At 39.2% G+C, this 72,089-nt stretch overlaps 2 protein-coding genes across 2 annotated transcripts in view; one reads left to right on the top strand and one right to left on the bottom strand.

The window, feature by feature from the left end:
* The window catches only part of Vsnl1 (visinin like 1), a 111,266-nt gene extending 102,440 nt beyond the window's left edge, over positions 1-8,826 (top strand). The window contains exons 3-4 of the mRNA XM_032907481.1: positions 2,758-2,973; positions 7,565-8,826. Coding sequence (XP_032763372.1) covers positions 2,758-2,973; positions 7,565-7,762 — 414 coding nt within the window. The 3' untranslated portion in view covers positions 7,763-8,826. The remainder of the gene's footprint in view (positions 1-2,757; positions 2,974-7,564) is intronic.
* Positions 8,827-15,756: 6,930 nt separating this feature from the next.
* On the bottom strand, positions 15,757-68,676 carry Smc6 (structural maintenance of chromosomes 6). The gene is made up of 27 exons (XM_032907479.1): positions 68,504-68,676; positions 62,729-62,871; positions 60,489-60,606; positions 58,065-58,170; positions 56,140-56,276; positions 55,458-55,519; positions 53,311-53,391; positions 52,384-52,485; positions 50,263-50,382; positions 50,072-50,170; positions 46,492-46,638; positions 46,001-46,089; positions 45,666-45,830; positions 45,033-45,211; positions 44,219-44,423; positions 41,588-41,702; positions 41,105-41,265; positions 38,874-39,009; positions 37,737-37,817; positions 36,668-36,838; positions 34,757-34,894; positions 31,791-31,936; positions 29,834-29,959; positions 25,296-25,401; positions 19,225-19,377; positions 17,270-17,367; positions 15,757-16,197 (listed from the first exon to the last, which is right to left on the bottom strand). The coding sequence occupies exons 2-27, from the start codon at positions 62,864-62,866 to the stop codon at positions 16,083-16,085; spliced, it is 3,294 nt and encodes a 1,097-aa protein (XP_032763370.1). The 5' UTR covers positions 62,867-62,871; positions 68,504-68,676; the 3' UTR covers positions 15,757-16,082.
* Positions 68,677-72,089: the final 3,413 nt, after the last annotated feature.

The following is a 72,089-nucleotide window of genomic DNA, read 5'->3' as shown; positions in this document are numbered from 1 at the left end:
GTTTGCTCTGCTCCGTTCTAGGGCCAGCTCTCAAACACCAAACCTCCCTACAAGCAGAGCACATCAATAATACTTGCCTATAAAGGGACAACCTCCCCTGGTGCCCATCACCCACAAAAGCAAGCATGCACCTTAGAATGTGTCCGGTATACATTTCCTCCTTCCCACAGGCAGAACCTGGCATCCAGACCTCATGTTCAAGTCCCTCAGTAGCTAGAGGAGAGACGGGTAAGAATCCTACTGAGCAGGTCACAAGGAAGTAAGCACTCTCCTGCAGAACCCCTTCCTAAGGTCCCCCGATCTCTGTTCAGCCCATGTGTTACCTCTCAACAGTTCACAGAGTCCATGGCATACTCCAGATGATTTGTACAGCGACTGCGAAGTCAAGGCACACATGGACTTCAAGCTGTTGGTCTCTGCATCCCCAATGTCTAGGATGCCCAACGTCCAGGCTGGTACTCAAAAATGAAGCCTTGGAATTTTGATTCAGTACTGATAAGTTAGGAGAAACGGGATATGGTTGGGGAGCAAGGAAACGAAGGCCAATGCTGGCCCTCAGGACCACATAAAGTTAAGTTTGATAACCGGGTGTAGTGGCACAGGTCTGTAAACCCGATTCTTACAAAGCAGAAGCCGATGGGTTCATGGCTAGCCTGGTGAGTGAGTACCAGGTCAGCAGGGTTGCAAAGTGAGACCCTGTCTCAAGAGAAATTGAGGGAAGGGGAAGAATATGAAAGCAATAAGTGGTTTTGAAGTTTGTATCTTCTGTGGTAATGAAAAACAAAAACAATTGCCCTTCTTTTAAGACACTAAATGTTGGAGTGATTTTTGTTACACAATGACAGAAATAGGAACAGAATAGAGAAATGACAGCTACCAGGTGATCCTCAACCTTCCTAAAGCCATGACCCTTTAACTTTTTTTTCATGTGCATTGGTGTTTGCCTGCATGTATGTCAGTGTGAGGATGTCAGTCTCTGGAACTGGAGTTACATACAGTTGTGAGCTGCTCTGTGGGTGCTGGGAATTGAACCCTCATCCTCTGGAAGAGCAGCCAGTGCTCTTAACCGCTGAGCCATCTCTCTAGCCCCCAGGTGTTACCCTTTAATATAGTTCCTCATGTTATAGTGATCCCAACCATAAAACTGTTTTTGTTGCTACTCTATAACTATAATTTTGCTACTATTATGAATCATAACATAAATGTCTGTTTCCCTTTGGTTTTAGGCAACCCCTGTGGAAAGGTCATTCCACAACCCCCAACAAAAAAGTCCTGACCCACAAGTTGAGAATCAATATACTAGAACCAGTCTGCAGTGGCCTCTCCTGCCCCTATAATGCTGTGTAGGCCATACACATAGAGTCCTGATATGAAAAGGCCTGTTTTATTTCTATGGTGAATTTTATTTTTCCAATTACAAATTATTTTATTATTAATCTATGCATGCCTGTGCATGATATACGATGTGTATATGAGTGTGGGCACACAGGTGGCATAGCATGTAGGTGAAGGTCAAGAGGACAACTTTTGGGAATCAGTTCTCTCTCTCCTCTTGAGCTCCTGGGATCAAATTTGTGTCGTACGGCAAGCACCTTTACCCACTAAGCCATCTTGATAGACCTGGAGGAAGTTCATCTATGTCTCAGTGGGCTTCTGGGTATGGGAAGAAGAGGGTGGATAGGGCATAGGAGAACCTAGCAGATAAGGACAAGTTGTATATCCATAGCCCTAGAGTCAATGAGGCCAAGGGGACAGATAGGCTAATGAGAGCACACTGGTGGCCATCAGAGTAGTGGCTGCTCACATGGTTCTCCCACTCAAGCAAAACCTAGGGCAGGAACAGCAGAGACCAACCCTGTGCTCTGCCGATGACTCGTACTTATGATATAGTCACCCAGAATGCAAGCAGACCTTCTGTGCAAGCTTTGGACAGTGCAGTTTGCTTTTGGTTTGGTTTGAGGTCTTGAGATACATGTATGTGGCGGTCAGTGCTCAGAACTGCCTGCTGTTCGTGGCACACCGGGGATCCTGTCTTAGGGGCACCAGGACCACTGTGAACTGGCTCTCAAGGTCTCAGCCATACCTCTCCTCTGCTCCTTGTGTCCATTCTGTCACCCACACAGCCTGTTGCCTGCTGGCTCTGTGAAGAAAGCTCTTTATGTCTCTCTCACACAAGTGAAGCCTAGTCATGTTCTATTTTTAATGGCTCTTTAAATGTCTGCTCTGCAAAAGAAAAGTCCCTGTTTCAAAAACAAAACAAAACAACTGGAATCTCACCCAGGGAGGTGACACATTGTGTCATGGCATCAGAGACAGATGCAGAAAACTAGTCCCTGCATCCTGTGGTGTGATGACCCTAAAGGAACCTAGAAATTTATGTTGCATCGCCCCATGTGGCCTGCTACCTGCCTCTGTCCTGCCCCGGTGGTGACTAGAACTACAAAAAGTGAGGTGTTGAATGACTGGACCTCATCCAACCGGAAGCCACTTGTCCCCACAGGAAATGGTCTATGCTCATGCTCAAGGAAAGCGGAGAGAAGGCCTCCCCTTCTGCCTCCCTTCCGGTGTTCATTATCAGCCCAGTGCATTCCGCTGACAGATTAAGCCCACACAGTCTCCAACCGCGCTCCGTAGCTAGGCTGCACTGTAATGAGCATTGTATGAGCCTCTGCCCATTCTCGATGCAAACTCTACCCTGCGCCTCTCTGCACCTTACTTCCTCCCGCTCCTGACGTGTGACTTGTGTCTTCTTTGCAGTTCTTCCCCTATGGAGATGCCTCCAAGTTCGCTCAGCACGCCTTCCGCACCTTCGACAAGAATGGTGATGGCACCATCGACTTCCGAGAGTTCATCTGTGCCCTGTCCATCACCTCCAGAGGCAGCTTTGAGCAGAAACTGAACTGGGCTTTCAACATGTATGATCTGGATGGTGACGGCAAGATCACCAGGGTGGAGATGCTGGAGATCATCGAGGTGGGTCTTCTAGAGGGGACACAAGGTAGTGGGCAGGGAAGATCCCACAGAAGCCATCCTAGACACGCATTCCTCTCAGTCTCTGGGAGCTCTGCTAGTTGTGCACCAAGCTTTGGTTTTTCCCACCGTGTCCCCATTGTAGTGCAGGGCAGGGCAGTTGCAGAGCCAAAAGTGGGGCATTCCTGTAACTAAAACTAGTGTTTTAGCCATTCACTTAGTACAAGGCCTTGAACAAAACGTGGGCTTTCTGGGAGCAAAGGGTATTTATTATCTAGTCAGCCTCTAGTTCCTATTCTTGTTGGACCCTGCTGAACATGACAATCCCTTCCTTATAGCATTTTGAACTGGGTCAGAGCCCAGTATAGCCAGCAGCTGTGGGGGTCCCCTCACCTCACCCCACTCCACTCCCATAAGATTCAATGGAATTCAGAGATCTTTTTGGTAAGAACCCATGATTCCTCTGCCTACTGCTCTGGTTAGATCATCAATCGACATTTCTTCTTGTGCTGCCTCCTGGGATATGCCAGCCCCCTTAGCGTTCTCATAGTGCTTCGTCTCTCTTGAGTTTCTCCTCTTTGAGCCCAGGATGCACCTTCTACTCTACTCACATCTTACTTCCCACCAAGCCTTCCTTCCAGTAACCCTTCCCAAATGCACGCATATTATCCCAACACAGTCTAACCTGACCAAGAAGGGGCCTTTTTTAGCATTTAACACTGCCGCAGGTCACCCTTTGTATATACTGTATAACAGAACATAGGTCCTATATTACCCAGACCCTGAATCAGTGTCTCGAACCTAACAGGCACTTAGAACCGATGGATGTATTGATGTCTTTAAATTGGATGGTCTTAGTGTGCAGGCCCATCACTGTAGTAGCCACTAAAGCCCAGGGAGAGAAATAAGCTTATCATGGGCAAGATGGAGCTGGAATAAAGGTAGAAGACAGCAGCCCAAGGAACTCCCCACATTATACCACTCGACTTCCTAGGCAGCCAGTAGTCCTTCACCTAACCCACCCCTCTACCCTACTCTGCCCGCTTCTGAAGTTGGATGCTTTGATTACACACCCTCTTTCTTGGTATGTGCAGTCACTTATCCTCCTCTGGCTTTTCCTGCTGTGTCTTCAGTGCCTACAAGAGCTCTCCAAGGGGCCTACCAAATAGTACCTTAGTTCTCTAATCGGGTGCTTATTTATGAGGCTAGCTACAGTCGAAAGATTCTGAGGGCGGGCCTTGTTTTCTCATCTCCCTCCAGTTCAACCCTATTTTCCTTTTCACATGCAGCTTGGCTCTCTGCAACCTCACACTGAGCTTCCTTCCCAGTGGCTTTTTCCAGGTTTCTTCTTTTTCAACCTCTTGCCACATTTCCTCCCCTAATGACCAATCCCATTATTCCCTAAACTTTTTCTCAAATTGTCGTTAATGTCCTTCAGCCAAAGATCAACAAAAACATACCTGCTGTTGCACAAGTCACACTACTTATTAATCAAGGCAAAAAGAGGTATACTGGCTACTAGTTAGGGTTACCATTGCTGTGATGAAACACCATGACTAAAGGAACTTGTGGAGAGAAGGGTTATTTTGACTTACACTTTCACATCTGTAGACCATCGTCAAAGGAAGTCAGGGCAGGAAATCAAACAGGGCTGGAATCTGGTAGCAGGAGCTGATATAGAGGCCATGGAGGGATGCTGCTTACTGGCTTGCTCCTCATGGCTTGCTTAGTCGCATTTCTTATAGAAACCAAACCACACGGGCTGGGCCTTGCTCATCAATCACTAATTAAGAAAAGTCTTATAGCTGAATTGTCCAGAGGAACTTGAGGTCCTCCTTTCAGATTCCTCCAGCGTTTGTGAAGGTGACATAACTAGCCAGGAAAGCTATGTTTCTCACTGTTGTGACTATACACCTGCCAAAAGCATATTAAAGGAAGAGAGGTTTGGGCTGGAGAGATGGCTCAGAGGTTGAGAGCAATGATTGCTCTTGCAGAGGTCCTGAGTTCAATTCCCAGCAACCACATGGTGCCTCACAGCCATCTATAGTAAGATCTGGTGCCCTGTCAGGCAGCTATATATGCAGAACACTGTGTATGTAATAAATAAATAGATCTTTTTAAAAAAAAAAAAAAAAAAAAAAGGAAGAGAGGTTTACTCTGGTTCAGAGTTTGTTACAATCCTTCAAGGAATGGAAGGCAGGAGGCAAGGGCTTAAAGCAGCCGGTCCCATTGCAGCCAGTTCTGAAGCACGGGGCTAAGTACGGACACTCTGCTTGCTTTCTCTTTAGATTTCGTACAGAGCCCTATCCTAGAGAAAGGTGCTGCCCACAGCTAAAGTGGATCTTTGCACCTCAAATTAACGTGTTAGAAAATTCCCTCATGGATGCACAGAGACTTGTCTCCTACGTGATTCTCATCCGTCCAGATTGGCAGTGAATGCTAACCATCACCTAGGTTTTCAGTATTCATAGGGTGGCAGATTTGGTAGGGTGATTCAGAAAGGGTGCAAGGAAGGATCGGTCACTCTGGACTGGGTGCTGTCACACAATGGAGAAGGGAGAGGAGAAACCTCTTTGATTCAGTATCTTGACAAATCCCACCTTTGAAAAAGATCAGCAGTACTGAGGATAAAGCTGTGAATACTTAAAAAAAAAAAGTGGCAATAATTCATCTTAGGGCAATGATTCTCAACCTTTCTAACGCCATGACCCTTTAATACAGTTCCTCATGTGGGGATAACCTCAACCATGAAATTATTGGGATATCTGCTATGGAACCCTCAAAGGGTTCCTCGACTTAACCACCCTCAACTCACAGGTTGAGAACTTCTGTCTTAGAGGGGGTTGGGGATCCATCACTTCCTGTGGCTTGGACGACGTGCTGTCTTGTTGAGACATGATTTACAGACTGTCTTTACATGATCTGCCCTGGCCACAGGTTTTCTATGAAACCGTGTTTGACTAGAGAGAAGCAGGTCTGGCGAGGAGGTTCAGATGAGCCCCAGGAGCACTAAGGTCCCCTGGGGTCACACCAGGCCTACCTAGACAATGGCAGTCACTTCTCTTTCTCAGCCACGGGGTTCTCCTCTTTCTTCTCTTTTCTAGCTCATTCTTTCTCCCTTAAACCCTGGGCATTCCCTTATCCTTTTGGTTGTGAGCCTAGCCCTTAATGGCGGAGTCGACTCTCTAGCCCAACCCTGTGCATTCTTCACACAGGTTTTGTGGCTGGACTTCTCATCTGGTTGGGGCAGAGCACCTCTTTTTTGCATGTTTAATCGTTTTTACTGGCTTCTGGACCTAGTGAATGTGGCATGGTAATATTTGTATGGTACCTGATGTCTTTCCACTCTGGGTGGATAGACCCTTCCCTGTGTAAGACAGGACTTAACCCACGAATTTAAATGAACAAAGGCATAGAATCAATGTGAGTACAAGTCGAAAGGGGCATTTTTCAGAAGACTGAGCCCTAAGGCATGGAAATGTTTAGAAAAAACCATGGCGATGAGTCAGTAAAGCATATTGGGAGTGATTGGCAGGGCTGAAAGCTTACCTTACAAGCATGGGGATCCAAGTTCCATCCCTAGCACCCATGTATAAATGCTAAACTCAGTGGCACACACTAAAACCTTTCCAGAAAAGGTGTCCTGGGCCTCTAGGCACAGATGTGTAGATCTTTTCTGAGGATCCCACCGCGATCTGGCTATCTACATCCCCGGCTTCAGCCTATGTAACCATCCCTACCTCCTCACATTCAATGGGCTGGAATAGTCCCACTAAAGGATCGCAACTCAGAAGAAGCCACCACAGATAAAATTTCAGGACCAGCCAATATGAAACACTCCATCTCCATCAACCTATCCAATTAAATGGAATTGTTTCTTTTAGCTAATATTTGTTGAAGCTTTATTATTCGATAAGCATAGCAGTGCTAAGTCCTGAAGAAGTGAGAAAAACACAGGATTTCTATCTAGTCCCTAGTACACTCTGGTGAGGAAGACAATGCAATTGCAGTAACTGTCTTCGTTAGGGTTTCCATTACTGTGATAAAACACCATGACCAATTAGCAAGTTGGGGAGAAATGGTTTACTTCATCTTACCCATCCTGGTAATGGTCTACTGTTAAGGGAAGTCAAGGCAGAAACTCAAGGAGAGCAGAAACCTAGAGGTCTCAACTGACTGGGAGCTACTGAGGAATGCTGCTTACTGGCTTGCTCCTCATGGCTTACTCAGCTTGCTATCTTATACCATCACCTGCCCCCTGTGTGCTAGACACATCCTATCGATATTAATAATAACAAAAATCATACAAGTAATCTAATGGAGGTATTTTCTCAACTGATGTTCCTCTTTTCAAATAACTCAGGCTTATGACAAGTTGACAGAAACTAGCTAGCACAATAATAAAGTGTGTGTTATATTCCACCAAGGAAAGGTACTTGTTGCCATGGGAACTTAGAACATGAAAAGTGAACCTCTTAGGGGAAAGGGAAACTAAGTTTGGGAGGATAAACAGGATCTAATTAGGTGAAGGGAGACAGGAAGAGCAAACTCCTGGGTTTCTTGTAATGCCGCCTACCACGTTCTTTTTCCCAAGGCTATCTACAAGATGGTGGGCACTGTGATCATGATGAAAATGAATGAGGATGGCCTCACGCCTGAACAGCGAGTGGACAAGATTTTCAGCAAGATGGATAAGAACAAAGATGACCAGATTACATTGGATGAATTCAAAGAAGCTGCAAAAAGCGACCCTTCCATTGTATTACTCCTGCAGTGCGACATTCAGAAATGAGCTGATGTCAATGCTATGGACTGCACAGAAGTCTTGATGTTCCATTCAGTCTGCAGCTATACACACACACACACACACACACACACACACACACACACACACACACACACAATTGCTTGGACTACCTATAAATGGACTTGCTTCTTGTGTTTGAAACACTTGTGTGCATGAGAATGTCATTTGCTAATGAATTTTAAAAGCATATATTATAAAAACCCAACAACCGGCCACAATGTGATATGTGTAATATCATTTCATCAAATTACATCTTCCTCCAAAGCCTGGGCAGAAGCGTGCTGCAAAGAATTCTATGATTTCTTGTACATGTTTTGCTAATGCTTGTGTCTCCTTGATTATATAATATTAGTAGCACTGAGACCCCCCCACGGTAATGTAACTTATTATGGGCTGCGTCACCATTCTCCTGTAAAATAGTACTGGACAGACACAGGAGGGGCCCTTGGCTTCCTGTCTGGCCCACATACAATACACAGCTTGTATTATCAGTGAATATAAATGTACTACATTTGCATGCCTTTGGGTTTGCCTTAATTCTTACCTCATTTGTAACCTCTCGATCTGGAAAGAGCTGTTTTGGATGAATGCAGTATACAACTTAAAAATCCTGCTAAACTATTCATTAAGTATAACTATCTATATATCTATAGACACAAAGGTATTATATATTGAACGTAAAAACATAATAATGGGAATGTATTGATTTGTTTGACGTTTCAGAGGCTTCCAGAAAGGTGGCAATAGATGTCCCAAATAAATTTCTAATATTTGATTTAGTCCCCTAATTATTAATTTACCATTTTCAGCTCAATGTTCATAGGGGTCAGCTAGTGATGACTTACTAAATCTACCCTTACACACATCTTTGGAATTTGCAGAATGACTGAAGGGGGGGGGGAAAGGAAAGTCACTTTCCAACTTGTCATCCAGCCCCTCCCCCAAAGAGGGCTAATTAATATGGCATGTAACATTTAAAGAAAACAGGAGACTTGTTCATTCTGGAAAACAATGCTCATTATGTGACAATAAACTTTATCTCAGTGTGACTTTGGTGCCAACAATGCCTTATGATCCACACAACTCTGAGGAGGGGCATTTGGTGGGTGGGTAGGATCGTCCAAAATAAGTTAAAAGTAAAAAGTGTACTACTTCTTTTTCTTTTTCTTTTTAAGATTTATTTATCTATTTTATGTATGAGTACACTGTCGCTGTCTTCAGAGACATCAGAAAAGGGCATCAGATCCCATTACAGATGGTTGTGAGCCACCATGTGGTTGCTGGGATTTGAACTCAGGACCTCTGGAAGAGCAGTCAGTGCTCTTAACCGCTGAGCCATCTCTCCAGCCCTACTTTTTATTTTTCATGATGGAACAAAACTGACCCTTCTGACCTTGGGGAGTGGGGGGAGAGATGTCACCCAGAACTCTAAATCGGGCTGGCATTTTCAGACCATGCCTGGGGATATTCAGCGTCTTCACGCAGTGCAGTCTACTTGCGTTTCCTCTGATGGATTGCTCAAGATTTGAACTGCACACTAGCTATTAAGCCTTTCAGGGGCAGCTGCTGTGACCACAGAACAAAAACAAACAAACCAAAAACCAACCACCTACATGAGAAATCTCTTTCAATTAAAATAACTTGTGTGGAGTCCATGCTTACTTTTATCAAACACTGCAGCATTCTTTCCTTGATCCAAAGCCCTCTTAACAGAGTACATTTTTTCCCCGTAACCATTTTTCGTTTTCTTAGAACTACCAAATGACTAGTCAGAAAATAATGATTCCATCCACCCAATTCATTCCACAAGTAATTGTGACTAAGCGAAGCTAGTAGGACAGCAAGGTACCTAGACTCTGCCCTGAGAGCACATCTCCATGAGTGAACAGAAGCCCTTGCACCTTGAGCCCCTGTACATGTGAAGAAGTATGGCCGAGAATGTCTGAGATTCTGTACCTTTCAGTACTGTTTTCTCTCAGCAAGGGCAGCATGGGTAAACCAGGAGAGCCACCTTGTTACACAAGGCTCTGGCAAGCCATTCATAACAAATCTTTGCTGACTACCTATTATGCACCCAACACTAGTGTGTTTGTGTGTGTGTGTGTGTGTGTGTGTGTGTGTGTGTGTGTGTGTACAGACTATACATGCGCATGAATGTCAAACTCCGAGACACAGCAAGATAAGAGCAAGGAATAGGGATGGGATATGGTGGTGGCTTTTTCCAGTAGCGGGGTGGCATTTGGAGTAAGACCACTGAGAAGGATCAGAGTGAAAGAAACTGAGAGAAAGCTATCAGAAACTTAGGAAATTAAAGCTTTCGCAGGCCCACTAGTTCTTTTTATAAGCAAAATGTAGATGCTGTGTGAATAAAAATTTGATTTGTTTTTTAGTCCTCCTTTATGATTAATGTAGACTGACTGGCCCGGTTGACACTGAAGAAAAGCCATGTGTGTCTTCTGGGTTAGCATTTCTATTCCTGGTTGTATTATCCATCACGGCCCCACCCCAAAGAGAGCCAAAGCAAAACAACAACAAAACACTCACAGAAAGGACCTATGAGGACCTGTCCCAGGACATCTGTGACGGCTGATTGTGTTGGTGGTGGAGTTGACCTACTAGCTTACCATTACAGGTTTAGGTGAGTAAAGTACGCCGGAGAGACTGGGTACGTACAACATGGACAAACGTCATAAAGGCTGAGTAGGAGACCAACACTAAAACCTACTGCGCAGTATAGTATATGAACAACTGGAAGGCAGCCCACAAAAGGACTCGAGTCACATTAGGTGAAGGACGAGTGGTAGTGGAGGTTTTTATTACTACTACTCCGTAATAGACCAACCCCCAAGCACACTAACATGAAACAAGCATCTCACCCCCCTCACGTCTTAAATGTCCAGCTGATGCTAGTTTGGAATCTATGCAGCCACTTGCACTTAATGGCAGGGGTAGAAACGGGCCCCAGGGCACTCTGGGCTGCCTGGGATTCTCAAGACTTCTCTTCACAGGCTGGCTTGTGCTTCTTTATAACACAGAACCCTGGCCGTAGCTAACACTACAGAGATCTTGGCTTCTACACAACTGTCCTGTTAGGCAGGAAATTTGGCCACATTTTCTGTGTCACTTCCACTGGAGTTACTAGTTACAAAAAAGCCACATCCTGGCTTCTGTTACATACAGTGTAGTTTTGTTTTGTTTTAAGATTTCTTTATTTTATTTACATGAGTACACTGCAGCTGTCTTCAGAGACACCAGAAGAGGGCATCAGATCCCATTACAGATGGTTGTGAGCCACCATGTGGTTGCTGGGAATTGAACTCAGGACCTCTGGAAGAGCAGTCAGTGCTCTTAGCCAGTGAGCCATCTCTCCAGCCGTTTTTAAACACAGAAATAATATGGGTATATGTTTTCACTTTAATCCCAGGCGTGGGGACATGAGGCTGCTTTGTGCAGCAGCTGACTATGACTTGCCTAGTGCTCTGGTAAGGGTGTGGTTTTGCCAGCTACAGATGGTTTCTCTCTCTCTCTCCCTCTCCCTCCCCCACCTCGTGTGTGTGTGTGTGTGTGTGTGTGTGTGTGTGTGTGTGTGTGTGTGTGTGTGTGTGTAACATTTGGAATTCTGGGGACTTTTCAGAGGATATGTAAATTCTAGAGCCCTGGAGGTGGGGTTGTTAGTGGGTTATATGGTTGTTTGTCAGTTTGTTAAGTAGTCCTGTGGTGTCAAGCAGCCATCCATGAAACAAAAAGACAAGATTAGATATCCTGATGGCAGCCCAAGGAATTTGACGCCCCTAATCAGCAGGAAGTAGTCTAATGATATTGTTGCTCCATTTCCCACCTCTAACTTTATTCACAGATTTCTTTTTCTCTTTCCTCTATCCTTTCTCTCCTACATTGTATGAGGGGGCCATACAAGGGAAGAAGAGGGCTGGAGAAAGGTGAAAGAAAAAAAGGAACCCTCAATGTAGCAAATGCCAGTTACAATCATCACCTTCAAAATACAACATGCCAGTCTAGCCCAGATCCCATGTGAAATGGTCTCCCAAGAATCTGTAAGAGCTTCATGCCAGAATACCTTTGGGAGCAAGCTTGAGGTCAGCATCCTAGGACTCTGGGTGCAGCACACTGAGTACCACTCTTGACCCCCAAGCCCCCTGTACCAATTATCTCCCTCACACACAGTGTGAAATGGTGATCTAGGCTTAGAACCACTGTACTAAACACATCAGCTGGGAAAGGGAAAGCACACAGTTTCTCTAATCAATGCCAACTCTAAGGAGATAGGATACCCCAGCCTACTGTAGTAGCAAGGCTTTAAGTTGATAAAATTGTCAACACGTTTTTACATTTTGTATGTTTTTCCTGTTTGATGTGTATGTGCACTCTGCATACCTGGTACACACAGAGGCCAGGTACTGAGTCCCCTGGAGTTAAGGCAACCGCTGTTATGAGGGTACCAGGAGCTGAACTCGGGTCCACTTAAGTGCAGAGTTACTTCTGCCCCAGTGTGTTTAAGAACTTTAACTCCACTGTCCTCTTCTACCATGGAAGAGGTTCGCTGTGAAACTAGTATGGAATGAAACTCTTAATAGTATTAACAGTCTTACTGTTTAAGGGTAAAGACCCAAATCACCCTTAGAGAAAGCAGTTTGTCTACAAAGGTCTTAAACACCAACCTTATATCTTCCTGATGCCCTAACAAGACTAATGCACTGTCTCACCCTTGGTTTTCCTTTTCCAAGTTGAATCCAAGGTGTCATTTTACTAATAGCTTACAGTCCAGGCTTAGGCCTCTGGGGACCCTGAGTCTGATTCTGTTCCTTTCAAGAGTAGGCCTGACAATGTGGGATTGGGTTTTGGACTGAAGACTTTTTCTAAATTTGAAAAGCAGTCAACATCTAGCATACAGGAATGAGACACAAGCTTGGTCCCCCGAATATTGCTCTCACATCCTACTGCAGGCATCAGGCATGGCCAGAAGGTATTTTTCATACAGTATAGGCATTCTATTTATTGTGTCATTTCCTGTTATCAGGTTATCATGAATTGTGTTACGTCACTCCCCACTATGTAAGAGGCTAATCTTGGCACCTCCAATTTGATGTTCCTCACTAGATGTCCCGAAAGACTAGGTGGGTGTGAGAATAGCTTTCCCAAGGCCATTTAGATTTGTGACATCTCCCATTCAATACTGTAAGGATCCCACTAAGTTTTATTTCCTAACATTTACTTTCAAGTGCCAAAATATATTCTTTTGGCTATAAACATACCACTCCAATTAAAGTCTTCCTATTATCTCCTGTTCCTTAATTTCACAACTCGTTTGGGTTATTCTGGCTTGCCATCTCTCCTACTGTTACAACACAGAGGCTTTGAACAGCTGCAGGGTGGAGGGCACAATACATTTCCAGCAGTATTAAGGCTTCCCCACATGGGCAATTCCAGTTCAGTCCTGTTCAGCCAAGGGGATCCATGGAAAAGCACTTGAGTACTCAGAGACAAAGACAGGAGTTGCCCTTTTCATTGCCTACTCAGATCTGGCCTGGGAAACTGCATAATTCTACCAGGTGCCATTAGTCACTCTACCTAGAGCAAGGAGTGTGTCCACAAAGCAAGGTCCTGGAACAAGGTCCTGTGGTGGCCATCTGTGGAAGGTATTTTCTGCTAGAGGGAAACAGTTATGCCGAAAGCAAGCCCATGAACTGAAATGTGGATTTAACTGAATCCTCTGAACTGTTCCACTAAAGCAGTCATACTTCAGGAACCAGGATTCTGCCTTCTTTGACATCCCAGGGGTTATGTCAGAAAGGACCAAGATGGGAGCTTCAAGGATATAACCCCATTCATGAACACCTAACTTCCTTCAAGTAGGCTCAACCTCCTGCGGCTCCACTGCTACCCTATAACAGCAGACTGGGAACCAAAAATATTTAACACAGGGTGCCCTGGGGGAACACTCACAATAACTTTGTAGATATACTAACTATTTTCAAGTTACTGGGATGACTGGAATACTGCCTCGGGATTTTATAAACACTTACTACTTATTCTTACATCTAGTTTGTATTCAGAAAAACACAGGAGGGAAACAGGGTCTTGCTATGTAGCTACCCTTGGAACTCATGATGCTTCATAACGGCATTCTGGGTCAGTTTTCATTACAACACTTCTGGGGCAGTGCATGAGCCAGTGCCCAGTCTTACAGACTTTCAAGCATTTGTCTCCACATACGAATACTCCGCACATCACTGAGTCAGCACTCCCCGACACAAAGGGGAGTAGGAGAAATAAAAACTTGGTCGTTCTGTAAACGATTACACTGGGTCAATTTTAAAATCCTGTCTGGGGACGTCTAGAGACGAGGGCTACATGAATGACATGTATAAATACATCACTGTTGACGAAGAGCTCCAGGTTACTCTCTTATTCCTAGCCCAGTTCACAAAAGCATGACCTTAATACATGTACAGTTTAAGTTTTATTTTTGGAAGTTACACATACTTTAAAAGAACAATAGTTTTTTCTTGTTTTCCAATGGATGTTATTACTCCTTAGAACATTAGATGAAGACTTCACTTATGATTGAAACCAAAGCTTTCTGAGGCCAAATCAATGTAGTGTCTTCAGCAGGAGACGCTCAGGATCTGAGGGCTGCGTTTCTCATTCTGTAGAAGCACATTTAAAACTACCACAAAACCTCAAAACATCGAAACTCCTGAGCTAATTAAAATTAATGCCCTGGTCTCACTTCATTTTTATTTATTTGAAAAAAAATGTATGTATGTTAAAATAGTTCTGATACAAATGAGTTATACTGCTTATTGTTGGTGGGGAAAGTTTAAAACATTAGTTTTCTTCTTTCTATGTTCTTAGACTAGAATGCTTTTGGATTTTTGGCAACTATTGTATTCTAAGAATACATTCTCTTCCCCCACCAAAACAAAAAGTTTTAATTAATAATTATAGAATTATACTTGCTTTGAAAAATAGTACTTTTCTTAAAATACTTTCTTTTCAAGTTCATAAATATGTATTCTAATTTATTGCTGATAATAAAGGGATGCTTCTTGCTGCTAGTCAAAGTTTAAAGGTTAGCCCTAAACCTAGTAGGAAACAACACAGGCACAAATACACTGTTTTCTTTAAAAAAAAAAAAAAAATCACAAATACCAAATTTTACTGTAAACTGATCATTACAGAAACATTTTAATATCTCTAAATTCAGGGTGTGTCTTATACCATCTCCCATGAGGTCATGAGGTGTAGATTTTGCCTCACGAAGCTACTGGCTCTGACCGCAGGCACTTATCCCCTGGCTTTTTCAGCCCTGCTCTACCACTAGGCTGTATTTTCAGGCCTTGATTTCTCTTTCATTTTGAGACAGGGTCTAAGCTGTCCAGGCTGGCCTTGAATTCACTCTATAGCCCAGGCAGGTCTAGAACTTGAAATCTTGCATCTAAAACCCTAGTGGTACACCACCAAAAACTGAGGGCTTTTACAACTTGGTCACTGCTACAGGTCAAAGTGGAAAGTGTGTCACAGCCATGGCCCGTTCTTTCTTGAATGGAGAATAGTTAAAGGACAAAGGAGAAAGAAAGTACTTGTCACAACTGGCAGTGCTTCAGGGCTGCATAAAAGTGTCTAGTGAAGACCATCTTATAACTGATTAAGTATAGTGATTAAAAACTGTATCCAAATCTACGGTTGTACCCCAGGGTTAAAAACAATGGCAAGTAGAGATTCTGCAGTACCAGCAGCCTTATGCAGACCTCTACATGTAAACATCAGTGCGTCCTAACCAGTTCTCCTTCACTGCATCCCCCTGTCCCATACTGAGACTGCTCTTTCCACAGACATTTGCTAAGTTTTAAAACTAGACTGTAACAACCTGGAAACGCAAAACTAAACATCAGGTGCTCAGACTTTTATTTAAATTCTTACAAAATACTATAGAAATGAACCCAAACTGAACAGATATGTACATGTGCATTATGTACAAAATTTTACTCCTGAAAAAATTTATAAAAGTAGATGGTAAAAACAACAAACGAAATACAGAAACTCCAAAGCAAACAAACAGAAAAAGATTTAAAACCAGTATTATGAAATTGATTTTCACAAGGAAAAGCAATCATAATTTTAAACTCTTGGCAGCAGCTGGTTTTCTAGGCTTATTTACACTTTTGATAGGTCATATTAAAGGAGCTTCTTTATTTCAGAGTACCTCTCATCCCACTTTACTTCATCCACCAGTCCAGATTATTCCCCTCACAATCTTTCAGTACGAGGGCAAGGCACTAAGCTGTCAGCTTGCACTGTCATCTTCTTCTTGAGTCACAGGTCGGAAGGGCAAGGTGGTTTGCCCTCTTTCAGGGTCAGACATTCGAAGAATTCGAATCAGTTTACTTGAAGGAAGTGAGCTAGAAGAAGCAAAAGTAATCACTCAGTTTTCCAACAAGTGTTTACCCATTTAACACTCAACTGGTTCAGTTCTGTAGTTCACTCACCCTAGGTTCAATTCCCAACAATATGAGCAATTAAAAATTAAAACAAAAACACCACCCACCAAAACAAACAAACTAACTTCTCTCTACATCCTATCTGTTTTCAATCTGGATGAAAAGGAAACATGGTTTTATATGTCAGCTAAGTAGAACAGCCCTTGATCTTGTCTGGAGTTGCCTACATATCCAAATCAAACAGGCAGCGATCCTGGGCTCCTTCAGAACAGAGGATGAAGCTGCAACGGTAAAGGACGGAGAGTAGGGCAGAGCAGAGTCTGAGGCCAGTTAGTGTTAAGTAGCCAAGGACAAAGAGTAAGGGATCCCAAATTGTTTCTTTGTCTCACACAGAATTTACTAAAACCACTTCATATTAGTTGGTCAAGAAAACTACAGAGGAGCAAATTCAAAATACGAGCAAGTGGAAATTACATTGTAGACCACATGTGTCTTAGAGAAGGGCCAATGACTTGACCCAAAGTCTAAGCATCTGGGACGTAGAAGACATTAACCATGCTGAGCAAGAAGACGGAGGGACCACTGCCCACCACCGCCTGGTCACTGCTGCATGTAAAAATGAAAACCACACGGGTCCCAAGCCACTTCCACTCAGAACTGTTTTGACTATCTGAGATTCTTGTGTGTGTGTGTGTGTGGTACGTGTATAGGTCCTATATAGATTTCTTTCCCTTTGTTCCATATACAATCAGAAAAAGGCAAATGCTTTGAAGGAAGACCCACTGAGTATCAGACACTCTGAACGCAGCATACTGGCTGTTGGCAGGATGGCATACTGGGTGGCAGGGCTCACAGATCTACCTGTAGAATGAGACACCTCCATCTGGGAGGTGTGGCTTTGGGGCTGTGTATGTGTCCCGAGGGTTAAGTTATGTAGGTCACTTCTACACATGATCACAATAAATACACAATAAATTTGTGTGGGTGGGTGGGTGCGCGTGTTGTGTGTTCACAGAAAGTTTTAAGAAGTTACCTCATGCTTTGAGGGGTAAGCAAGATAAATTGTCTAAAGCGTTGGGAATCTGCCATCTTAAGGATCATGTCCATCGCAATTCTCCTATTAACCATATCCTGAAGAACAAAGATAAAAGTTAGGATTGGTTTTGCACCAACTATTTCTATAAAAGCAGCATTCTTGGCTAAAACAATTTTTAGAGTTTTATTCGTTACATATGATGCCAAGAAGTTAATCTATGAAAAAATAACATCAGTAACTACAAAGGGAAATTAACTGAATAAACACTCTCCCAATTCATTTCTATGGTCTCCTCTCTCAGAGACAAGTAATGATTAAAGTACTACGAAACTACACCAATGACACAACTATTACATAGTGAATCTTTAAGTATAAGAATAGTTAATTATTCAGGATAAAAACATAAAATTTGCCTGGTTCCAAATTCATCAAGTTTCTCAGAATTTAGAAAGTGTAGCAGTCACAGGCATCACAAAAAAGGCATCATGGAAAGATAAGCACAGTTCAATAGATAAGGCACAAAAAGAACACTAGACAGAGGTATGGTACTTAGAAAGTTACTAACAGTTTAGCATAACTAAAATTTTTTGGCAGATACTCCAGCATTCAAGATGGATCTCAATGCTATCTTATAAAATTTAATACTTTGCACATAACTACCTAGGGGTTTTAAAAGGGTGACCTCAATCAGGTCTATTTGTATAAATCAACACTCTCATAAAACACATGGGGGATGGGCTGCAGGAACAGCAGGACACAGGTCTGAGAGTCTAGGGAGAGGTTATCACAGCTGGAGGTAAGGGGACAGAGGTACCGGAGCCACCACAGGGAGAAGGGAGGAAAAGGTAGAGTATTGAGAAAAGGAAGAGGCAAGGCCAGGCAGCTTGTAAATAAAAGGGAAGAGTTAATCAGATGTGTATGGTTTTGAAGCTCAGTGACTAGGATGGTGATGATGGTGTGTCATTAACAAGTAAAACATTAGAAAAGGAAGATGATCTGAGAGGAAGACCCACTCAGGCTTAGACATACTGAGCTCAGAATGCTGGCTGTTTACTGCATGGTGGAACGAGTAGTGGGGCACAGATCTAGACTGCAAATAAGATCAGGACAGGAGACCTCCATTAGGTAAGTCTATAAGCTTGTATGGAGGGATGTACGCTATATCACTGCTACAAATAAGTGATCAAGAAAATGACAATGTAGTAAAAAGCAAACAGAAAATGTCAACCACTCAGTGACATCAGAACTAGAGGTAGAAAGGCAGACTGGTAAAAGGAAATCCAGAAAGAGTACAGAGGCAATAAAACAAAACATCCCAAGAGAACGGGGGACAGTACCAGGTTCTCCAATGAATAAAGACCAAGCATGAGCAGTGTCTGATAAATGAATGCTGTACAGTGTAAAAATAGTAATGGTACATGTTAGACACAGACTGTCACCTGTGCCTCACTGTAATCCAATGAGGTAGTGAATCTTCTCCTACATAGAAACACTGAGACCCCAGAGGACATGTCTAAGCCACTGGAGTACTTGTGGCCGCCCTTGGTCTCAAAACTTTCATTGTTTAACCTTTAAAGGCGAGGGCTCTTGCGTCTTTGTCACTTTTGCTCGCTCCCTCCCTCCCTCCCTCCCTCCCTCCCTCCCTCCCTCCCTCTCTTCCTTCTTTTCTTTTTTTGGAAAGCGTGACCATAACCAAAGGCGTCAGTCAGAAAAGCCCTGAGTTTTCATGAATATAAGCTAGGGAAGGGGTGAAGGAGAGCCCGGCAGGCAGACATAGGTGCACATGGTGGAGAGGAAAGCTGAGGGAGGGCACGCGTAATCACAGACAGAACGGAACAACAGGCTCTGCCATGCACTGACATCACCAACTCATGTGGGGAAACAAAAGGAAGGCGGTTTCTTTCAACTGTTCCAACCAAATAAAAGTTAGAGAACTTAAAATTTAACAATACCATGTAGACATCAAACTCATCCAGGCATCTGAAAGGTGATTCAGCAATGGACCACAGGGAAAGAATGAAGCACACTGTGGAGAAAGAGCGCTCGCCGCCGGACAAAGCACGCATGTCATTGAAGGAGGCTTTGTTTCCCTCTCCGGGCTGAACCTTTAAGGGTGATCACAAGGGGTAAGTTTATAGTTTACAGAGAGAGAGAGAGAGAGAGAGAGAGAGAAGGGGTAAACCTAAGATCATTTAGCAGTATAAAAATACAGTCAAAATATTCTATACTTCAATAGTTGTCCAACTTTTGTTTCACTTTAAAAGAATCAAACTGTGCTGCTGGAGAGATGCCTCAATTAAGATGCTTTACCGAGGACCCAGTCTCATTTCCCAGCATCTGCACAGTGGCTCGCACCCATCTAGAAGTCCAGTTCTAGGGATCTCATACCTTCTTCTGGCCTTTTAGGCACTAGGCATGCACTTGGTGCACACACGTAATACAGACCCAAAGCCCATACATATAAAATAAATATTTAAAAAAGGAAATCAAATGGAGCACTTTTCATCATTTTAATGGAACCTAATATACCAAAATACAAAGTTATGACAATAAATCCAATATTTAACCAAACACTATTTACTAAAATAAAGATTTTAAACTAGTTCTTCTGAAGCTGTTGTATTAAACATTTCAAGTACTTGAGATAATTTTTCATTACTAGAATTACAGTGACATCTAGTGGTTACAGTGCGTTAATAATTACAGATTGTCAAAACATAAACCCTCTTGAAGACGCTTACCCAAGAATAATGGAAATGAATTAAAAGACACTTAAGGAGGTAGGGGGACCTGGGAGGAGAGGAGGGAAGGGAAACTGTGGTCAGGATGTAAAATAAATAAAACATAAATAGGTAGGCAATTTTTAAAAACCTCCATGGGAACAGTAAAAAAAAAAAATCCATTAATGATATTAAAAGCATTTCTTCTGCATAATTTCCTGAGACTATAATGCAATATAAGCAGGCATTCTATTTTGACAAGAATGCAGACATACTAAATCTAACAAATATATCTTGACAAGGTGAAAAGCATAGCTTTTATGTCAAACATATGCTGCTCTCAAATGAGCATACATTCATTTTAACCCTGTAAGAGGTATACAAATTTTGAATTTAAATGTACACTGTATATCCAGTGGGAAGGATATCTTATGAAGACATAAGCATTCATCTTTCCTTAAATTTATACCTGAAAGTAGACAGGTTTTCAAATTAATGTAATTTTCCTCCCAACAGCAATGTAATAGTTCTGATCCCATGTCCTTACCAACCAAGTTTCCAGTCTTGCTCATTTCAGTCATCAGGACAGTAGCTAATACATTTGCAAAATCTCTGATGACTAACAATCCTAACTACTGTCCATGTGCTTATCTTCCATTGGTTAAATCCATTTAATCTAAGTTTTTGGTGATTTTAAAACAGGTTCAATCTTTTTTCTTTCATTATCCTCAAAAAGTTCTAGATCAGTTCTTTTACTGTACTATACAATAAATACAATTACACAATAATTACACAATAGTATACCTTATTAGTGTTGCTTTTTGTGTTCTATTTTGAAAATCTTCATTTAAATACTTTTAGTTTTTATTTAGGTAAGAATGCACTTGTTAATGGAGAATAACATGTTTTGTTTCCACACATTTTGAAGTATATATTGGTCAAGTCGGAATAAGTAGCATTTCTATCCCCTTACTTGTATGTGGAACTTTTGGGCATCTACCTCTTGGCTAGTTTTTCTTAAAACGTCTACTAGTTCCCGTGACCCACAGTGGCCAGCTGCTGTGGAGCACTGGAACTTATGAATCCCATCAAATGTTCTGGTACTTGTTACCTCTTCCTCTCCCCTCCCCCACTCTGTTCACATTAGCACTTCCCAAGAATATGTGCTATCTGACTTTCTATGTGTGGCTTATTTAATACAGCATCTTTTAGTTTTATCCATTTCAATGCAGACAACAGGATTTCATTCTTGTTACTGCTGATATCATTCCATATGCTTATCTACTATGGTTTCTTTACCATTCACCCAGAAGTCTACCGTTCTACATCTTGCTTTTATCAGCTTTAATCACATTTTATACTAAGTGTGGATAAAGGATCAAAGTCATTTTCTGTTTTGTTTTACCAAAAGGATACTCAGTAATTTGAATTGAGTAATTCATGAATAATCACCCCTCACTCATAGGTTGTAACAGTACCACTGTCTAGAGAGGGCCAGGTTCAGTCTGTTCTGCTCTCTCCAGTGTTGTAGCCGCTGGCCATGTGCTTTCTTATTTCATCTCCTGCTCTCAGTGTCTTGAGATCTCGGTGCCTAAATTCAGTTATCCTCTCCTACCTTCCCAAGATACAGCATCAATACCGGACCTACCTTTCCTCCTTAAATATGTACAGAGAGCTACAAATTCCCTTCTAATAAGTATTTACATTGTCTCCTTCAAGTTTTGCTGTGTTTTTTTTTTTTTATTGTTGCTGGAAACTATCTTCAACTTCCCAGGTTGCTTATTTTGATTCCTTAATCATTTAAAAATATGCTGTATAGCTTTTAAACTTGGAGAACTTTAGGGTTTTGTTATTTCTAATTTCATTTAATTTTGAAATATATTATTGTATAACTTTAATTCTTTGAAATTTATTGAAAATTTTGAGTGAAGATTATGGTCTATGCTGGCAAATGTTCTATATGCATCACAAAACTACAATTCTCCAGCGTTCTACATTTCTGCTACTGGGTCAATTTGGTGAATACTGTAAGGCTTGTATAGCTTTACTGACTTTTAGCCTGATTTTTCCATTAATTACTGAGAAAGGTACTAAAATTCCCACCTATATTTAACTATTTTGTCCTTTGTTTTCCTCAATTTTTCTGTACTTTTATGAATATACAAAATCAGCATTTGAAAAAATTAACTTTTTTGGGGTTGGAGATTTAGCTCAGTGGTAGAGCGCTTGCCTAGCAAGGGCAAGGCCCTGGGTTCAGTCCTCAGCTCCGGAAAAAAAAAAAAAAGAAAAAATTAACTTTTTAATATCATGAAACACTCCTTTTGGTCTCTAGTGATCGGGGTGAACCTGATTTTGTTATTAGTGGCAGTTTGTAAGTGTGCTTAACGAACTGCATGACACGCATTTGCTCTACGTTCTTACTTAGGATCTGTATTTTATGGTAATATATTTAGAGTCTCCTTTTAATAGACTGACTCATAATCTTATACACACTTATAAACTCCCATGGTAGAGGGAAAGAAAAAATTCCTGTAAGTTGTCCTTGGACCTGCAGCCTTACACTGTAGCATGCAATCTCAAATAAATGCAGCAAAACCTCTTTAATTTTGTAAAGATAAAATAACCTGCACATATTTAAAATGTGCGATTTAGCTTTTAGAAAATGTATTTACATACAAAACAGCAATTCAAAATACAAAACACATCCATCATCTTTTAAGTTTTCCTTGTGAACCTTTGAAATCTCTGCTTGGCATCCATGAATCTGGATATAACAGAAACTTATTATTTGTGACCTCAGCCTTCAGGTAATGGAAGTCTTCAAATACTGCTCTTCCTTTTCATAGTTATTATTAACAATTTTAGCATTTTATATACAATTTTTGCATTTCTATATACATATTTGGACCAGGTTACCAATTTCTACAAAAAAGACTGTGGCTATTTTGATGCAAAATGTTAGCGTTTCTTCTAGGCTCCGTCCCAACAGTTACCTAGCAACAGCCAGGTACAGGCCTGGCTTGCTATAGAAGAACTGTTTGCTCCCTGCTTCTCTCCCTCTCTGTTTCCCACCCCACCACCCATCTCTCTCCATGTGGTCCTGCCAGCCTCTTCCCTTCTTGCTCTTCCCTCTTTCTATTCCTGTCACCTTTCTTTCCCACACTGCCTTCTCAATGCCCAAATAAATTTCATTCATCCTATGGCTAGTATTTGGGTATGCGTACGTGTGTGCGTGCGTGCGTGCGTGCGTGCGTACGTGCATACGTGCATGCGTGCGTGCGAGCGTATATATGGGCCAGCTAAGGCATCCCCTCCCACTGCATCATACCGCATTTTACAAAACAAACCACACAAATATGGTGTTCAATCTACAGGTCGATTTTGGGAGGACTGAAATTTTGACATGTTGATTTGTGTGTGCTGTACATATACATGCTTGTACATGTACATGTGTGTGCTGTGGATACACGTCAGAGGTGGTTCCTTTGTCTTAGCCTCCTTTATTTCTTTGAGACAGGATCTCTTATTAAATGTGGAGCCCACTCACTCAGACTTGTTAGCTCCATGAATTCATCTCATTATGTCTCCGAAGCACCGGGACTAGTGTTTAGTGGTTGGCTTTCTATGTAATGCTGGAGACCCAAACTTGAGCTCTAATGCTTGCACAGGAAACAATTTACTAGATGGAACTTCTCCCCAGGCCCTTCAGGGTCTTTTGAGCCATGAAAACCATGAATTTCTCACTTAGGTCTTCATTAATCTCTGACTACTTTTAGCTTTTCAGAGAATAACCTTAGACATTTTTGTCAGATGTCTGTGTTTTACATCTTAATGCTGTTATAGTTTTTGAACATGTTACTAATATATAAACATACAATTCATTTTTGAATGGTGACTGTGCCTGTAACCCTGCTAGCTACTTTTAACCAATTATAACTGCTAGTTTTGTAGATGTCACCGGGTTTTCTACACAGATGAACATGCTAACTATAAATGTAAGGAATTTTACTTCCTTTATAACCCAATTCTTTTGTTCCTTGATTTCGACTAGAATTACTGGTACAGTAATAATAAAGGGTAAGCATGGATAACATGCTTGACTCCTAGCCTTATGCTTGATGTTGTGTCTATGAACAGACACAAGAAAATAAAACAGCCCACCAAGGGGAGCAAGTTTCCATTCGATGAGGATGACGTATACACACTCAGGGCTAACCGACAGTTAATCCGGGAGGAAGCTGGACCAGCAGACTCAGGTGACTTCATCTGTATCTGTATTAGTGCCTGTGGCTAACCACATAAACTCCATCCCTCCAGAATGAACTGAAACACTAGTCATGTGCCTAAGCACTCCCTGAGTGCCGCTGTCTTGTCTCAGTATCCCTCATAAGCACCAACACTCCAAGCTCAGTAAGACCGTCCGCAGTGTTAGCTTCCTCTAGACAGACTCTCCCACTCACTTCCTGGAATTCCAATACATCTCGTGGCCATTGCTTTCACAACTTGCCATGTTTTTGAACTAAGGTGTTTGTGATTTCTTTGGATTTCTTGTACTTGTGCAGTAGAAGCAGTGGATTATCATGACATACCACCTACCTCCCAACCACGGGCCTAATTCCTCCCAGCGCCTTCAAATCTAAATCTTTAAATGACTGGATCTCAAAAATAAATGCTGAGTGGAGAGATGGTAACCAGTAAAGAAAAGTAAAATTAACTTCCTAATTTGCTTAAATATAGAGGTTCTAAATGTCAATGGCAGTCCAACATCTAGTATTTACTGTGAATATTAGAATGGAAGGATACAATTATGGTACCGTGAGCAACTATTTAAAGCAGTTAACTGTTTACCTTCCTATACAACTTTTAATCCATACCCCCACACTGTACATTTTGTACACATTTCCACAACCACAGAATCTACAAAGGTGAATACAACAAATAATTAAATTATGAGGTACAAATTTCATGGCTTCCCAGATTATAGACAATGGATTCTCTACAATGTCCTACATGGTGCTAGGCAAAAACTTTAAACAATCGGAGAGGATTGACAAAGTAAACACTTGTTATAATGAAAATAAAACTGTCCTTAGCATCCTAAGAAACCAATGTGATTGTCTCTGGAAAGAAACTCTAGGCTACTCCCTTTATAAGCAGCAGCCTAAGGTTAAACATACTAGGAAAGACCATCTTTACCTTAGAAATAAGTTCCTGTTTCCAACAGGTAATAGGATAAGGCCAATCAGTGTTCAGGAAAAGAAAACAAACAACTAATAATGAAGATGTAGAGTCAAGATACTTACTGATATACTAAGAGTTTCATTCTTGTGGTCAAAATTCATTTTTCCACAATAAGCACGCTGAGATAATAAGTTGTCAAAGTATAACTTGCATCGTAATGTCAGACACCTTCAAAAAATAATTTGGCACATTATAACATAGAACAGTATTCAACGTGCTATAAAATAGGTGATTAAGGTGATTTCCTCCATGTTTTTAACATTTATTTGTATCTGGATTTTAACAAGTTCGTTAATTGTATATGAAAATAATAAAATGAATAAAGTATCATTTCACATTTAATATGCCCCATTATGACAGTCATCCAATATAAAAGGCTCAAGTCACCCAAATAAAAGGCATCATTACTCTCATGTGTAAAACAAATTGTCTCCCTAAGGAATTAAGCTTTAGAGACATGAAGGTGCATATGCATCTCATTTATGTGCCAGTTTCCCCAAGTTCATAACGGAAAAAAAGGTAAGGGTAACAACAAAGTTCCATCATGCCTTCTCTAGTCAGATGACACTGGACCACATTATAAAGAAACTTTCTGCTGCCTTAGTTACCTTTCCCCAAAGTTTTTGCGTGTATGTACATGCACACACATATATGTGCCAGAAAACCTCACCTGTCATTCTTTGGAGCTGTCCACCTTGGCTTTCTTATGTACATGTGTCTAGACTTTTATGTTTATGGCTACTGTGACTGCATGTTTGTGCGCCACATATATGCAGTATCTACAGAGTCCAGAAGAGGACAATAGGTCCTGTGACTTGAGTTATAGATGCTTAAAAGCTGCCATGAGGGTGTTGGGAATTGAACTCCAGAAGAACAATCAGAACCCTTAACTGCTGAGCCAGCTCTCTAGCTCTGTCAACCTTATTTTTGACACAGTCTTTCATTGCTCTGGGGCTTGTCTACTTAGCTACCTGTTTTATTAGCCCCACAGTGCCTCCCCATGAACAAAATTATAAATATACACTATGGCACCTGACTCTTCTGTGCCCCGCTTTTATACAGGGCACAAAATAGGTGCTCAAACCCGGGTCCTCATGCTTGCATAGCAAGTGCTTTACTGACTGAGACTTCAGTTCTTATCTTTACTGTGCTCCTCAGACTGTCCCAGAGTTTGCCAATGAAAGCCCTTTAAGTTATTGATAAATTGTTGCTCTACAGGTCAAAGAGCCGATTCAAGCCAGATTGGATAAAATCCAGGTTTACTGGGAAGCTGCTCAAGGGTGTGTCCACTAGCCCCAAGGACCTAAGGCAGGAAGTTACCATGGGGAGGGAGAGAGAAAAGAGAGGAAGGGGACATGCACTCAGAGAGTAAAGAGGAGCAGGTGAGGAGACCAAAATGTCTGCATTACACAGGGAAGAGCTTCCTGGAGAAAGGCAGCCCAACCTGTCGGCTGGAAAGTTCAGGGTTGGGAGCAGGGTATGCCGAGTAGGGATGCTGGGAAAATCTGGAGGCCAGGTCTGCTTTGATATGTAAAATATGCACCTCAGTCCCTAGTCCTCGGGTCCTCGATTGCAACAGCCATCTCCTAAGTCTTTCTGTCTTCACTGTGCGGGTGTGGTTGGAGCTGGGGGGAAGGGAGGATGGATCCAGCGAGCCACAAGAGACTTATCTACATCTTCCCCACACAGATTTGCTATTAGCCACTCACTTCTCTCCATGGAACCCTGGTCCCTTTTACTGAAGGCACAGTATTCAGAGTAAGGTCTGGGTGAATAAGAACTGACAAATATTTTTTATCACCTTTACTCATTAATGAGTAAAGTAACCATGAATATTTCTCCACTGTTTCCTGTCCTAAACCACACTATCCCTTTCCATACTAGAGGATAGGGAAGTCTGGATTTTTTTTAGTTTCTTTTGCTGCCACAGTACTGGTAATTAGGTTCCAGAACTCCCTACTAAAGACCTTCAATACTCCAATATATTTATTGGCTGCTTCCATTCACAGGCCTTCTATCATAAACTGTTCTAAAATACAAAGGCTAGAGAGAGAAATGATTCTAACACATTGGCTATTCTTGTTCTATAACTGAGTAAACACTGTAGAAAAACCTATCAGTGTTAAAGGGTCTATCAAGTAATACACCATGTTGTCATCTCAACAATCGAAAATAACCTGGAAAATGGGTCCAAGCATGCCTGTGACAGATTATCTGTCCTGGGCTAATTAAAAGCAGGCATCAGCACTCCTTGGGTACAGGATCCTGGCACTGCCTAAGAAGTGAAGAGAGCAGCATGAGTTCACACTTCACTCTGTTTCTTTACTGTGAATAAAACACAACCAGCTGCTTTGAATTCCTGCTGCTTTGAACTGTGAGCAGAAATAAACCCGTTCTCTCTTAAGGTGCTTTTCTCAGAGTATTAATCATAGCAACAGGAAAAGAAACTAAGACATAACACACACATACACACACACAGTACTTTTACAGAGACTATATACTACTTCTGTTTAGTAGTAAATAATAACAGGAACTGTATCTAATTTTTCTAATCCTATTCAAAACCCAGACAAACTACTTTGACTGGACACCAAATAGCAAAGGCAGTTCCAATAAAAATGATCTCTGAAAAACAGGAAAAAAACTAATTGGTCACTGTAAGTACCCTCAACATGACTACTCACCAAAGAGCAAAGCAAATGTACACTAGTATTTAAGGGGAAAGTCTAGAGAACAGAGCACTAGAGAAGCAGGACAACTGTGGAGGATGTATGAGGGCAGAGTACCAACCAGTATACACTCTCTGGAGACTACCTGAACCTGAGGTGGGAAAGAAACAGTAACAGAGATACCCAAAGAAGTCCCACGGAAACCTCAGAGGCAGGGACAGCTCATGTCTTGTGGGCTAGTGAACCCTCTGCACTCAGAAGCACTGGTTAGAAGAGTGCCAAACTAGCACAAAATCAGCCGGAAATAGAGTCTGCCAAGAAAACATTCAAGGCAGTCTAATAGGATAAAAATCAATCTGTTTAGTTCAAGTTCTAAAAATATATTTGAAAATGAAAACATAATTCCGAATGTTTCCATCAAGAAGATAAATACCTACCATTATGGAAAAGCCAATTACCCTGCTCTAATCTTTGCATACTAGCTATATCTATGTACATGAACTGAAATGTCACACTGCATTCCACAAATGTACACAATTACTGTGTCCCATTATGAACACTTTAAAAGCTCAACAACTACAAACATGCATTCCAATGTTTACTGTAGTTTAGTTCAGGACTATGATGGAACATTTTATCATTAAAGCCTCACCTACAGGCCAGCACGATGGGTACAAAGGCTTGCCACCAAACCTAGCTCCTGAGGTCAATTTCAAGACTCAATCGTAAAAGGGAAAACTGACTCTTACAAACTACCCTGATCTCTACTGGTCATGCCACAGCATACAGTACACATACATACCCCAAATAAATATACAAATAAATGTAAAAAAATTAATGGTACCTCTGAATGTCCCCACATATACAACAGCTATGTATATTTTTATTTATTTCTATTGCCTAAAAATTGTAGAATTTCAGGGTCAGGAAGATGACTCAGCGGTTGAAGTGCCCACCCAAGTGTGAAGACCTGAGACTGGATCCCTAGAAGCATATAAAAGCCCACATGTAGTCTCATATTCCTCTAACCCCAATAATGGGGGTTAGTGGCTGGACAGGTGTAGATCCCTAACGCTCACTGACCAGGCACTCAGCCAGACTGAGGAGCTTCTGGCTCAGCAAAGACGCTGGCTAGAGATTTAAAAAGTGTGTGGGGGTGGGTGGGTGGGGGGTGGGGTTGAAACACACTTGTTATGAACTTCAGGCTTCTTCCACACACACATGTACACACACTATATAAACAAAAACACAATAGAAGATATTGGGCTAAAGAGGAAGAAAAAGCATTACTGAGGGATTGTCTGAGGAAAACAAAGGTTATATCCCCTAAAAATCGTCTTCTGGGTTTTTTTGTTTGTTTTGTTCTGTTTGGGGGGCCGGGGTGGGGTGGGTGGGCTGCCTGCTTCTTTGGTATAAGGGGGATATATTTACTCCTCAGAGACTGTGCATCTTTGGGTATGTTATTAATAGCTCCTTTCCTTGATCTAGCCCCAACTACAACAAGCACAGTTATAAACACTGAAGATACTACATGAAAACAGAGGTTTGTAATCATGGAGCTACACCATAATAGTAGAACATGGTAAAGTAGTTGAGATACTGCTTTAATAAGCCCAAATAACATCCCTTGGTAACATGCACTGTCCTAGAGTAACTGATTCAGTACCACTGAGTTCCCACCCAAACGTCCTACTAGGTAGTAAACAGCATCGGAGAGTTAGCTAGTAAAAGTTATCTAACAGTGGAAAAGCTGGGTGAGCTTGTTGTTAAAGTCCTTTCAGATCAGCTCTGCTTAACTACAGATTCAGAATGCTCAACGTGGATCATGCTTCCACAGTACCTCATAGAGCTGAACTGAGGAAAGACCTGATTATTCAGATAGAAATAGTTGAAAACAAACAAAAAGAGACATACCTTTAAAATGCACTTACCTTCTAAATTGTTGGTATGTTTTGTACCTATGGGTCATTATTTCTTCAAGTAATTTAATGAACCTTCTTAAAGTCCTTACTTTACTATCCAGATCAAGATAGGTTTCTCTTGCTTCCTGGTACTGCCTATTTTATAAATAAAATAGAAAATAAATACAAACACACAAGTCTCAAAAATATTTAACTGGAAAGAAAAGGAAAAGGAAGAATATAGAGGGCTTAAGAACAGCCAATTCCATGAATTTCTAGTCAAAGTATATTCCCACAAAGAATGAATGTTACAGGAGAGACAATATGACTATGAAGAGGAAAAGAAAGTCCGAGCCTAGAAAATGCAGTAGGATGGGAAATGTATGTGCGTAAGTACTCAGGTAAGGTCAGAGGGCGGACCTTAGGAAGTACCTTCTAAAACAATGGGGTCACACCAGAAGGTTTGCTTAGTAATAGATGTCAATAAGGGAAAGAAAGGTCGTAAGGACAGTATTGGAACCTCTCCATCCTAAACAAGCTAAGTAAGGAACTGAGGTAAGGAAGGCATTGCTACTCAAAAGTGCCAAAGGAAGGAAAGCCAACAGCCTGACGTGCAGATAGGTATCCCCACACCAGGGTGCAAGGGTGCAAGGAATCCAAACTCAGAAGATGGTGACTGCACAGCAAGAACTGTTACACCTGTCACTCCCCCTCCTCAACTCATTCATATATACACACACACACACATACATGCATGCATGCATGTATAATACATACATAAATACATACATACATACATACATACATACAGACAGACAGACAGACAGACAGACAGAACTGCAGTACTGAGGACTGAGCCCTGAGCCCTGGTTATGCTAGTTAAGTATACTACTTTTGAGTGGCATCCACAGCCAAATAATGCAGTTTAGAAACGTTTTTAGAGATGTACTGCCTACAAAAAGTTCTGAATAGTCGGATTCTTCCTCACTGTTTTGAAAATGAAGCTGAGATCACCTGCTTTGTTAAACTTGTTTTTAAAAGACATTTACTGTGTGTATATTCATGTGGCACCATGGCACATGTGGAAGGTAGAGGATAATCAATGAAGCCAGTGCCTGCCTTCCATGATGTAATCCTGAGGATTGAACTCAGGTCATCAGGCTTGGCAACAGGTCCTTTACCTGCTGAGCTATCTTGCTGGACCTCTTTCTTAGCCTTTTGTGACCCAAAAAGGGGTTTTGTACAAAAGTTCGAGTTTTTCTACTTTTTTAAACCATTCTTCAGAGCTATATAATATTGTTAACATTACATTTCCTTTTTTTTAAAAAAAAATACCTACTTAAGGAATTGGTACAATATTTTCTCATTTTAGATTGCTACATTAGAAATGTAAAATTTCACTTAAAATTGCAACATATATTCTGTAAAGCATTTTAATTTATACTCATTAAATGCTTTTCAGAAGAGTTTTAACAACTATAAGCTGCTTTCTCTAAATTCTATTTATTATAGATTCTTACATTTGATTTTTATAACAAAACCTTATTATGAAAAATGAAGTAAGGCTAACGATTTGATAATTGTCCAAAGTTCTGTAAATAGACAGCAATACTGTAAGCTCTTTTAGTTCTCTTAAAGCCTTTTCTTTTATCAGTAATGTAAGAATACCCACTTCACTAAGCCTTGATGACCTGGACTATTGATGTTTTCATTGCAGTCATTCTCATGTATATGGAAAACAGTTTTTGATCACCTATGAAGCTGAACACTTTCCCATCCGTATGAATGGTAATATAATATAAACTGCATTTATGTTAAAATTTCATTCCACAAGGTACTGTTCATTGTTACTGTGCTCATCAAACACAGTACTTCAGTGCAATTACATACCAACAGTAAATCTTCATCCAAATTAAACTTACATGTAAAACATGTCTTATATCTTCTATGGATAATACACTAAAATAAAAAATAAAAGACTACTTACTTCATTATTTCTTCCCGATCTCCATGACTAGCATGTTCTGCCTGAATTTTTTGTCTTAATCGATTAATTTCTTTGTCTAGAATTGATGCAGATTTTTTTACTTCTATGCGTTCTGGGCAGATCTGTCTTGCTTGCGACATTTTCTCCTAAGAAAAGAGATGTTTAGATCTTTACATTTTTCTTGACAGAATTCATTTTACTAATTCTGCCAAATATGCAAAGTAAAATGAACTTAGATTTAAGACACATATTTACTGTCAGCATTTTTTCTTAAACGATTTACTGTATTTAATTATTTATATGTCCATGAGTACAGATGCCTGTGGAGGCCAAAGATGTTGGCTCCCCCTAGAGCTGAAATTATAGCCATTGTTAACACTGGTGTGGCTGCTGAGAAGTAGATTCAAGTGTTTTAGCATGCTCTTAGCTGTTGAGCCAGCTCTCCACCCCATATTAATAGTGTTTCTATCCATGTTTTACATGGAAGAGACAAAGTTAAACATCATTAGAAATGTTCAAAGAAAAGAATAGCCCCATTCACAAGACTAATAACTTCTAAGAACTCTACCATTTCCTAGTGAAAAAAAAAAGTAAAATAGTGATGTGAGGATGCTGAGGCTGGTGATAGTTTCCCATGTAACAAGACAAGTGTGGGACACATGCATAGACCTTCCTGCTTCTATGCAGTGAAGAAAATGCTAAGTATTTTATTATATAATATAGATCTTATATCATAATCTAATGTATAATGTCTGAAACAAATAGGGGAACAAATTAGGAGTTCCACTCATTTTCCTTGTGACGTAAAGCAAAGATGGAATTCAGCACATACAACAGAACTGACTGCCTGCCATTATCCCCTAAAAACGCAGTGCCTGTTTAGCTGTGAGCAGGCACAGCTGGCAGGAGCTGAACTCAGTCAGCATATACCCCAGCAACGCACAGACATAACGCTGACATTAAGTGGCATGCCCTTAAAAAGGTTTGCAAACCGAGAGAGCCATTTTCTCAACCTCTGAGACACAATGGAAGGCCATCTGGTCTAGTTAATCCTCATGTTCCAAGAGTCACCAAGTCCTCTGTCAGTTCACAGAAGCACATGTCACCTTGTAGGAAACAAAAACTCAAAGACTCAAAGACAATTTGTTTTTTTCTAGAAATATGACATGGAAGAAAAAGGGTCTTAAGAAGGAAGGATGGGAAAAGAGTATAGGAGAGAAAGGAAAGCAGAGAGACAAAGGAGAATAGGGAGCAGAAGAGTACTAACCAAAAGGAAACATGCACGGAAACTTCATAGGGAAGCATACGTTTTTAAGGGCAGGCCACTTAATGTCAGCACTTTATAGCTACTTATTAAAAACTAAAAAGATTACAATAGATACTTAACATACATACATACATACATACATACATACATACATACATACATGAAAAAAACTTAAGTCACCAAGTGAAAGAGAGACAAAAGCACCGACTAAACACTGCTTGCCACTAAATGAATCCTCTAACTCTAGGAATGGGTTACATCTAATTAAACTCTTGGCCTGAGGGACCTCTTGGAAACCACCAAGTAACCCAGGCTACCGTCAAGGTTCTTGGTTGCTCTCCACAAACTGATGGTAAGGCCCTATTGCTGAAGATAACACCTACACAAATCACTGAACATGGAGAAGTCTAACTGGGGTTGGTCTGGAGACTTCACCCCAAATGACTACTGTTCACGGTACTGGAAGGCACACTACAAAAAAGGCACACTAAACACCAACCCAGCTACAGACCCTTCAGCCTACAACAGTGACCTTCATACAATATACACTGGTACAATGGTGGCACAAAAGCTGAATGAACTAATTATTATGTGATTGGAATTCAGGCCCACTCCATGAGATGGAACCCAGAAATTGCACTGACTGCCTAGTGGTCAAGAACCTGAGACTGGGTAGGACAAGGGACCTGGGGGAAACCCGAACACTACTACTACTGTTCTGCTAAAGGAACAGCAATAATGACGGCTCCTGACAACATTCTGATATATTCGTCAACTGGTGCCTTGCTCAGCCACCATCAGAGAAGCTTTCCCCTGCAGCAGATGGGAACAAATAGAGACCCACAGCTGGACAATGTGCGGAGAGTGAGAGACCCTAGAACACACCATCCTAAAGGGATGTCTTTGTTAAATTCCTCCTCTCAGGAATCACGGACTCCACAGAAGAGAAGTCAGAAAGACTTTAACTCGTTGGGGATAGAGAACACAAAACAAACAAACAAACAAACAAACAAACCAACCAACCAACCAACCCCAATGCCTTCCACACAACAGGACTGATATCTAAGCCAGATGAGGTCCCAGGGCTGAGACATAATGCTCCATGCCTAAGCCAGAAGCTATCTCCAAATGATAACCACCTACAAAGGAAAAAAAACTAGTTTTCTCCAAGGGGCTCATTGGGTACACTGGGCACACTCATGGGTAAGTCCCATGCCCAGCAGGTAGTAAACGGCCAACACAAAGGAAACTCATTGAAGGTTTTACTGCTTCTAATGCTTTGTCTGGACTTTTTTAACCTTAGAGATCTTTTGCTTTTACACTATAACTTCAAATTTTGTTCTTACGGGATTTCTGTGTGTGAAAATGTGTCTTGACATCTATATGAATTGTGTGTCTTTTCTTTGGTTCTTTTTTTTCCATTGTTTTGTTGTATTCTGACTAGTTTTTGTTTTACTATTATTAGATGTCCGTTTGCTTTCCAATAGGAAAGAAAATGTGTAGATTTGGGTGGGAGAAGTGGAGAAGATCTAGGAAGAGTTGGGGAGGGAAAACTAATCAGAATATAATGTATGGAGAAAAAAAATCCAGCTTCAGTAAAAAAGTAAGAATAACAAAAACTAGAAAAATTGTAAAAATTTTAACAATTTACACTGTAGATAAAATAATTTGGAAGGCAAAAACAAAACTGCTGGATAACCTGTAGCTCCTTTTCCTTCATGTCAAGCTCTCTTCTCTTTTTATTTAGGGTATCCATATGTTCTTTCTGTTTATCTTCATAATGCTGCTTTCCTCGTTTCTGGCTATCCACTTCAGAGTCAGCAAGATTTAATTCATCCTGTTTTAATAAAGGCAAAACAATCTATAAAGAAAGGATCAAAGCAGCAGCGTGGATGTGGTGGAGCTTTGGGGAATAGATAGGAAACAACATGGTGGATAAGTGCCTGCTGTACTTTTCAGTGAGAAAAAGCATTCACTGGCCAAGAGGTCGAGAATCATTAACAACCGCCCCAGACAACACTGACCCAGAGGACACACCCACCCGCAAGTACACTGTATCTGGCAGCTGATAACTTATATATCATGGTGGGAGGATTAGGAATTCAATTACTTTGTTAGATAAGCACCTTGGTTTTGTGACTGACAGTTAGTGTGACATTCTGAGGAGGGGGGGGGAACTTCCTGCTAGTACTTGATTAAAAACAGGTTTACCAAAGGACACAGCTCCTATCTTTCAATGATTTGAAGCCAGGCAAACAGCTAAGATAGAAAATTCTTACTGTCTTTTATTGAACTTACTGAACTCCCAAGTCCAGTAGCTTGTTAGCTACTAAGCACAGAGAATTCAAACATCGAACTCAGAGCACAAAAAAATACACTGTAAGCAGAGAGAAGCAGCTCAGGGGTACAGTGCTTACACAGCACACAGAAAGCCCTGAGTTTGTCCTAGCCACACATCAAAGCAGAAACGGGAACGAATGAAACAAGCCCAAACACAGCTTGCTCTTCACTCTTTCCTAAGTCTCCTGAGTGCATAACTTATCTGTTACTCTTTCTTCTCCGCTTTAGTTCATCGTGACTGTGCTAGGTGACCCTATTCAATTCATTGTCAGCCTAAGATTTTAAATGTTACGCACTTTTATTGTTGGCACTGCTGCAATTCTTGAGACCAAATTCTATTTTACATATTCTTTAAGTTTTGAGATTTACTAGTTTCATTCCTTATTTTAAAACAGAATACTAACTTTGTCTTTTTTACATTCTTGGGGTTTTTGTATGTTAATGCTTATTTTCTCTAGGACCTGTTTTCTTATTTAGTAAATATTATCTTTTGTTTTTCTTATACTTTAATGCTTAAATTGTACAACCCTAATAATTTATTTACCAATGAATTGTCCTTTATCAATAAAATTTCAAATTCTGAAAATAAAGAATTACTCATAGAAATGGCATTGACAATAAGATACAGGATAGCAAACCTATCAAACATGGCTTAAAATTCAGTTTAATTTATTTATTTATAATTAGCTAATCAATTTATAATTAATTAATTTAATTCAGCTCATTTTATTCCCCAAATCTAGTCATAAATAGTACATGCTAAAAATAAAGTCAAAGAAAATCAGTCCACTGCCATGACTTTAACCCTACCACTCAGGAGGTGGACTGATGTCTTAGTTCAAAGCCATCCAAGTTTATATAGAGAGACTTTCTCTCAAAACACATCAAAGGAATCAGCCTCAAATTTACTGCAATGTGTTGATAATTGGGTTAAGTAACATTTTACTTCAAACTGCCTTTCACAGCTGCTAAACCATGAATAACTAAAGGAAAGATGGGAAGATTCAGGCGGGGACAAAAACAACAGGCATTCAAAGACACCCCCTATTTCTGCTGCTTCTGGTGGATAAACAAGCAGTTAAGGTTATGATCTCATTATATATTCTTTTAAAAACATGAGCAGACTATTTTCTATTAATTGACCTAATTCAAGAATTTATGTCTATATTTATATCTGACCAGTAAGGATCTTTAAGGCAAACTACAATGAGTTTGTTGAATAAGCTCTAGCATAAAAGACATAGAAGACAGAATAACAATTATGTAATACCTTAAGTGGATCTGCTAGCTCTGATAGCTGGTTAATCTTCAATTTAATTGTATCATACTTGTTTTCTGCTTCAATTTTTAGAGTTTTAAGATTCTCCATGTTTTCTTTTTGTTGCTCCATATTTTTCTCCACCATTTGCATTTTTATTTTATTTTCCTCCGCTTCATCTTCCTGATAACATTTTAAATATATAGAGTTAAATTAAATACAAGTTATCCAAAAGAAAAAGAATTATAGACAATTCTGAAGAAAGAAAAACAGCAAAAATCAGAGCTAAGATAAACAAACAAGCAAAGTATTTGCATATTCCAAATGGGAATTCAAAACGTAAAACAAAAAGGATCAAAAGAAGGAATGCCATTTGGCAGTCAAGTAAAAAAAATATTCAGCCTGAAAGTACAATCAAAAGCTATCACATTATCATGATACACTTAGTGTATATCAGTATGTATTTTGTGACAATGGGATAGCGGTTAAGTAAAAGACGGTGAAGACATAGCCTATGTCTTTAAGGTAGTTTATCAATAAAGATAAAGCAGGAACATGACTACTAACAAAACTCAACAGCCAAAAGCTGTGCGGCACAGAAACCGTCGGGTTCTGCCCACGGCTTACGACAGGTGACAGATACAGTGCCACTCACTTAGGTAGGACATGAATTATTTGCCTAGTCTGTTGCATTCCAAAAAAAGTTGAATAGAATGTCGCAGATGCCTAAAAAATTAAAATACAGAAAAAAATTTTAAAAATTAAGGTAGAACATAAACCTGGAAATGAAATACAGAAAAATCAACTCTGTCTGACTGAAAACACAGTCAGTCCTGATCTCTCAGTCCTTGCAGAGAAACTAACATTTACCTATGTGGCACAAGGAAAGTCTCATACACAGAATGGAGAATTCCAGAGCCATACTTCAGATGAAATCTAGTATGTCTGTGAAGGGCAATGGCAATCATAGAATAGCTACAATTAAAGGATCTTCTTAAAAGTGAGACTTGTGAACAAGCCACTAAGCTAAGTAAGTTACTGTTTTATTCTTTAACATTTAAATTGAAGAAAAGTATTTTACCAAGGTTGCAATATCTACAGATTGGTGTTCTTCTATATTCTCAAGTTCCCGAATTTCAGAAATATTTTTTCTTATTTTCATCTAAAAAAGAAAAGTATATAGAATTTAAAAAAACAAAAATCCTTGAAAGAATAATGAAAGCACCAGGATCTACTATGCATGTAACCCGGCAGCATGCAGCGGCTGACAAGAGGGATGCGCCATTGTTAAACGAACCGAAGGAGACACACGCGTGTGCGCTCCGCCTCCATCGTCTTACTACTGATCCCCTTCCACACAGAGGACAGAAGAAAGCTACTTCAGGACTCAAAATCATCACACTGTTGAGTCGGGAAGAGCAAATGCTTTTCTAAAATATCCAATTGTTTTCAATTATTGAAAGATTACTATAAAAATCCAGTGTTTCCCAAGGAGCCAAATAATCCCCGGGAGGTCTTGAAGTCCATGTAGTCACTTATTTTAAGAAAAGCACTGTAATGTTGTCCACCATTTTTACTAATCTTTTCCCTTAAATTACAGGTAGCTTTTAACTGTACCTAACATTATCAAGAAACAAAACTTTGTTAACTTTCAAAAAAATGTAAAGTACTGACAGATACAACACACATATGCTGGACAGTTTATGTCAACCTGACACAAGCTAGGGTCATCTGAAGAAGAAATGTTAATTTACCCCACCCAACTAGCCTGCAGGCTAATCTGTAGTACAGTGTCTTGATTGGTGACTGATATGGAAGAACCCTGCTAACTGTGGGCAGGGCTACCCTCACTGGTGGTTGTGGGTGCTCTTAGAAAACAGGCTGAACAAGTCTCGAAGAGAAAGCTAGTAAGCAGCATTCCTCCATGGCTTCTGCATCAGCTTCTGCCTCTAATTCTTGTCTTGTGTTTCTACCCTGACTTCCTTAACGATGGACTCTGATGTGGAACTTTAAGCTTGAAACAAACCTTTCCTCCCCTAGTTGCTTTTGATCATGATGCTTTATCACAGCAATAGAAACAAACCCTAATTAATATAACACATAAATGAAAGTTCTTTTAAAGATTGGCTTGAAGTCAAAATATCTGAGATGAATGACAAAATTATATAATTAACTCTGAAATGTTAAGTTGGAAAACCAAAGGCTATTAGTTTTTTACCTTTATTTCTTTATAATGTAGTTGGCACCTTTTAAGAAGTTCTTCATTGCGTTTAATATCTTTCTCAAGAGCAGACAGACGGTGCTGAAGGTTCATTATGTGGCCCTTTTTATTTTCAATCTCAGTTTCCAAGTCACTTGATAGAGAAGATAAAAAAATACTTTAATTCTCAGATATCTTGCTCCTTTACAACAAGAAAAGTTTATTTGTAGGAACTTATTTACAAAACGCTATTCCATTAAAGCAGTTCTCTAATCCTATCAAATTAAGAAGTTATTATTAGTGAAAACTAGCAAAAATGTCAAAAGATCATCCAAAGAACTTTTACTTTATTTGATTATCAAGTGTTGTAATATGAATTCTATGCTCTAGGAATTATGCATGGAGTTAGGTGGAAGCAGAAACAGGATAAAGATTCAATCCCTCAATGAGAAGCTAGACTATACTGCAACATTAAATATGAACAGGACGAGATACTTTGCCTCACAACTATAGAAAAACAAATGTGGTCGGGGAAGAATGTTTACCAGCTAGGGCAGGGGGGTTGGGGTGGGGGGATAAGGCACACACACACACACACACACACACACACACACACACACACACACACACACAGAGTGGTAAGAGGAGTTTTAAAAAATAGCATAACAATTTTTGTTTAAGAAATAATGCTAATATATATGGAATAGAAGGAAAAGAAGACAAAGATAGAAAAACCACAAAGGGTTTCTGCAGCAGTCCAGCAAATGCTACAGTGTTCTGCCTTACTAATTTACACATGGACAAAGAACATTTGTTACCTCATGAGCTATGTATACAAGTTGCTTGACTCAGATCAATGTATTATCAGTCTCTAATTTTGCACTGTAGTTTGCTGGTTTCCACAGCACTGTTCATGAATAAATTACCCACTCTCTCTTAGCACATTTGGCAAGCACTAAATACTTGTTTGAAGGAACAAATGAAAGAAAATTCTAAAGTATACTACTTCAGTAATGTCTATCAAATTGTTTACCATGAAGTTCAATTTAAAACACATACTTGTACATATACAATCACTCTAAGAGTCTGTTTACACATCATACATACTTCCCTAACAGGAGACTGATCGCCTTGAGATGAAAAACTAAGCCAAGTGCTACAACATCCATTTGGTGAGTTGTTTTTTCCACCATCTTTTTTCTACCGCTATCAAGAAATCTTAAATTTCCAAAACCTTGAAATAACTTCATGCTACTTTTCAATTCAATATCTGAAAATGAGAAACCTCAACAAACTCCTCATTTTCTTCCACATGTAAGTTACTTAGAATCCTTTTATTTTGGCCCACTTTTTTAGATGACCCCTCTTCTCTTCCTTCCTTTCCTCTGGAGTGGTGCTGGAGGATGACTCTGGGACCACATGCATGGTAGGCAGTACGCTACTCCACTAACGATCCTTTCTCCTCAGGACAGCAGCAGCAGCAGTCCTTTATCTGAAATTCATTCATCCTGAATACACCCTCAGTCATTAACTCATGCCGAAGCCATCAATTCACCAAGTGGCATTAGTTTAGTTGGAAAAGCATGCTATAGTATCAAAAACTGTTTTCTGTAAACCCCTGTCTATAATTAGGACATGATTTTTATATTATTTTTTCAGGTTCTCAATTTGTCTTCTCTATCAGCTCTATTTCTCCCAGGCCAGTATTTTAATTATATCAACTGACCTTCTTTCTTGCACTCTCAAACAATGTACCTCTATAAATAAGATAGATAAGGAAGTCTGTGTCTGAAAGTAGCCTAGCATGCTGGACTCTTGTTAATTTAAAAAAATAAAATAAAATTATTGTAACTCGATGGTGAGCAGTGATACAGCTCCTGTACAATCTTTATTGCTTCAACATGAAATGCTACAAATGCATAATCTCTCCTTTTGCATAAGTCTCCTCTGTACAGCTCCAATTTCAGTATACATGCTGCCCAAGCAAGCGCTAGTTCACATGCTTAGTGCAGAGCATCCTTACAGCTTGAGGACAGGTTACAGAGTGCAGAAGGACATCTAATGTGTAGAAGAACTGTTAAGAACATTTTATTTTATGCATTTGGTCCTAAATACTGTTGTCAAAGTAAGTGCTGAATTCCATATCTAGTTAAAGACATTTTTAAGACCAAACACTAAATAAATAAATTACAGAAAATGGAACCCGAAGTGGACAGTGGGAATAAAATAGTGAAGCACTGAATTCAAACCTTATTTCAGAATCCACATCTCTGCTTAGAAACTTGGGTCTTGTACTTTCAGATGAATAATAACGTCCTGCAAAAACTTGATCACCGTCGGCAGTAAAAGCTTCTCTACAATTTTTGGGTGGCTTTTGGGACTGCATGACTGCACGAGCTACAGAATTATTCTAGAATAAAAAAGTATATATTTTTTAAAACACTACCATTTCTGATTGGTGCACATAAAACTTTTACCCACTGGTAAGAAAATTCAAGTATTTTTATTTAAACATTGAAATAATTCCCATAATAATGTATTTATGAAATACTTTATAAACAACTAAAACTGACAACGGTTCCATTTGGAAACAAACTGCACAAACCAACTAATGCTATATTATCCTATAGATTCTTCCATGATGAGATAGGAGTATAACAGTGAAACGTATCTATGAAAAAAATAAGCTATGAAGATTATTAAATGGCAAGTATATGAACCACTGGCCTTACTTTGATCAGCAGCACTGTCTCTATGCTCCGCATGTCAATCAGACTGTTTGCAACAACAGCATTGTCTATTTCTAAAGCTGTCAGAACAGTTGGAAACTCTGGATGGTATGCAGCTCTAGGAGACAGAGGGGGAGGGCAACTCAACAAACTTTAAACACAAGCAAATTTCACACATATAAAAAGCAAAATGTGTAATTTAATGGGTAAGTAGACAATAAAGAATATAAAATATCTGATATTTGAACACTTAACCTTTAAGGTTTATTTGCTGAACAATTACATTAAATCAGAGTTAAGACACTGTTTTAAGCACATAGAAATATGAGCTCATATAATCTCTTAACAACCACTATAACATACTCTATCCTGCTTTTTCTGATGAGGATGATTCAGGGAGTGTAACAAGTTCCCTAATATCATAAAGACAGTTAAGTGGCCAGTAGAATTTAAAGTAGGCAATAGATATTTAAACCCAAACTCACAACCATCATGTTCAAAACTGATTATAGTAGTTGCACTGTTAAAATTTCTAAGTCATTTCTCCTATAACTATACACAAACATAAAGGCTAGTTAATTAAGACACATCTTAAATAGCTCAATAGTTATTTCACTGAGTAACGACAAAGGGGATGGCTCAGCAAGAAGGCTTGATCTGCATGTATGAAGCTCAGTTCAGATGCTCAGTATCCACATAAAAAGCTGGACAGAGCTGTAAAACCCACCACTGAAGCAAGCAGGTCATGAGAGCTTGCTAACCAACAATCCTTTCCTAAATGAATAAAGCACATCTTAAGTAACTGATACAGGCAATATTCTAATAGTTCTGATCTTTTTTACATTGAAACATATCATTGTTATATTAATATTTCAACCACAGTTTACAAAGTTCTTCACACACATATACACAAGTCTCCTTCAGAACACTTAAGTCAGCTCAACATTATTAGACCTACTCAAGGCTCTTAGCAATAGCCAGTCAACCATAAAAATACCACAATTCAAATCCTTCCAGGGATTCAATAACTTTGTACTTTAGCACCTTATACTTGATACCAACTAAACCACTGACTGTGTCATCAACCAGACCTGTTTTAGGAAACTGTAATTTCTATAATTTCTGTCTCACCAAAATTTTTCCTCCTAGGTTAAGCCTGTTAAGCCTGAAGACTTCATAAAGCCAGTTCTACATTTTCTTAGACCACACTTTGTACTAATTTCTCGAGTATCTTCAACTGCTTCTCTCCTCCTATCACACCTACACATTGAAAACTTACCTCCTTTAGTTGTAATAAAAATAGACGTTCTTACTGACATCTATAAAGAAGTATTATTAATAAAAAAAAATCCTGCAGCTACTATAGACTTTGTATTTTTAGTGGAGTATCATTCAAATTCCTCCGTGATTCTCAGCAGCTAGTTTAAACTTTCTAATAGCATAATTTCCAGGCCTCCTACGCAACTCCCAAGGCCCTCAGAACTCACCTACCTCTCAGGAAACTTCAAATATACTGCGCAAACTTAGCTCAGCTTTATATCCTTTCACAGTAAATCAGACTTTATTTTGCTAAGTCTCTGTTAACACAGTCTGGAAAACCACATAATAGTTTGGCAGTGACAAGGATTTCCCTTCACCAAGGGCTCCCATGGCAGGTCATACAGCAAGCAGTCCGTACAACAGGACTATTCAGGACTATTTTCTGGTCCCAAAATGAATGAACAAGGGCTAGAGAGAAGGCTCAGTGGTGAAGAGTGCTTGCCATTCTTACAGAGGACCCCAGCATGAAATCAAGTGGCTCAAAACTGTCTTTAACTCCAGCTCTGGGGAATCAAGCTCCCTTTTCTGGCACTATTATTCACTTGTACAAACCAAGACCCCTACTTAATGATAGTTTAAAAAACGAAATAAATCTTTAATAAAAACAAGCAACAGCAGGTTCATGGAGGCATCATCCTCCCTCGTGTAACTTTAAAGAACATCTTCCTATTTCCCCATATGGCACCCACCAGCCATGCAGGTCACCAGTCCATTAGGTCATTTTCAACATAAGAAATTGCAATTAAGCGTTTCTGTCCTTAGACAAACTCATTAGTTAAAAGGCTAGTCATTTATCACCTCTTCTGTCTTACCTAACATAACTTAATGATTCCCTCATTTGAACTAACCTATATCCTATATTTTATGATCCATTTTACTAATGCTTAGTAAATACAAAGGTAATTAAGTGTCTCTACACAAATTTACTCAGAAAAGAATGAGGTAGTATGAGACTTACAAAATAATCAGAAATAGTATTATTTTGACAAAAGTGAAGATGGAAAGAAAATTTTAAAATGCAATCTTGGACTCTTATTTATTTTATTTCACCTTTTTCTTTTTTGTTTTAATTTTGCAGTGGGTTTTTAGGTCCTACATTCAAAATATCTCTTGAGTAATTGGAACTATAGGCATACACCACTGTGCCAAGCTCACATACCTCTCTCTGTATAAAGTGGACTGGTCAGCTAGAGATAATAAGAATTTTAGATATCATCCCCTTTAGAAGAAAACAGTTCTGCAAGCATCCTATGAAACATCTTTTCAACCACACACACAAGTAAGCAAAACCAGAGACAGTATTTATCTGATTACCTGAGTCTCACATCATATACCTCATTCCGAAATTCCGAAACGATTATCTGTGGTCGAGAGGTCCCTGGTGGATAAAACTTTTTCATCAATGACTGAAGTACTCTTTCATCAGCATGATTATGGCAGCAATAGGCTTGCAGAAGTCCTTTTAAGCAAGACTCAATGGCTAATGCAAGTTCAGGGTCCCGTAGATGAATGCAAGCACCTAAAAGTGATCCCCCACAAAAAGATCACAAGATTTATAAACACTTAAGTAATACTGTCCTACAGAGAGATCACTCCCTAGAAAAACTCGACCAAAAAGTTTCTAAACCCTAAATAGAAACAAATAAAAATAAATGAGCAGGGATTTGGAACTAAGAGGACTGGACTGGAAACCACATTGTCTGAAGTAACAAGTGAGAAGGAAGTCTTGTTATAGAGAGTACATGAGTCGGAGAGTAGAGCTGCTTTTGTTCTGTTTCCTATGGCTTCATGTCTACAGGTTACAATCTTTCCCTAAATTCTTTCTCTTCTGTTTTAGACTTTAAAAGGAAAGGAAAGGTAGGTATTTAAAGTGACTTTCTCATTATGTTTAAATATGTGAGCCAGGAGTGATAACACATCCTGTAACTGAGGCACTCAGGATGCTGACACAGGAGGATTGGGATTAAGAGTTCTCGACTAGATAAAAGACTCTTGTCCCTCCTACCCCGCTGACAAAACCCCTTAGTGTAATTAAAGCTTATACATACCTAGACAGCTAGCTTAAATACAATACTTCCTAGAACTAAGAATATATATTGATGGTATTCTCAGAAGTAGTGGGAAATACCTAAAGGGCCAATAGGTTTATGGGTAAACTGTCTCCGTCTGTAAGCATCATCTATTGCTTCCAGAAGAGCTGGAACATGAGGACCAAATCTTTTTAGTCGATCAGTTTTACTATCTTTCAGTTCTTTCAATTGTCTCTGATTATAGTTGAGTGTATGTCTCACTTCTACATCTTCTCTCCTAAAATATAAAAATATAAACACATTATGTGCTAAATTATACACAAATATTAGGGCTTTGTCCAAAATAGTTCCATGTTAACCAATAATCTTGCTATGCTAAAAATGGGATTTTTATTTATAAATAAATGAGTTACCAAACAGTAGCCAGCAGTTCTCAAATTCACATAAAAAGTGATGCAACAATAATGGACTGGGAATCCCACGTTGCTGAAATGTAAGTCTTAGAAACATACTTTTACTACCTCTTTATCATTTCCAGTGTGGTGGCACAGGCCTTGAGTTGCAGCACTTGGGAGGCTGGTGTACCTGAGTTAGAGGTCAAGCTGTTCTATGCTGTGCTTTCCAGGTCAGTCAGGATTACACAATGAGACCCTGACTCAAATCAAGTTCAAAGGGATCTTTTTTACTATCACAAAAAAAGTTCTCTCCCCTTATATAAGGGACAAACTTACTTAATTCGGACGTGTTCTTGTTTGTCCTTTTCTATGGCTTGCTCGAACTGTTCAACCTCCTGATTGACTGTATTTTCCTGATCCTGTAAGGCCTTTACTTTCTCTTTTAACCAGCAGATCCTTTTTTGCCTTTCCAATCGCTCTGGTTCTAATGACTGGTCGGTACTAAGGAGAGTAATAAAACAAACAAAAAAAATGTTAAATAAAAACAAAAGATTTAAAAAGCATAAGCTACTGTAAACAGTTTTCATTAAAATCAACACAAAGATGCACCACTCCACAGTGCCTAATTATTACAGTGAGGTGACTATGGAAATTCCATTTTATTGTACTACCTTTTCTTCAGCTCTTCAATTCTTTTACAAAGCTGTTCACCATCTTTTTTTAATGCTTTATATTCATTTAGGGAACGATTATATAAAACCTAACAAAAAACATTAAACACATTTTAGTAACATGTAGAAATACACATTCCATCAAAGCACACCCATAACCATTTGAAACATGTTTTAATGAGTGAATGGAGCATATTTTGATCTGGATAAAAAGACACTAATTTAAAAAACAAATTAATAGACCTGGTGTTGGCGAGGCTCACCTTTAATCCCAAGAGGCACTGCATCTTTAGCTGAATTGTAACCCCACATGACATCATGCAAAAAAACTACCCTGGTCCATAGATGGAGCTCTAAAACAGCCAAGTCTACACAGCACACAGAACCTGTCTAGGTGGTGTTGGCAGGGAGGGGTGACAAGGAGAAGCTAACACAACAGTCATGATGTTTAATAGAGCATTTACTACTCAAATTTAGAAGATTCCTCCCACCTCGGCATCATTAAAGGCTCTTGTCCTTGCAATGACATCTGTTTTCAAGGCCATACATTCTGGTGCTCGTGCATTTGTCTCTTCACTAATTTTTTCTAGTTTATCTTGTATATCTTTGTATTTTTTTTCTGCATCATTAAGTCTGACCTTTAAGGGAAAAAAAATTACTGTATTTTCCATTAATGCAAAGAAAAGGATAAAACTTATCAACAGTTCACATTGCAATAAAATTAATTTTACCAAAGATATCAGGTCTGGGTTTAAGTGAGATTGCTCAACAGGTAGGGCACCCGATGCCAATTCTGACACCAAAGTTCAGCCTGAGAATGAATGTGTTGAAGTGAACTGACTCTGTAGTTGTCCTCTGATCCCTTGGCATGATGCAAGGCATCTGTGGATGCCATAAATATGTGTTTACACACGGTCACATACACACATAACAAGTAAGTGAATGAGATGAAGCCTTTAAAGTTAAAGCAAAAAGATATTAGGCAATCAAACCGATGGCTCAGGAGTGAAGAACACTTACTGTTCTTACGGAAGGCCCAGTTCAATTCCCAGCGGCCATAACTCAAAACCATCTGCAACTTCAGTTCAAAGGGATCTATTTCATCTGGCCTCCATGGGCACCAGCCATGTGGTTCAGACACACATGCAGGTGAAACACTCATAACAAATAAATTTGATAATTAAAAAAAAAAATGAATGGTAGGAAGGATATATTATCACTATAAGAGAGTCCTTACCCTCTACAACTTTATAATTTATTACAGAAATGCTAGGGGTTGGGGATTTAGCTCAGTGGTAGAGCGCTTGCCTAGGAAGCGCAAGGCCCTGGGTTCGGTCCCCAGCTCCGAAAAAAAGAACCAAAAAAGAAAAAAAAAAAAAAAGAAATGCTAAATGTTTACACAGAAGCAAGCCCTACAGCTTTCTTCACAACTGCTGGCTTTTGAAAACGAGGTGAGCATCTATTACTCAACTTGGGCTTTATTATTCAACTAGAAAATACCTCTGAAGAACGTACTTAAGGACTTCTACCACAAGCTGAGAAGTAAGGCCATGAGGATAAACAGACTTGGGAGAAAATTTTGGACTACTATGTCAGGAACAAAATTTGAGGTGTATGATGGTTTGTAAATGCTCCTCGGCTCAGAGAGTGGCACTATCAGAAGGTGTGGCCATGCTGAAATAGGTGTGCCACTGTGAGTGTGGGCTTTAGGACCCTCATTCTAGCTGCCTGGAAGTGAGTGTTCTGCTAGCAGCCTTCAGATGAAGATGCAGAACTCTCAGCTACTCTTGAACCAGGCTGCCTTCCTGGATGCTGCCATGTTCCTGCCTTGATGATTATGGACTAAACCTCTGAACCTGTACCCCAGCCCCAATTAAATGTTGTCCTTATAAGAGCTGTCTTGGTCATGGTGTCGTTCACAGCAGTAAAACCCTAACTAAGACAAGATAATTAGAGTAAGAAGGGTTGAACTTCCATTACCGGAAGAGGATGTGAGAAACATAGCCCAGGGATGGCCAAGCAAATGTACTATTCATTGCTACTATTTTTCCACATATGGATTAACAACAGAACCCTTAAAAGAAAGACATCTGTGGTCTTGAAGAAAGACAAGAAGCAGTAAGCTGGGGGAATATATTCTATACTACAATCATACTTGCTGTTAGAAATTCCTTAAGTAAAGGTGAATAAGATACTGACATAAGTAATCCACACTGACATACAAAGTAAATGAGGAAGGGCCACTTTATAAAGCATTGCTTCTTCAACTGGATTGCAACCACACATGACATCATGTAAATGAAATGCTGAAATCCCAAAAACTGTGATAACAGCAAAATGCTCCTGAATGACAAAAACTTAAAAGAAAATCAAATATATAATGAATTCTAGGTGTTCCTGACAGTATCTGCCCATGCTGATCATGCAATGTCACTCTACACTTAGTTCTAAACACACAATACATGCGCTTTGTACTATACACACCATTACATCACATAACACCAATAAACCTGCCTAAAACACACCTCAACTTGGGTTTGAGAGTTTTATGTTATGAACCACCGTATTTTTGTTGTATATGTAGTTTTCTGTTCTTATTGCAACATAATGGCTTAAGACTTTTCACAACTTCCTAACAGCATTCCTAGTTTATATCAAATTACTGTATCTATGAATTATCATTGTGCTAGGATGTTGCTATTAAACTGTTCAAGTTCTGACTGCAGTTTCATAAAAACAAATCAAAATATTGATTAAAAAATTCCTCCTTAAAATACAAAACAAAAACAAAAAACAAACAAACAAACGAAAAAGAAAAACAAGTTCAGCAGTTGAGTATTCTTCCAGAGGTACTGAGTTCTATTCCTGGCAACCACATGGTGGCTCAAAACAATTTGTAATGAGATCCAACGCCTTCTCCTGGTGTATCTGAAGAAAGCACCAGTGTACTCATACATTAAAAAAAAAAAAAAATTCTCCTTGAGGTTAGAACAAAATTTCCAAAAGTTTCTGAAATAAGCCTAAAAGGCCTTTTGCTACTTCATACTGCATATGGATATTAAAAGTGGCATACTCAGCACCAAGATATCAAGATTATCAATAAACTCTGAAAAAACATTAAAGATGCTATATGTTCCACAGAATCAAATACTGAGCCAAGATTTAATCCTTTACATAAAAATGAACATGTATACCTATCTTATTAGTTACAAGTTTGCATTTAGTCGATGAGGTAAAATTATATGTTCATCAGAAAACTATTAAAATGAATTTCATTATCATTTAGTATCAGGTGATAAGGAGCCGGTAGTAGAAAAATTTTATTAAGCTCTACATATAAAGATCAAAGAAACTACAAGTTATACTTTGAGCATGAAAATGTAGGGAATCTTTACGTAGCAGTTACACAGCCTATGAATACACTGAAATCCACTAAACTACATTTTTAAACAAGTAAATTGCACAGTATATGAGTTGTATATCTATATCCTTCACAAGACTGCAAGACATGACCTGCAGACTAGTTTTAAATAAAAAAAAGTCTTCTGGAAATCTTCTAGAAACTTTTACATCCATGTGAAGGATTTCATGACTTTAAAATTTCAGATACAGTATTTTCTAATGACATTTTAAATCTCAGGTTAAAATCTGACAAGTTATCTAATACAAAATGTAGCAATAGGAAATACCTGACATGAAATCTAGATTCTGGGTCATTTTACTGTCTCCTGGAAGTTTTCAGTTCTAATGTCTTCAGATTACTAACACTCAACTTTAGTGCTATTCTACCTGACAGTTATTTCGGTACCTCTCCACTGCTCAGTGTTTCGACTTCTTAGCCAAGTCCCAGTGCCCACAAGCAGTCCAAGCCTCAGATAGGGCTACTCCAGCTAGATAAAATTCTGTTTCAAGTGACAGATGCAGTTGCCAAGCAGTGTTTGGAAAAGTACAGGTCTGGTACAAGTTCAACAGATTTGAGTACAGGTAATACAGATGGCTTGTAGGTCATAACCAGCCCCAGCAACCTCATGACTCAACTAACTGTATCTCTGAAGAGGAGGCCCTAAGTACCTGCTGCTCTTCCATTTTCCTGTCAAGTTTGGCAGCGCGTTCTTCTCCAATTTTGATATTATCTCGAATAGCATTCAACTGTTTTTCAATTTCATTGACCTGCAATGCAATTATATACCAATTATTACAACTACAGGAATGAAGTCCGTGACTTCTCTACATGAATACAGATGAACAAGAGTGAAAATTACCACAGCCCATGCCATTTCATGTTTCAAATACTCTAAATTCGTCTTCATTGTACTTAAACCAGCAATATTTTGAAAACGTTCCTCTTTCTCCAAGCACTGGCGCTTTAGCTCAGTAAGTCGCTTAAAAGGGGGGAAAAAAAGATAACTTTTTATTAACATCAGAAGGAAACATTTTGTGTATCATGTATTTAAAACAATGCCTAAACTGTTACTATACAAAAGTACTAGAAAATGACTTCATTAAAAAAAAATTTTTTTTGTACAATTGTGCTAAATACAATAATTCTGCTAAGCTGTGCACGATAAAAATGGTCAAATCTTAAGAGGAAACGATTGTTCAAGAAGTCCTCAAGCTTCCCTGTCATTTTCCTGCTTAATTTCCTATCTATATATCCATATCACTAAATTCCTCTCAAAAGGCTAAACAAGCCTGATCTTCCAAACCAAGCATAACAAGTATCCAGAAACTATTCCAGATACTGGAAAGAGAAGAAATTATTCCCTGAAATCAAATGAGTCCTAATTCTCTTTTAATAATAAATGAAACAAATACAAAGTATCCCATCATTAGAACAGGTTATTAGATGGCTTGTAGACCTCACATTCTCTACACCTATGTGGATGGTCCTGTTCATTCTCATCTGTACCCAACCTGGCCTTACCACTACAAATTTGCTTTGATTCCCTATCCAATTATGTTCCTGTTCCTAAGATCATTTCAATCTATCCCAAAATCCTTCCCAACGTACACACACTGCCTCCTTGTTTCCTTTGCCTTCAGAGGCTGTGCAATTCAGCACATGGAAAAGCTCAGCAACTGTCAGCACCGTTACTTTCAAATCTACAGAAGTCATCTGCAGTGACTGGCAGAAGAAAGGTGGCCTGTTTATCGAAAAGGTCTAGTCTCTATCCACTCCCCGCTTTGGAGCCTAAAGTCTCACTTCTCTTTCACACTTACAAACAAAACCACTATTCTCTATCTGTGGGCACTACTTTCCACTTCTACAATTATTTCCTTTCTCGCCAAGTTTCATGAAAACTATCTGTATCCGTTCCATTTCCTATCTCTACAAATTTGGCTCCTGTTTTTCTCACTTCTGAAACCTACCCTGCCACAGACATCAGTGAAGACTTTGCAACTTAATAGTGACAGGTTCTGTCGACGTTTACATCTCTCAACCCTGAGCACCTCCTTCTCAATTCTCTCTTCCCTTGCTTCTATGGCTCCCATGACTTCTCATGGTTCGGGGTTGCTCTGCCTTTCCTGTTCTCCTGAGTCATCTAAATAAAATATATTATATGTTTGGACTCAACAATGTCATCAAGAACAAATTTTGCTCCTATATTTCTAATTAATATAACCAACTTCTTCCTTGATAACTACCATTAAAGCCACTCAAAATGTTGTTTAAAAGAGAATGAAACAGGGTATGACTGATGGGAGTTAATTTAAAAATTCAAAGGTTCACCTGACAATAGTAGCATATAGCTTTACCTCTAATACTAGGAGGCAGAGGCAGGCAGATCTCTAAGTTTGAGACCACCCTGGTGTTCAGAGTTGAGTTCCAGGAATGCCAGCCCTGTCTTGAAAAACAAAATCAAAAACAAAACAAGGCAAAGATCTAAGCAATTAGCCTGATGACTAAAATGTTAAGGTATGGTATGACAGCAGCTAGCAAACCACTGGCCACTTACATGTTAGTATCTTGCTGATGTGATAAGCCATCATACTACAAGTGAATATTATGTTTAACATCAGCTTGTGGTTTGTACCCAATGTAATGTATTTATACATTTCAATCTATTTATAGTAAGAATCAGGGATGCCTTGCACAACCAATTAGTTATACATGAAGGGATATGATACAATATACTCTATCTTCTAGTTTAGTCTAAAAGGGGAACTAAGACATATACACACCCATTATTACAAAACAAAAATGAAGATATAAAATGCCTTAGTTGTAAAAATTAAATGTCATATACTTCAGTATGCTATAAAAAATGCCATTCATTAAATGAAGGCACAGATATATAAATAGGAATATAATTTTATGACACTTTTACCTTAAGCAATCTAGGAACGAACTCATCTCAAAAAGCTTTACAGTATTTACACACCTCTTCTCCCTGATTTATTTGCTCCTTTGTTCTTTCTTTCGTTTCCATAATATATGAATAATCTTCCTTCATCTGTTCCAGTTGGGTTGCTTTCATGAAGAACTATATCAACAAAAACAAAAATACAATTAGGATTTTGTAGGCTTATAGTGTAAAAGCAAAGAGAAAATTTGGCCCTCAAAACTCCCAAAACAGTTACACAAAAGGCATTAAATATGTAAGCACATACACATAAACCACCAAGAACAAATCTTTTAAAGTTTTAAATGGTTTAAAGTGTGTTAAGAGGTTATTATGTATGGGCCAATTGTCCATTTCAATGTATTTCCTTAAATATTATTTGAAAAAATAATAATGTATTATTTTAGAACAAAAATTCAAATTTAGGGACTAGAGAGATGGCTCAGCAGTTAAGAGCACTGACTGCCCTTCCAAGGGTCCTGAGTTCAATTCCCAGCAACCACATGGTGGCCCACAACCATCTGTAGTGGAATCCGATGCTCTCTTGTGGTGTATCTGAGGACAGCTACAGTGTACGTATATATATATAAGTTTAAAAAAAAAAAGATAAGCATAGTTCTTTATTTTTTTAAATTTGAGGGTTTTTTTAAAGGTTTTATTTATTTATTTGAGTACATTGTAGCTGTTTTCAGACACACCAGAAGAGGGCATCTGATTCCATTACAGAAGGTTGTGAGCCACCATGTGGTTGCTGGGAATTGAACTCAGGACCTCTGGAAGAGCAGTCAGTGCTCTTAACCACTGAGCCATCTCTCCAATCCCATACTTACATCTTACTTGGCAATTTAAATGTATTTTTACATTATTATTTTAAGTGGGAAAAAATCTCAATGCCCATTATATGAGCAAGTTTATATGTATGTGAAAGCACGACCTTAGGTTTATACTTAGTTTACAGTCTCTTACTTTGTATTTGTCTCCCTCATTTTTGGATTGTAAGAATTGCTTGCTCATCTCTTGTGTTAAAACGGAAACTGGATTATCCACCTGAAACAAATATTTTAATAAAGATATTAAAAAATATTCATTTTAATGCTTTAAACCAAACCAAATGATCAATCAAGAAAACTAAGCTGTAATCAAAGCATTAGTAATAATATAGCATTAAGACTAATACAAAAAACAGTTACACATTTTTAACACAGTAGTATTTCAAAACTGAACAATACCAAAAGATATTGCAGTCATATTCAGTATTCTACCACAGAACTTGTAAGCTCGAGAAGCCTCTTACCTGCTTTCTTAGATTTTTCAGGGGTCAGTGAAATGGTTTAGTGGCTAAAACATTTGCTATGTATGCAAATGAACTACAATTCAGACCCTCGGATGTAAAAAGTCAATCAGGAAGCAGCCAACTTTAACCCTAGCATTTGGGGAACAGAGACAAAGGCTCTCCAGGGTGAGCCTGCTAGGTAGACTAGCAGGAGGAGCTGGTAAGCTTCAGGTTCAATGACAAACACTGACTCAGTACAGTTGCAAGCAACTGAGGAGGACACCCAGTGTCAACTTTGGCCCTCCACAGAGAGCACTCACACACTTACGTTCATGCATACCACCCACACCCATTCCGTACACACACACCCACACCTGTACACACACTCACAAAGGGAAAAATAGGCTTCCCTTTCATACAGGTTACCATTCAATGTAACCGGCATCAAAGGACACATATGTAAATACTTAGCATGTGAGGTAGCCCTCCCGCATTCCTATCCGCCCCCCCGCCCCCCCCCCGGTATAGCCTTGGGCAACTTGGTGAGCTTTTACATTACACAAAAAAGTTCAACCCAGTTATCTGTGATCAGAACACTGATGGCAACTACTGTTTTTCTCACATCAGTGCTTTAAGATTTCTCAGGTCTTTAGAATTTTTTGAGGATAATAGAAAAACAAAAACAGTGGAAAACATATTATTTAACATTTGGAGCACAAGTCATTTTAAATAAGCCATAGCTTAAACAAAATTATGATTGACTACTAAAATATATAAAATAAACTTTCATTATTACCATTAAAAATGACAACTGTTGATTTTTAAGGTAAACCAGTGTTTTTAAAACACAGTACCTTTTAAGTAAAATTCTGGTGCTTTTTATTGCTTTTAAAAATGCTTACAGTTTAGTGTCGTGACGCTCATATTTAACTCCAGCACTTTGTGCTCGGCTTTTTTTTTTTTTTTTTTTTTTTTTTCTCTTTTGGGAGCTGAGGACCGAACCCAGGGCCTTGCGCTTGCTAGGCAAGCACTCTACCACTGAGCTAAATCCCCAACCCCAACTCCAGCACTTGGAAGAAGAGGCAGAAATAGGAGGATCTCAGCCTGATCTACATATCAAGTTCTGGGACAGCCAAAGTTACATATTCAGTCCTTATTTCAAAAAACAAAGGAAGGAAAAGAGGGAGAGCACAAGAAAAATGTTTTCCAATGCTTTCTTAGATCTTAATTTGAATTCTTGGGGGGGGGGTGTTTGCTTGTGTTTGGAGACAAGGTTTCTCTGTGTAACTCTGCCTGTGCTGGAACTCACTTTGTAGACCAGGCTAGCCTCGAATGCAGAGATCCATCTGCCTGCCTCTTCCCAAGTGCTGGAAGTAAAGGTGTGTACCACTATTGCCTGACTACGTGACCTTGAAAATAAGACCCAGTGTTACTGTCAAACACCTTGCCACCAACCCTGGATCAACAGCACTACCATAGGTCACGCCTCTTGAGTAGGTAGGAATTTTATGGCATAATTAAAATAAATTTTAACAAGATATTCTTGACTACACCTTGCCACCAACCCTGGATCAGCAGCACTACCATAGGTCACGCCTCTTGAGTAGGTAGGAATTTTATGGCATAATTAAAATAAATTTTAACAAGATATTCTTGACTATGCTAACAAAAACAATGCACTAAAAATATGAGTTGAATTAGCCAAATTTAAGGGGGTTCACTAAAAATAAAGTACATATTCTTTATCAGTTTACTCATGAAGCCATCTTATTTACTTATAAACATGCCAAATAAGATGATAGCTTCATTAATTAATCTGAAAAACAAATTTAGCAATTACCTGGATGTTAAAATGGTCAAGAATTGCGATCAGCTCTTCCTTCCTTGTAGAAACCACAGTGCCTGGTTATAAAAACACAAAGACCAGTCTCCTTGTAAAATGCAGGGAAAATACACAATTATCTACAAAATGCAAATACTGAGCACCTTTTGTCACGCCAATTTTACAAACAAAAAAATGCAGTAAATATATGTAGTATTAGAGTGACACATAAGTCCCTGTCCAAATAGAGAGGAAGGAAAAAGCCCACAGGCAGTCATGGTGCATATTTCTTCCCTAGGTTCCCAGCCTATACCTTCTTCCATAACTAACTTCCCCTCCTCCTTTGTGCCCTTTCCTACTTTCTGCTAGCTCTAAGCCGTAGACATCAAGGGGAAAAAAGGAAATCAATAGTTGAAAACAAAACGACACAGCTTACTTCACAAATTAGTTTTGTTAAACATGGTACTGACTTTATGCCCTATAGCAGCAACTACATATAATATATACACATACTTACGTGTGTGTGTGTGTGTGTGTGTGTGTGTGTGTGTGTGTGTGTGTGTGTGTGTGTGACTATTTTTACAACCAAGCAGGTTACAAAACAAGACCCCACAAGACTAGGAGGATACTGTAGGGACAATCACAAGAAGTCTCTGAACTATTTACTAACGTTTTGTAAGAAATAAGAAAACCAACAAACCTTTTTCACTTTTTAGTTTGTAAGATCGACTTCCATCCACGCTAATGTGTTGTTGCACAACTATGGAGTCACCATACACGTTTGCCCTGAAGGCATCATCTCCTCTGTTCCTTAATGTTATTGAGATATCTGCTGAGCTGAAACAACGAGGTTAACCAAATTACAGGATGGTACAATGCAAATACATTAGATTACCAAAACTTTTAAGTTCCCTAAGTAATCCGCCTAATGCTTCTGAAGATTAGCAAGGGTCTTAGTCTATCATTTTGTGTGTCTCTCTGTCAGAAACATTCTATACCTGACAGAAAAATAAAGTTGAGAACAATCATCAAAAATTGACTATGATGTGCAAATCAGCTTTGCACCGATATGGCTATGAGCCTATGGTCAGAGTGGAACTTGGAGGTCTGAATGAAAATGGCCCCCACCAGCTCGTGTTAGAACAGCTGGTACACATCAGCTTTGCTGTATACTCCCCCCCACTCCTCTCCTAGCAAGATATTAGCCACCTATCGGTCTACATCCCCAGTTCCAAAACTTGTGTAGAATATACATAAGGCTGTATGGAATAGTCATGTTCTCTTTTAAAATTCAAGTTCAGGAAAATAAGCCTGTACACATCAGTTAAGAAGTTTATGCATTAATGTGAATTATATAGTTTCCTTAGGGACATCTTAGTGACCCTTGGTCAACACTGGGGAAGCTGGGTGACAAATACAGCAGAAATACTGCATTATCTCTACAACACTTCTGCAAATCTAAAATAACTTCGAAATAATTTTTCTTAATTCAAATTTCAACATGACCAAGTCAAAAAATGATGGTTCGTTAGTTACAGCTTTGAGGTCTCAACAGAGAAACCCATATGGTGCAGAACACTGGTGAGACAATGAAGTCTGAAGAAAAAAGCAGGTGCACACAACAGAAGATTTAGGGAAGCGAACCTGACTGACAGGAAGAGTCATATACGCCAGTCACTGACTGAATCAGAGAGACAAGAGACAAAACCCCCTTTCTACACACATACCCAACCGAAAAACTAGTAAATGTTCACACACATAAACTCAGTGGCCAAGACAAGACAAAGAATAAGAAAGGAAACATAAACTCCACAGACGAAAGTCACATACTCAGTTACCATAAGAAGAGAATGAACATGACAGAACAAGACAGAACCAACCAAGAAAAGGGACTGGGGAGGTGGGAGAGGAGACTCAAAGAAGGAAGATCACACACAAATACAGCCAGACAGAAAGAAAATTAAGTCTGAAATAACATTTCATATTAAATTAATGGCCCCAAGTCTTTCACTTTGTAAACCTAGCCTCTCACTTCTCAGGTCCTGATCTACCTTCCTAGATAACTCACCGATCCTTTGTAATAAAGCAGTGGTCCTCAACCTGCCTAACGCTGTGACTCTTTAAGGCAGTTTCTCAGGTTTTAGTAATCCCCGACCATAAAATTATTTTCACTGCTATTTGCTGCTGAGATTTCTTCCATAAAAATAACAAATTTAAGTGGGTAATGCGTAGTATCAAGTAATCAAGCTATCTATCTGCTTAGAAGAAAAACAGGAAGCAGAAGGCCATGCTGGGAACAAGGGCAGGACAAAGGACTAACATACCAAATCCCTCCTGTGGATATACCACTGTGCAGGGTTCTAAAGCCTGCTCACTAGAGAATAAAAGCATCTACCTTAATATGAGGGTTTGTGCCTAGTCTTATTGCAACCTGACATACCATGTTTGGTTGATATTCCTGATACCTGCCCTTTTCTGAAGGAAAAATGGAGGAGGAGGAGTAGACCTGGGAAAGAGGGTATATGAGGAAGAGGGACTAGGTGGAAAGAGGGAGGAGAAACTTCTATAGGGAAGGAATTAAAAAAACAAAACAAAACAACCCTCAAACAGGAACCACTCACTCACTTCTGTCCAGCTTTCACAAAACCTTTTAAAGAGGATCCTCTGTTAGTAGCAACTGCTTTTCCACCAAGACCAACTATGAGTGCAGTGAGCACAGCACTCTTCCCACCTAAAAAAGCACATAACGAAAACTTCAGAGACAGAAAATGTTGACTTTATAACTATTTAAAAAAATCTGAGAATTTGTCTCAAACTCAAGTTCAAAGTTACAAATTCAATTATAATTTTCTTCCAGTGGTAAAGTGGCAAACTAAGGAAAGTTATGCATTAAGAACTACCTCACTACCACCAGTAGGAAAAACTCATACATTTCAGATACCAGATCTTTACACACAATATGAGAGGAGGAAAAGTGGTCAATGCTTTTCAACCTGAAACTCAATCTATATCATCAACTACATCAAACTACTAAATAAAACTACTAATTACACTTACATATGTAATGAATTTACATAATTTCCTATTACATTAATTTAATTGTGGCTACTACTTTCATGATAAATTTTGGGTACAATACTTAAAAATAGCTCTCAGGTATTAGACTCCACATGGGAAGGAACATTGTCTCCTTCCTCATATGATGCATTCTCAGAATCAACACATATACTCATTAAACACATTAGAGAAAAAACACTTTAAAAATCACATATTTTTAATTTTTTGACAGTTTTAACTTAATATTTTAAATTTTAATTGAATATTTTAACCTCTAATTTGAATATTTTCTAGCTCTTTTACGTTTAACTGTTTTGAAGTACAGTTCTTTTTATTCTAAAAGGTATAAAACACCAAAACTCCACTTTGAAAATCTCTTTTTTAAAAAAATATTTATTTATTATATATATATATATCATACAGCATTCTGCCTGCATGTGTGCTTGCAGACCAGAAGAGGGCATCAGATCCCATTACAGATGGTTGTGAGCCACATTGTAGTTGCTGGGAATTGAACTCAGGACTTCTGGAAGAGCAGTCAGCGCTCTTAACCACTAAGCCATATCTCCACCCCTAAAAATCTCTTAATTAACAGGTAATAGTATTTTCTGAATTTCATCATCCACCAATCAATTAACAACTATGTGTTATCCTCTATAACATACTACCAAATTAGCCAATATAAATTAATGATTACCTTGATTTAGTATTTGGAATGTCTTTCAAGTTCTTAGTTATCTTTTCCTTACTTGCCAGGTATAATGCTTTAGTTAATTCTCCTTTATTAAGATTTATAAAAGAAATCATTAAAACTCTTATAAAGAAATCATGATCCTTTCTTTACTTAGTATACTTTGCAAGCGCTTTGTAATAAATATCCCTTTCTCTATTCACTCTCTCCTGCCCAATTCTCTTCCTTCATCACCAAATGGCAAAGGCAACAATAATACAGAAAGGAACTGTGTAGTTACACACACCTAATTTCATTGCCTAGTATGTAGCTGGTCTGTCACAACAATCTGGTCCATTTCTACTCATCACTCACAAATTTTTAACTGGCTACCCTCTGACATCTGAGTAAAACTCTAAAATCTTTATCAAGTCTTTCAGATGCTCAACAGTACAGCATAGAATACAATTCTCTTATGTCATATCCTGTCCTTTCCAACCATGTACCATATGATAAAACGACCTAAGGTTAAGCCTTCTTCTCCATATATATCTTCTATCCTCTGAACACTTGAGAATGAGCCATCTGTGACTAGAGCATCTCAACTTCTTGACAAATAAGTCTTAAAGAATCTTTAAGTTTCATTCAAGTACCAGCACAGATTCTCCTCATAAGAACTTCATTAATCACAACAGTGGAATTGTTATTTCCAAGTTTGGATTTATAAGGCATTTCATTTGCACCCTAGCGAGTGTTTACACCAGGTTGCTGTGGTGCATTTCTATTGAGGAGACAAGAGGGCTCCTTAGCCTAGTACTTTCAGGTGAGTCTGAACTACATAACTTAGATTCTATCTTAAGAAAATGGAAGGGGTGGGGGCAGGGAGGGCGGTAGAAGGAAGGAATAATGGCAGCAAGACAAAATGAGACAGTGTGGTTAGTGACTTAGAGCATGTGTTGCTCTCGGACAGGACCCAGGTTCAGTTCCCAACACCTACATGGAGCTCACAATCATCTGTAACTTCAGTTCCAAGGGATTTAACCTCTGAAGGCAATGCATCCTGAGGCTCACATACATGCATGGCAGGCAAACACTCATACACATTTAAAAAAATCTAAAAGACAACAAAAAATAGGAAATGTTTATATCTTAAATATCACACTTAAGATTAATTCAGTATTTTCTTAAACTGCAAATTGAATAAATCCTGGGAAGCCATAAAGGATAGACCTAAATATCTATTAGCATTAATAGTCAGCTACCTGAAAAAGCTCATGCACTGTCCTCACAACACAGAGTATAAAGAGGGCAAAGGCACTTACTTCCATTATTGCCAACCACAAAGTTGACATTAGAACCAAACTTAAAAGGTCCAAGCATTGAATGGCACATGAAATTTCTTAGCTGAATACTCTCAATTATTCCAACTTCTGCTGCAGTCTATTAACAATAAAGGAATTAAAAAAAAAATCAATCATTCTAATACACTCATTACTAATACCCAAGCATCTAACAGATCAGTAGTATTTATTAATGAAGTAATATCACATGTGCAATAGTAATTTTAATGACCAACATTAAATAAAGTGAGAATTTTCTTTAGGATAACACTAATTCTATAGTCTTTAAAAGATCTAGCAAATATATCACAAGCATTTTCATAACATTGGCAAAAATATCACTACTACTGGTCAAATACTTTTTGCTACAGAGTCTGTCCTTTGCACTGTAGAACGTTAAGCAGAATCCTACATCTCTTTTCTACACAATAGATGCTGGTAGCATGCATCTGTCTTCCAGTTGTGTAGGAACCAAAAAATATATTCAGTTGTTGTTCAATACTGTGGGAGGCAGAGAACAACACCTCCACTTCCCTGAGAAGTACTGGTGGAGTATAACTATAAAGTACAAAACTGTTTTTAGAATATTTCTGAAAGAGGACTACTATCTGGCCATGGTCTGAACATGGAATCCCATAATATGGCATTCCATTTCCATAACAGAATCTAAACAGTACTGTGCATATGCTTTTCTTTCTGGCATTCTGTTTCAGCCACTTACAAGAGCTGAATGAGCTCAAGTAATATAAAAAGAATGTGAGATTTCCAAGCCGGGAGGTGGGGGTAAAGGCCTTTGAACTTGGGAGGCAAAGGCAGGCAGAGCTATGAGTTTGAGGCCAGACTGTCTCAGAACAGACAAAGGATACACCTAGAAACCCTGTGTTTGTATCAAACAAAACAAAACAAAAAACAAAAGGTAGGATTCCCAAATTTGTAAAGCAGAAAAAAAACCTCCCATATTATAAGATGTCAGAATTAAGTTTATAAATGGTTTAATCAGTATGTGACTAGTAACACTCACCTGACTTCATAGATATTAAGTACCAGAATAAACAACCATATTTTGCTAGTCCTTATAATTTTAGAGGGTACTCTAATGTGATCAGCACTTTTTATGGGTTCTTTACAAAGTCTATCTCAATTGTAGCCATATATCTCATCAAAAAGGAGAAATATTTACATCACTGCATGATTAGAATATCAGGTATAATTCATGAATTTTTAAAAAATATTTTTACTTTAAGATAATTGCAGTCACATGCAATTATTAAGAAAACAGACCCTATGTACTCTCCACTCAGCTTCTACTAATGGTAAAATTTCAAGAAAGCATAGTATCTCGAGCAAGACACTTTCACGGACAATCTAGACAGACACACCATGTTTTCCTGCATGCGATCTCTCACGTTGTATGGGATCATAAGTATGATAACATCCCTTTCAACCCACCACAACCACTTGCCCACTTATCTGTTCTTTACTTCTCTGAAAGTTATTATGAGAATGCCGAATAAATAAGCATATGCAAAACATCACCTTTGGGGTTGCTCTTTTTCATTTGGCTCAATTGTCCACTGTGGCCTCTGTCAGGCTCTGACTTTCTGTCACTGCTAAGCAGTATTTCATGAAACAGATTACCATAGGATAGTCACCAAATCACATGTGGATTTATTTTTAATTTAACTGTCTGTAAATAAAGCTATTAAAAATATTCTATGCTTTGTACTAAGAGAAACAAACTTCTTCATAGTGGTAACAATTTACATTCCCATCAGCAATATATAAATGATTCACTTCTCTTCATTCTTGCCATCTAGTGATATCACCATTTCATACTTTATCATTTCGTTGAGTATATACTGCTATCTCAGATAAAAGTGTGAAGGACAATTACATGCTCTTACTCTTTTAAAACAGTTTATAGGGTCAAGCCAGTAATCACCGCTTCTATTCATGACATTGACAATTTATGTCTTTTCTTTTACCTTTGCTGGTCTTACTACAGGTTTGCCAATTTTATTTGAAGACAGTTATTTCTTCCATTATTTTCTTTAATTTTTGTAATTATTAACACAAACTTCCATATCAGATGCTATTTTTACCCAGCTCTCTAAAACTTCTACTGCTTCCTCCTAACTACAAATTATTTTAAAATGTGACATATAAAATGATCATGAAAAACAAATCAGTTGAAAAACATTATTTTGGAATTCTATACTTACCAAAGTGGAGGTTCCATTTGTGAAAGAAATTGTACATTCATCCTCATCTCCATCTTTATCAAAATCTTCCAGTTCTTCCTGTCTTGGTCTTTTAGCATTTTCAGGAGAGCAAAAATTTTCTTCCTTTCTTTTGGCCATCAGATCTGAACAAATGTTAATAGTAACAATAACAAAAGTCAAGGATAGCATATAAAGACTATTCAGTAAACAGTAAACAAAAGACATCACACAAACTTACTTAATTTAAGTACTATGCCTATTCATTCTTTTAAAAATAAAAGTATTTCACCTTACATGGAGTTAAGGAGTGGAAGTCAAAAAACTAAAAACAGTGAGGTACAGTTCCCCCTCCAGCCTCCAAAAAGAAACACAACCTAGATGCTGTTAGTCACTCCAGGCTTGAGTTAGACCGCGAATCTTCTTACAGGTAAAGTAATTTTATATTGTCTTAAAGGAACAAATTCATAGTTATTCATGGCTATAACTAAATTAGTAGGAGCCCAAATGAATATTTTTTTCCCAAATCCACTAAAGAGAAAAGTATTTTATTGGTGAAAGGCTGTCTTCTAGTTTCCCATTAACAAAGAAGACACATTCCTTCCTGAAATTATTACAACCATCCAACTTTTATAACAAAAAGTAATACTAATCAAACTTTTTTTCTGCCTTTTGAATTATTTCCCAAAGGCACATGTTTTGAAGCAGCAATGCTTCAACTAGTGGTTTCCCTTTTCCCTAGAAAATTCATCTTGATTGTCATAAACCAAATACTTAAATAATACAAGAGACTTCGAAGAGTTTTGGCTTGCATCTATCAATATTTTCTATAACAGAAATTAAAACCGAAAACTTCTGAAACAAAGAAACACAATTGCACATTCTATGTCAGGCAGATGTGGGCAGAATCCAGGGTGCACTCAGCAGTGTTTCATAAACCCCTGCACCAGGCTCTGCAAACTGTCAGGTAACAGGCACTGGCCTTGTTACAAGTTAGAGCAGTGCACACATGAGGACCATAAAATAATCTGTAGACTTGATGTTCAGAATGTAGTCCAAAGACCAGAAAACAGTATCTTATACCCTGGGAACATCGCAGATCTCAGGCTCCCTGTTAGAGCATGGGAATAATAGTCTAAGTAAGATTTCAGGTGATTCAAAAGCAGTTTCATACAATTTGAGAACCAGCAAATCACACTTCTTAAAGGACTTGAACTGTGTACCATTCTGAAATCAAGTATCTTTATAAAAGATATATTAGCAGTTGGTCACAGTGATAACACTTTAATCCCAGTGCTTGGGAAGGAGAAACAGGTGGATCCCTGAGCTGGAGTCCAGTCTGGTACACACAGTAGTTCCAAGACAGCCACATAGAAACATTGTCTAGGGCTGGAGAGATGGCTCAGCAGTTAAAAGCACTGACTGCTCTTCCAGAGGTCCTGAGTTCAATTCCCAGCAACCACATGGTGGCTCACAACCATCTGTAATGAGATCTGATGCCCTCTTCTGGTGTATCTGAAGACAGCAACAGTGTACTCATATAAATAAAATAAGTAAGTTTAAAAAAAAAAGAAAGTCTAAAAAAAACAAAAAGAAAAAAAAGAAATTAGTGTCTGAGGGATATGTAACCTAAACTAGTACTTTTCTAGGGAATATTACAATTAATCATAATTATTTATTGACATATTTCTTTGCAAGTAATTTAATATTTAACTTAAATCTCTTATAAAAGCCAAATCTTAAAAATCAAACATCTTTTACCTATTCCCCCCCCCCAAAATAATGAATAACAAGAATCAATGTATGTTAGTTTCAACTTGTGGCTAATTTAAATTCCCCAAATGCCACCGGGTCATTATTTCCCAGCAACAGGTTCTGTGTCCACTTGCTATTCCTTTATGAATTACTAAACAGAAACAATTCCTTTTTGGTTACCCAACATTAAATGCCTTTCAAGCATCATTTTTACTAATGACTAACAGATGATGATCTGACAGAAAGCAATCAGAAAAGGCCTGACTGACTTTAGTGCTTCATCATTAGAAAGCATTTTGGCAAGTAAAACTGGGGTGAGGGAGGTACACTACTAGACCAAGCATGATGAGTTTACAATGTACATGACAGTCTACACTACACAAAAGATACTACACTCAAACACTTCATATTGAGGCTGTTTTTTATTTGCTGGGGATAGCCTGGGATTTGCAGTCTTCTAGGTTTCCAAGGTAACTTGCATCTGAGAGACACTGAAGGATCCTCCCTTTTGAATAGGAATCACTTTGTGATTTAAAGATGACAGACTTTCAAGAAACATATACAAATGTCCTGAAAGTGAGATACGGGTTAAAAAAAAACATTGTAAGGCTGTTATTACTAACAAGATAAAAGACACAACAGATACAAAAGGGGAAAGGTTCCTCAGAGATCTTGTGTACACTGATAGAGCGATACAGTTTATTTACATATCTACAATTTTTTTTTTAAAAAATTGATGTTTTGGTTTGTGTGTTTGTTTAGCACAGGCCTAGCTATATAACCCAGGCTATCTTGGATCTTAAGTGCTGGGATTATAACAAATAAACACCAAATAATAGTATCATTTCTTCTCTTATATGAAGCAAAACTTCAAGGTAAGAATAGTGAGGAACATGCCAAAAAAAAAAAAAAAAAAAGTTAAAAAGAGAAATCAGTAACTAAGGGCTCAGTGAAGCATTTAAATACAGATGAAATTTTAATGAGATCCTCCTCTAAGTTTTAGCAGGATTATCAAATTTTGCCTCTTGCACTTTAATTACAATTCATATTTCCCATTAATGTCAAAGTAGAGACTAACAGTAGTGTCCAGCATAACAGAATTAGACTTATTTAATTCTATGACTATTAGAACTATTTTTAAATAAATGTAACTTCTGCAACTGAGGGAATACACTAAGAATGATGCCAAAGTAGACAGTTTTCTTTTTTTAAATGCTCAAGGAAACTACAACAGTTTTAGGAATGAAGGGGTGGAGGTGAAGCCCAACAGTCCAGAAGACTAGGTAAAGTCTAAGTGACTAGAATTCACACTGTTGAGTAACCATGCTTAGCTCTGCAATAAACTCTCCTGACTTAAGACATAAATCATGTCCTTATTTTACCAAGTGGAAAACTGGGGCTCAAATGTAAGACTTCAACTTCCATGGTGCCACCTTAGTAACTAGCTGCAGACACATGCTGGCAGAACAGATCCCAATTCAAGTATCTCAAACATAAGTCAAACCGCTCATGTCTAGGTTCCTCCTGGCATACACAACTGAGTTTAACCAACAATGTGTTCACATTCAGTGACTGACAATCTATTATCTTCTCGAATCCAGTTCCAAAAACTAGGAAAAGAATTCTACATTCTTTAAGTGTTCCTTTGGGCTTGCTTCAAAACTTCATTTTCTCATCTAATACTACCTACCATTATAAACAGATGGTATATCTGTCAAGAGAAAAGGGTAATACATGTTTTGTTTGCAAACACTTGAGTTTGAATGAAGTGTTCCAAGGATAGACCCTGAGACCGTAAAATATACACTTCAATAGGAATCAATCCACAAGTGGAGGAAAGAAAATTACAAAAAGTAGTTTGAACTTGGTGACCAAGAAAAGAATGCAGGGTGGAAAAAGACATAACTACTTTAACTTGTAAATTTAAAGACAGACAGACAGACACAGACAGACAGACAGACACAGACACAGACACAGACACAGACACACACACACACACACACACACACACACACACACGCACACGCAGTGTAACTGACCACACTGGACCCTCAGTTACCTGGACTTACTACTGTACGTATATAAAACAACTGTGACATTTAAGTATGGTAAATTGGCTAGAAAGATGGCTCAGAGGTAACAAGCACTGTTCTTCCCAGTAACTCAAGCTTGAATCTCAGCTATAACTCCAGCCCTAGATTATCTAACAGCTCCATGGGCATCAGGCATGCATATGGTACAGACGTACCTGCAGGCAAACCACCCATTCATAAAATAATAAAAATCTGAAGTACTTCAAATATAATGCATGTACTACTGCAGTAAATTTTTAAATTATCTATTATTCCTTGAAAGTAAGTCAACTACCTTTTAGGTAGGGGTCACTATAGATTGGATCCAAGATGCCTACATGTTAAAGTGGCAGTCTATCACTGAATAATACTCCTAGATTGCCTACTACATCTCAATTGATTTACCTAACAAAACAGTCAAGATTTAGGCAAGTTTTACATAAAATTCTACTCGTGGCACTTAGAAAAATTAACCTCTGTGGGGGAAAACTTGTTTTACACTAATACTCAACATGCTGTTTATACTAGCCTGTTGAGCTCAATACTGAATACTTCATACTGAATTAATCTTTCAGGAGTCCTGTGACTTAGAACCAAGAGGTAAAGAGGTAGCATTACTTTTCAATAAAGAAACACTACCTCTGTGAGGAACAAAAGCATGTTTTTAAGCAATTACAAGTAAGCTTTGTCTCTAAACTTTCTACACCCATTCAGACAATGATTTTTGTTTTGTTTTGTTTTTTTCTTTTTTGGACAATTTTATTCTGTAGCCTGAGCTAGCCTGGAATTCTGCAGTAGCCCAAACTGTCCACTATCTCACTCCAGCCACTACTGAGAACTGAGATTACAGGCCTGAGCCACCATCTCCAGGGCAGAAAAAAATAATTTTTCTTTGAGACAGGGCCTCATGTAACCCAAGCTGCCTTCGAACTTGCTACTTAGCAGAGTATCTTTTGATGCTCTAGCCTCCACCTCCTGTGTGATAGGATTACATGCCTGCTCCACCACCATATGTGGTTCTGGGGACTGACCTCAAGTCTACCAAGAGCACTACATTCCTCAACTCACACCCCCCCAACCCAAAAAAAGAATTTACACGGATTTTAAACATTAAAAAAAAATTAGTTTCACATACTAACTGGGTGTCTAAGGAGAAATTCTAATAGATTCCCCCCATCACCCACAACTCCACTGCTGCTGGCCACTGCATATACTATTATACATTTAAAAAGACTACATCAGCCTTCCTAAGAGTCAGGGGATAGGGGCTTTTCTAACTTTGAACAGAAATCTCAGAACAGCTTGCCTTTAAAATGCAAACTTAGTCTTCTTTCTAATCATTAACTATTAACTGCACTAAGGGCTCATATAACTTGTTTTCGGGCTTTTAAATGTCAAAAAGCTGCTCTTTCTAGGAATCAGTAGCCTTACTTAAGCCCTATTCTCCTAAGCTCCTTTCTCTATCCTCAGGTTCTGTTTTCTAGAGTTGCCAATTGCGATTCCCCCTCCAATTCCCCTGTAATGAAGAGCAAGAAATGCCACCCAAACCATTCAAACATGATTTACTCTAGTCTGGTTCATCCGAGTGGTCTTTCGGGGAAACTGGATTTAACGGCAAATTCAGATTTCAGCGGCATTTCCAGCCCCCCCACACACGGTGCCTGCGCGTGGAATACCCAGCTCCGACGCCGGCCTCAGCCCGGGCCCGACCTCTGCGGCTGCCCGCCAACGCCCGGGCCGCCTGGGGACGCGCGAGGGCGGGCCGGCGCCCACGGCCAAGTTTCCCGCGGCGGAGAGCTGCGTCTCCTCCGAGGGCGCGAAGGTCCTCCCGGCCCGCGCCCAGGCCCGACCCTGAGCACCCGCAGCCCGCAGCTTCCAGGAGGGCCGAAGGCTGCTCGCCCAGGCATGGGGCTCCGGGCATGGAGAGAGGAAGCACGCGCCCTCACTCTACCTCCAACAAGTCGCGGTCACCCCGGGAAAGCTAGTCGGCACGGCTGTCACGACACGAAGGCCACCCTAGGGGCGTCGGACCTCGGCCACCGCTCGGCCGCCAAGCAGGGCACACCCGCCCGAATGCAGGCGGGAGCCCTGCAGACAGGCGCCCGCCGCGGGACGGTCCGCGCCTGCGCCCCGCCCCTCCCCGCCCCCGGACTCCGCCCGCGCCTGCGCGCTCCCGGGCTTTCGCGCCGCTCTAGTCGACCAGAGGGAACCGGAAGTGCGCTCAGCGGGCGGGAGCGTGGGGAAGCGAGGAGGCACGCGCCCCTCTGCGGCGGATCTAGACGGCTGGGGAGGCGGGTGGGAAGATCTCCAGGCGCCTTGGCAACAGCTCTACGCATGCGTCCGCAGGGCCGACTGCAAGAAGGGAAAAATGAACCGCCGAGGGCAGGGCGAGGCGGGTCTGGAAGGAAAGCGAGCGGTTTCCCGGAAGGGGCGGGACTAATGGCGATGGCGCTGGATTCGAATTGCTGCCGGGAGCTTAGTGCTTGGGAGTGCTGTGAGAGGCTTCCCCGCCCTTTGGTCTTGTTTGTTTGTTTGTTTTAACTTTGGTTTGAGGGAATTCGGGAACTTAGGGGCAGCGATAGTTATTAGACTCCTGGCCAGATTGGTACATGACAGAAGTGTTCCTTCACAGCCTCGAAGAGGGGGTGTCTGGGTAAGTCCCGCGGGACAGGCTGAAGGCGGCCGCCTGGCCCTTCTACCGGCTTCTAGAACACTGGCGGGAGGGCGAGCTCGTCTCCACAGCCTCCCTAAAGGGTCCCCAGGGCCCTTCTCCGAGGACACTCACTCGTTCAGGCCCATCTGGGCGACCTTCCCCGATGCCCACTCACACCGCTCTGCATTATGGTTGCAGTTGTAAAATTAGATTTTTTGCAGCAGTTACCACTTTCTTGTGTCTTTTGGGTTTGTGTATGTAGTCCTTTCTCCCCTCCTAGCTCCACCCTAGGGTGGACATCGCTTTAAATAAATATCCAAATGAAAGTTGTTTTGGGCCCTTCTCCATTCGCTTCTCAATCCGGTGTTAATCATCCACTCCGTCTTTACACAACTTCACATCAATAATGCAGACCTGAGCAAGTAACCTCGCTGCCAAGTTTCAGTCTTACCTCCTATGTCGGGGGCGGGGAAATGACATTCACTGTTCACTTCATTGTCGGGTCACCCACCCCAAGCTTGGTATACAACCTCAGGTCTCCAGTAAGGAGGTAAATTCATTTGTTCAGAGCCACCATTCACTTCAAGAGGTAATAATATATTGCGTTCTTTATCGTGAATTAGTGAAAAGTGTGATACAGTCAGTGTAGGCCAAAATGTGGAGCGGAACCATCCTCTTGAGTAGCTAATGACAAAGACAAGTGGTAAGTTCTTCCCTAGATGTCACTTCCTCCGGGAAGCTTTAGTGGATGCTTTTCTCTATATGATTTCTTCTGGCACTGCTATCATCTGATTAAAATGCTAATTTTCCCCTCCACAGCCTCACCCTACTAAGATATTATTTAAATCCAGAATCTGATCATTATCACATCTCCAGCACCTACTTACACCCCTAATAAATACTGGTAGGCAAATGAAACATGGGCCTCAAATAAATTAAATTCATCTGACAATATAGTTGAAAAAAAATTTAAAACAGCACACGACCTGCTGAAAATATGTGGTAAATTCTCCACAGATACAATACTGCACGATGAAGGTTTATACTATTTGACAATTTTATTTGAAAATAGAGTTAACTAAATGTGAATTTGGAAATTTAGTAATTTCCTGTCCTGTCTTTAAACTCTGACAAAGTAAAAAAAAATTGCCTTAATAAAATGTGGTTTTGCATAAATCAAGCTACTGACTTCTTTTTATGTTCTTTACATTTGATTCATTAGTGGAATTAGCAAGGGTCTGTTTTTCTCACCTCGTTCAGTTTTATAATTAACCAATAGAAACTTAATAGCTTTTAAGGAAGCTTTAAGAGCATAAATGGATTTATGGGCCACCATATGGTTACATCAAAGGATCTGCTTTTGTTTTAACTTGAGGTAAATTCTTAAGTCTTTGTTAATATAGCAACTTAACTTCTTTCAAGCCATAATCTGGATATTCCTGCTACCAGAGTCAAAGATTATGAGAATCTTGTTATCTATCCAGTTTAGTATGTCACCTTTGTAGAAAAGCTTGTTTTCTCTCTGAGACTATACAGTTGATCCAAAACCTAAATCCTAGGTTTATGCACTCCAAATTCAGTGCTCTTTTTATACACTGAAACTATTAGTAAGTTATAAAACTATTTGCTATAAATTATGATTTTGTTGACTCCTTTGTTTCACAACTCTTAAAAATTAGAAATGTGATAGAAGACACATTTTGTCAGTAATACATCACGAGAGTGACAGCAGTAGTTAATATAAGAAGTTTGAGTATAGACACAAATTTACATAGTCTTGGAGGATTTAATAGCAATAATATTTTTAAGGTCTACTTAATGCTAATCTGCCTTCAAGTATGAATTATGATCTAATCAAGAACTCTCTGTACTGTCTTTTTTTGCAGTTATACATCTTAAGCCCTGTTCCACTTGGTCGCTTTTTAGAACTTCACAATCTTTTAGGATCTATTGTCATGTAATATAACTTCAGAGAAATGAAGAAAGCAGCGCATGGTGGCTTAGCTGTGTTTTTAAAACAAGTCGTATGTGCAATATATATTTCATACCATTGTTTTGGAATTACTAAGATTGTTTTTAATGGCCACTCTTCAATGGATTTTTAAACTTAGATTATAGAAATGGTGGAGAAAATCCTAAAGTAGTATTTTTTAAAATAGCCAAACATGGTACATGTCTTTTAATCCCAGGATCTGGGGAAGAGACAAGCACTTAGTTCAGGAGAGCCAGAGCTACATAGTTAGATTGTCTCAAAACAAAGCATATACATTATGTGTGTGTATATTTATAAAATTATATACGAATGTATACATTGTTCTATATTACAGTTATAATACATAATTTTGTGGTAACTTAATCTTTATATCTTCTATATAAAATAACCACAATAAATGCATGAAAACAGGGTTTTATATAAATTTGTAAAGATTTATTTTATATATGAGTACACTGTTGCTGTCTTCAGACACACCAGAAGAGGGCATCAGATGCCATTACAGATGGTTGTGAGCCACCATGTGATTCCTGGGAATTGATATCAGGCCTCTGGAAGAGTAGCAGTGCTCTTAACCCCTGAGCCACCTCTCCAGCCCAGTGATACTGTTTTAGAGTATGAATTTATGATTTTATATGCTCATGCTTTTATTCCTTACTGTAGTTCTAGTCATACTTTTTGTAGTTTGTTTTATCTAGTGAATGGTTGATGGCCTTACAGGAACTTCTAGAAGCACTAATAGATATTTATTGTATGTTTCCAAGAGCAATATATGTAAGTTCACCAAGGTCACAGCAATAGTCTATATTGTTTTGGGATCTCTTGGTCTTTCCTGACTGACAGTGCCTGGCACTAGGATTTTTATGAGTATGTTTATTTTGGGTCAGGGGG

This window comes from Rattus rattus, chromosome 7 (assembly GCF_011064425.1).
Source record: "Rattus rattus isolate New Zealand chromosome 7, Rrattus_CSIRO_v1, whole genome shotgun sequence".
NCBI lineage: Eukaryota > Metazoa > Chordata > Mammalia > Rodentia > Muridae > Rattus > Rattus rattus.
Note: the sequence above shows the minus strand (reverse complement) of the source record. Positions and strands in the feature narration are given on the sequence as shown.

Bases quoted from the DNA above. Each gene is read 5' to 3' on its own strand.
- Smc6 (XM_032907479.1), bottom strand. From the start codon at position 62,866: ATGGCCAAAAGAAAGGAAGAAAATTTTTGCTCTCCTGAAAATGCTAAA. The intron at 46,090-46,491 runs GTGGGAGGAATC...GTTTTTTGTTAG, and splicing joins GAGCCTTTAATGATGCCGAG to GTTTTATATAATCGTTCCCT. The intron at 16,198-17,269 runs GTAACTTCTTAA...TGCTTCTTCTAG, and splicing joins CTTACCCCTCAAAGCATGAG to CTCACTTCCTTCAAGTAAAC.